At 37.6% G+C, this 72,089-nt stretch overlaps 1 protein-coding gene and 1 non-coding gene across 5 annotated transcripts; one reads left to right on the top strand and one right to left on the bottom strand.

Annotated features, from left to right (window-relative positions):
* Positions 1–3,969: 3,969 nt before the first annotated feature.
* LOC148846197 (small nucleolar RNA R71) lies at positions 3,970–4,076 on the bottom strand. The gene has a single exon (XR_016102653.1). It is a non-coding gene; the product is annotated as a small nucleolar RNA R71 (small nucleolar RNA).
* A 20,153-nt stretch (positions 4,077–24,229) lies between these two features.
* SKB1 (SHK1 binding protein 1) lies at positions 24,230–67,259 on the top strand. 4 transcript variants are annotated; one of them, XM_088954142.1, is made up of 24 exons: positions 24,230–24,428; positions 24,687–24,845; positions 29,645–29,762; positions 31,276–31,385; positions 39,107–39,196; positions 39,287–39,352; positions 40,924–41,006; positions 41,122–41,197; positions 41,310–41,396; positions 51,669–51,753; positions 53,019–53,110; positions 53,209–53,244; positions 53,413–53,481; positions 58,088–58,156; positions 58,301–58,354; positions 58,451–58,525; positions 61,636–61,728; positions 61,811–61,914; positions 62,578–62,626; positions 62,712–62,798; positions 64,785–64,890; positions 65,364–65,451; positions 66,227–66,320; positions 67,020–67,259. In XM_088954142.1, exons 2-24 carry the CDS (start codon positions 24,711–24,713, stop codon positions 67,101–67,103), a joined length of 1,950 nt encoding a protein of 649 aa, XP_088810268.1. In that variant the 5' UTR covers positions 24,230–24,428; positions 24,687–24,710; the 3' UTR covers positions 67,104–67,259. The 4 variants fall into 4 exon arrangements, 3 of the variants coding, with proteins under 3 accessions (XP_088810268.1, XP_088810269.1, XP_088810270.1); XM_088954144.1 differs by having other exon boundaries at positions 24,340–24,521; XM_088954143.1 differs by having other exon boundaries at positions 24,337–24,845.
* Positions 67,260–72,089: the final 4,830 nt, after the last annotated feature.

Below are 72,089 nucleotides of genomic sequence, written 5' to 3'. Positions count from 1 at the left end.
ATAGGGATCATCACTAATGCATAGGATGAACATGCACTCGAAAGAGGTTGTACATGACCTTGGGGTTTCACCAAACCAAGGCTTAATCACAATCTATTCGAATGATTCAACTTGATTGATTGCTGAATTCTGAGATTAGCAATAATTGCTTACTCTTCTAACCTGAATTGAAGGCAATTGGGCCAATGAATTAGATTGATTTTTTTTTTGAATTTTTTGCTTTTGAATAAAGTTTTGATTTATTTTTTATCAGATAATAAATGCCCAATTTAGTATTGGTAATTGTTTCCTAAATCCTTGTGGGAACGATACTTCACTCACTTCTTTATTACTTAAACGGCTAGTGCACTTTCTAGTGTCAAAATGAACCACATCACAACCAAATCAGTTTTGAAGACTCCTTAAGAGCTTTGGACCGAAAAGAAACTAAGTGTAAGACACTTGAAAATGTTCTATGACTCAGGATAATAGAAGGTGTTTGTAGCCGAAATGCCCATTTCTTGGAGGATGATTACATCCTGAACAATCATCATCCGGAAGTTGTTTTTGATGAGGAGAGCTCAGGGTCAACGGGAGGTGTCCCACAAGTTCCAGGTAATGACCAACCTAGAAGATCTACCTGGGTTTTTAGGCCTCCTGTTCATCTCAACTATGACCAGAATAGGTACCTGGTGGAAGCTACGACCAGTGAGGAGGATCCCGTGATTTATACGGAAGCTAGGTTGGACATAGATTCCCCGAAGTGGGTAAATGCCATGAGGGCTGAGATGGACTCAGTGGAGAACAATGGAGTCTGGACTCTAGTAGATCCGCCCCCTAGGGTAAAAGCAATTGATTGCAAATGGATCTATAAGAGGAAGTAGGGCCTATATAGTAAGGTTGAGACCTACAAGGCTCATCTGGTGGCGAAAGGGTATACTCAGAAAGATGGCATCGATTATGAGGAAACATTTTCGCCGGTGGCCATGCTTAAATCCATTAGTATCCTGCTAGTTGTAGCAGCATACCATGACTACAAGATTTGGCAAATAGATGTCAAAACTGCATTCCTGAATGGAGATCTTACCGAAGTTATCTATATGCAGCAACCGCAAGGTTTCATAGCTGCAGGTCAGAAACACATGGTATGTAAATGATGTGTGCACAATTTACATATAAATTCTGGTGTTTATGCATGGTTTTGATGCCGATTTGTGTGAATTCTTACCCCAATTGAGCTTGATTTTAGGAAATTGTCAAAGGGGACAAGTCTAGGGAAAAAGATCATAAAACCATACTAAAGGAGGCCAAATTGAAGGTGATATAGCCCAGTTGGGAGCAAGGCCCAGCCGAGAGGTCAAAAGAGGGCTATTCGGCTCTTAAAGCCCAATCACAGCCTTCCAAGGGAGCTTATTCGGCCCAGCAAGGAAGATGCCCATTTGCAGCTCAAGAGCAATCCAAAGTGCAGCCAAGAGAGGCTAGGGGCGGCAGCTTCTAGAGAGTTCAAGAGAGCTAAGGGTAGCAACTTCTAGAAGGTTCAAGAGGCTAAAGGCGCCAAACTTTCTAGAGGAGTGAATTTTGTAGATGAGAGAACTTTCTAAATGAGAGAAAGGGAGTGAAGAGAAGGCTATAAAAGGAGAAGAGAGCTAAGGGAAAAGGGGTCAAAATAACCTTTTGGGGAGAAGAGAAAGATAGGCGCAAGAGAGGAGAAGAGAGGAGAAGAATCAAGAATATTCAAGAGAAGAATAAGTTGATTTTGAATTTGGAGAAGAAGCCATTGGAGGAGATCAATCTTGGTTGTCTTCTTCTTTGATTTCTGCACAACTGGTAATCGAATTCATCTAGAACTTTCATGTTTATTTTCTCCATTAATTCAATCTTTCTTGCTGTAATTGAATAATGTTTCATGTAAATTCAGATCTGTAATTAGTTCTCTAGGTTTATTCGAATGAATTAGATTCAATTTTGATATTTCTTGATTAGAAATTCAATTGTAGAACAGTTAGTCGAGCTGCTATCTTGTAATCTCAGATCTGAAATTTTAGTTCATGCAATTGTGATATCCGAACTGCTATTCTGTAATCTCAGATCTATAATTTCATATCATTAAATTGTAATATCCAAATTGCTTGAGAGAGAATTTAGGCAACTTTAACTAATTTTGGCCGATTTGTTCCTTGCAAATCCTAGAGTGCTTGAGAAAGACTAAGATTTCAGATCGGCTAATTAAGAACCGAATTGAGTGCAAGGTTAGAGATAACTTGCACAATTCGGTTGGTGATCATTCAAATCTGAAATGATGCCCTACAATTTCTAGATCTTAATGCATGCATGGGGATTAGATTCTTGCTAGAGATAGAAGAATCATCACTCATGCATAGAATTAACATGCGCTTGAGAGAGGTTGTTCTTTGCCTTGGGGTTTCACCAAACCAATGATGAATCCAAATCTAATCGAATGACCTAGAGATCTAATTGTTGAATCAATTCTATGCATAGTTAGCTTGTCTTCTCAATTTGTTTGCAAAGTGTTTGATCAAATTTGTTAGAGCTAGTTTTGTAGTTAGGATTTCAGATTTGAATTAGATTTAAATTTTGGCTAATCAGATAAGAGTTGGTTGATGTAGTACTAGTAGTTGCTACATAAGTCCTCATGGAAATGATACTCTATTCATTACTCTATTACTTGTGCGGCTAGTGCATTTGCTATTGTAAGCAAATACGCATCAGGTTTTTGGGGCCACTGCTGGAGAATTATTCCAGCAATATTAAGAACTATTAGCCACTATTAATCTAATTTCTAACTCTGTATATTAGGGTTCAGATCTGTAGATGGAATAACTTCCCTTCCTAATATGAGTAGTTTTCTTGCCTAGTGTTAATTGCCACTTTCTTAGCTTGTTGTACTAGTTTCAGTAGTGTAGGTTGCTATTCAATTCCTAGTTTAATAGATCTGATATATTTCTGATTTGAAGTAGGATTCATATATGTATTTTATATCTGTAGTTTCCCTTCTATTGCTGATTTGTTTAGTTTTGATTATTGATCTAGTATTGCCAGTTGAACTGATTTCTGGTTCTTTATATCTCATAAAATCAGTGGAGTTCAGATCTGTACACATTAGCTTTTAGTGCTGAGGGCAAAAATCAGATCTAAACACACCAAAAAATCTTAGGTTGATATCCAGATCTGTGTATATTAATCTTCATTTTTGAAATCAAAATTTCTTGCCGATTATCTCTATGTTAGGTTGCTCTTCTTGCTTCAATTGTGCAATCTGCTAGAGTTTATAGGCTACTTCTCTGATTTCAAGCTAGTATATAAGAGTTCAGATCTATCCATATTCAGCCTACTGATTGTTATTGTGTTTAAAGCTTTGTCTTCTTAGATAACATTCAGTCTTTGCCTTGTAAATTGTTGTTTGATTAGGACTGCTAATTTTCTAATTATTTTCAATTCTGATTTGAGCACATAGTCTTTTTCTTGCTTTGACTTGTACAATTTATGACAAGCATACCTGAACCGGAGGAAGTCCCTTATGACCCCGAGATTGAAAGAACCCTCCGCATCCGCTTACAAGCTGCTAGACAAGTTAAAGCTGAAATTGAAGAGATGGCTGAACCAAGAACTATGATGGACTATGCCAAACCAACCCTAACCGGAGCTGCTTCAAGCATTGTAAGACCAGCCATTGCTGCTAATAATTTTGAAATCAAACCAGCCATAATTCAAATGATCCAAAACACGGTTCAGTTTTGTGGGATGGCTCATGAAGATCCAAACTCTCTCGTAGCCAATTTCTTGGAGATTTGTCACTCTTCCAAGCATAATGGGATGAGTGATGATGCTGTTAGGCTGAGGTTATTCCCATTTTCATTGAAAGACAAGGCCAAGGCTTGGCTGAATTCATTATCGGCTGGATTTTTAGCCACTTGGGATGAGATGGCTAGCCGATTCCTCTCCAAGTACTTTCCTCCATCCAAGACAGCAAAGATGAGAAATGACATCACCACCTTCTTCCAACAAGATGGAGAATCTTTATATGAGTCATGGGAACGTTATAAGGAGCTGTTAACAAAGGTCCCTCACCATGGACTTCCTATATGGCTGCAAGTGCAAACCTTCTGCAATGGTCTAAACGAAGCCAACAAAACCATCCTAGATGCGGCAACCGAGGTTTCCATCAACAATAAGACCCCTAAAGTGGCCCATGCACTCATAGAGGATATGACAGCCAATAATTACCAATGGCATTCAGAGAGAACACAAGTAAGGAAGCAGCATGGTCATCACAATGTGGACTCATACACTTATCTGCGCAAATAGGTGCAATTGGCAAGAAAATTGATGAGATGCATATGTCAGCCATGAATGTGCAGTCCATGACATGTGATTGGTGTGGGGAGGCCACATCAGCATTGAATGCCAAATTGGCAATCACAACCATTGGATTAGAGATAAGAAAGGATCAGAGAATGTAGTAGTTGATCATTTGTCTAGGTTAGAAGGTGCTGAAAAGAGAGAGGATGAACCCAAGATCAATGAGAACTTCCAAGATGAACTCCTTCTAGCTATCCAACATTTGAGTGCACCATGGTATGCAGATTTGGCAAATTATTTAGCATGTGATATCCTGCCACCAAATTTTTCTTATCAACAGAAAAAGTGGTTTTTGTCAGAAGCCAAGCATTACTTATGGGAGGATCCTTACCTTTACAAGATTTGTGGTGATAGTATCATTAGGAGATGTGTGCCTGAGGAAGAGATGCTTGACATTCTTACTCATTGCCATGACTCAGCATATAATGGTCATTTTGGTGCAACAAAAACAGCTACCAAGGTTCTAGAGAGTGGTTTTTTCTGTCCTACATTATTTCAGGACTCTAGAGGGTTTGTTGCTAGATGTGATCACTGCCAGCGAGTGGGAAATATCTCCAAGAGAAATGAGATGCCATTGACTTCTATTCAGGAGATTGAACTTTTTGATGTGTGGGGAGTCAACATCATGGGTCCTTTCCGATCCTCACAGGGGAACCGTTACATTTTGGTGGGAGTGGATTATGTCTCCAAGTGGGTTGAAGCAACTGCATCCCCTAGCAATGATGCTAAGGTAGTGATTAAATTCTTTAAGAAGCTTTTCTCGAGGTTTGGAGTTCCTAGAGCTATCATTAGTGATGGGGGAGCCCACTTTTGCAACAACAGTTTGATTCTCTCCTCAAGAAATATAAAGTCTATCATAAGGTTGCTACACCCTATCACCCCAGACTAGTGAGCAAGTCGAAGTATCTAATAGGGAACTTAAGAAGATTTTGGAGAAGACAGTCAATGGGTCAAGGAAAGACTAGGCTGCAAAGCTTGATGATGCTTTATGGGCATATCGGACTACTTATAAAGCCCCTATTGGTATGTCCCCATATAGGTTGATTTATGGCGAGGCGTGTCATCTTCTTGTCGAGTTGGAACACCAGGCCTTTTTGGCAATTAAGGCATTGAACTTCAATATGAAGACTGAAGGTGAAAAGAGAACGTTACAGCTTAATAAGTTAGATGAGATTAGACTGCAAGCATACAAGAATGCCAGGCTATACAAGGAGAAGACAAAGAGATGGCGTGATGCACATATTGTTTGGAAGGACTTCCAGGTAGGTAATTTGGTTTTGTTATTTAACTCTTGTTTGAAATTATTTCCAAAAAAGCTGAAGTCGAGATGGAGTGGACCATTCACAGTCACTCAGACATTTTCTCATGGTGCTCTTGAATTGGAAAACTCGAAAGGAGAGTGTTTTAAGGTGAATGGTCACCGTTGCAAGCCATACTTTCAGGGTGAAGTGCTTAGAGAAAGGGAGATAGTGTCCCTTATTGAGCTTGTTTGGTGCTGCCATACAGGGGAGTTTCCATTTCTGATTGTTTATTTTGTCATTAGGGACAATGCCATGCATAAGTGTGGGGGGTGGGGGTGGGGGTGGGGGGAGGGGATTAGGTGTGATGTTTTATTAATAGCATCAATTTTTCTTTATTAATTGCAGTAGTCTTTTCTTTTGAATTTCTCTGTTCTAGGCAAAGCAAAATTTTTGCAGAAATTGTGTGAACTATGCTCGGTACTAATAGTGTTAATCTTTTTGAGAGTCAATGAAAGAATGCTACTCATGCTATTTTTAGGACGTATCAAGTTAAAAGAATTTAGAGTGAATTTACCAAGTTTTAACGTAAAGTGCATAAATTTAAGAAGTCAATTTGGTGTTTATGATACTTTTGAGATGCGGATTAATGGGTAGTTTAGCAAGGTAGCCGATGAATGAAGTTACATTTACTCCTTTGGATGCTATTGAATGTAACTATAATGGAAGTCAAATTATTTACTTCTGAGACATGAGTTAAGGTTAATTAAATTAAAATGTGTCTACTCCATTGTTTTTGGTTGCTTAGTAACCGGGAATCTTCACCACAAATGTCAATTTTTGCGTAAAACAGCGACTGAGAATAAGAATAGGCAAAGCATTCTAAGTATATTATATGTTGAGTAACTAGGTGCACGATTGTATTTCCGTCAAAAGACATATTAATAACTTAGGAAAAAATAAAATGCCCCACAAGTGGTGTGTTGAAAAGCTTAAAGTGTAGGGGATCTTGCAAAGAAAAAAAAAAAGAAGAAGAAGAAAAAGAGAAAAAGGCTGACCTTCAAGATCTCATGTGTTGGTTGGTGATTCTACGCTATTTAGTTGGTTATTTCCAAGGCATTTAAATTTGCATTTTAAATTTCTTTGGTTGACAATCTAACTGAGTTGCTTATTATGAAGCGTTTATAAAGTGTTCATATACTCATATTGATATCTCTTGAATTTTCTTCAATTTACATTGTGAGTTGGTGATTTATCCTGGATTTAATTGACTAGTGTGATCTTAATTATGAAGGGATGAGGATCCATTGTATGGACGCCCAAATCTTGCGGAATTAGGTGGGCGAATTTCAAAAAAAAAATCTCTTCCTTCAACTAGGAATCGCATTCCCTATTTAGAAAATCATATTTTCAATGATCAATCTTGAACCATAAACAGAACCAGATCTGAACAAAAATAGTAGGAGAGGATTATACCTGATATAGAGAACTAATATCTCCCAATGGAGGTGTTAATGCCCAAGGAACGATCCAAAGACTGGTCCCACTGAAGATGGCACAGTGTAGGATGGAGCAGAATCAGCAGTGTTCTTCTCCAAAAACCTAGTCCTTCGCAAAAAAATAGCAGGATGGCACGTGAGCACAGCTTCCTATCAGTCTCTTCACAAGGAACGGATACCAAGATCGAATCTTGATTTCTCCCGCTGAAAAGGTGGTCGAACTGGCAAGTGAGGCGGCGGCAAGAGAGTATTTTCGCAAATATGTTGAATTCTCTCTTTTGTGATTTCAGCACTAAAGAGGATGTGAAAATCTTTTTTCTAAAGGCTGCCGCCCCTTCCTTCTTTTGTAACCCTAAAGGATCAGCTCCCAATCCTATTAGGAGTTGTTGATCCAAATCTTATTTGGATCATACATCTCTTTAGGTGATAAGGATAAACCCTTATCTTATCTGTAGATTAGATCAGCCTTTTCCTAATCTCATTAGGAGGTTTCCATATCTGAATCACATTCATTATCTAGACTCTCTGAGTGGATAGGGTTAAGACTCTATCCTATCTGTTGATCCATCTTAGAATTTGTGCCATATTTAACTAATTAAATAACCCAGTTCGAAATGGGCTCTAGGCACATTAAGGTACAGTGCTCACTTAGCCTTCCTAACTGCTGCCCAATTGGGCTTCCTTGTATGGCGTAGGACCCAAGCATTGATCTTCACATCAGCCACATGGGTTCAGCCCAACCTTTGTTACAAAGCCTGTCCGAATACACTGTTATGGACAGTGCACCCCCTGAAACCAATCAAATGGGCTCTATGAGCCCAACACTTACCCTAAGTGGTCCCTAGGCCAAGCCACCTTGTAACACCCAGGGACTGTGGGCAGATGCAAAATTAGCCCATAAAATATTATCCTCAATAGTCTTACATTCAACCTCTCAGCCCATAATGATCATACACTGCCTGACAAGAGAGGACCTCTCCCTCGGTTGCAAGGAACAGTGTTGCACTCTCTGCTTATATGGATCCCGGGAATTAAAACATTTTGCAAAATTTTAGAAACCATAATGTATATACTTATATCTCATATAAAATATATTTTGCAAAACAAATCCCAATGATTGAAATCGGCTGCCGGCAGTCTTGGTCTCCATCAAAGAGAGTGCATCCCCGATCATTAACTTTGTCCGACAAAAGGGATGATCCTGTCACTATGATCACCCACTCAGATGAATTCTCAGATTGTCCCAACATACCCAAGTTTTAACCCCCGCTAAAGATCTTACTGATTGGTGCATCAAAGATAGCCCAATCCGACACATAGTGCAGTATCATAATCAAGTCTAAGGGTCGAGTGTAAGTTTCCAGTTTTGCCCATTAATCTCCAAGGTCCATGGCAATACTGGAAATCTGGTCCAGTTCAAAGATTCAGTTGATCCCACACTGCATGTGCCTAGGGTCTCACCCTGGCAGCTGAGACAGGCCACCCCAACCGACTTGGTGGCACATCACTGTCAGCCTTATCAGGATTGGTCTCCCCAAACCGACCCACTGGCTATGAATATTCTAAACCAACACGAGTCTCATTAAGAGTCCAGTTTAAGGGTATTACACAGAAACATACCAAGGGAACATGAATCAAATATGTACTTTTATTCATTTACAATAAACTCATAATGTACATCATTCTGATTGAAACTAAGGCCATACAACTGTCTAACAGCTCCCAGTTGCACTTAGGTCCAATCTGGTACAAGCCAGAGTCCCCGACTTTCCATGTGTTTCTCAAACACTTTCGGTATCAATGGCTTAGTCAATGGGTCTACCACATTCTCCGCTGATGCTACCTTTTAACATCAACCTCTTGTTGTCCCACAACAGTGGAATGAGTGATGTGCTATTTTCCAAATTCAGGAATGAACACCTTCATTCATAAGGCAGTGTCACTTACGGCAATGTTTTCGGCTTGGGTTGTGGACTATTAATTTTCTATTTAGGACCCTCGTTTGCTGACATTCAGGAAACAACACACGATCCTATCGTGAAAATATATCCAGATGTAGACTTTCTATCATCTATATCCGACTGGAAATCGACATCAATATACCCTTGGATCTGTAGTGAGCTACCATCAAATACCAGACAAAACTTTTTTGTCCTTCGAAAGTACTTAAGTATGTTTTTCACAGTAGTCCAGTGCTCCTGCCCTGGTTTGGCTTGGAATCTGCTTACCACACTCATTGCCTGAGCAATGTCAGGACAAGTGCACAGCGTGGCGTACATGATGCTCCCCACAACAGAGGCATAGGGAACGTCCTTCATGCCCTCAATCTCCTCAGAAATCTTGGGAAACATCTTCTTGGAGAGAGTGACTCCGTGCCTAAAATGAACATTTCCTTTCTTGGATTTTCTTCACACTGTATCTTTTGACTATTTTGTCAATGTAAACAGATTGGGATAATCCTATTATCCGCTTCGATCTATCTCTATAGAGTCGAAAACCCAGTATATAAGAGGCTTCTCCATGATCTTTGACGGGTTTGTCGAAGCCCTCAAAATTAGTACTAGTCCCACAATAAAATATTTGCAGTAAAAGTGGTTCTATGTCGAATCCCACAGGGAGCAAATCAGTAATCTCTTAGCTGAATGGGTAAAGTAATTGTGTGGGAATATTAAATAACTAAAATTAAAAGAATAACAAACTAAACAAACAAGAGAAAATCAGTCTTACCGAATTCTGGTTCAAGGGTTCGGTTTGAATTGATTGGCCATCGATCCTAGGTACAATTCAGCATTCTTGCAATTCAAGCATTTAACCTTAGATTTATTAGGATAGCCATAATAAACCTTGTGTTTTCCTAATTCAGTTGACCAAACCCAGCATTCGATCAACACTTATCACCACTCAACTTGGTACGATAGCGTTCCATGTTAAACAATGATAGCATTAAGATTTGTGAAAACAGTTAAACCAAAATAACAATAATTAAGATAGCTGCAATTACTGAATTTTGTTCCATCGATTCTTTTAGGTTGAACCATGTTAAAACATTGGTCAAAGGCTGTCACGAACAATTGACCCAAAAAATATATCAACCTAATTGCTACTTGTACCATTATTCGTGACAATTACGGATCACCGAAATCATGGATAGCAATAGGAAAATCAACATTAATTCAGTTTGTCAGACTAATTAACATTAACATCCAATAAAAATGTGCACAAGAACCAATGAATACTTGAATTAAAAAGAAAGAAAATAAAGTAACTACAGAACCTCACAATGACACAATCGAACCTCCCCCCTTGAACCAGAAAAAGAAGCTTAGCTACTCATGTTATGCGCAATCTCCCTGCTCTTCTTCTCCATAGCCGAACTGCCTTCTTGCTTCTTGGTCTTCTTGATGATCTCTTGGATCTTGGAATGAGTGATTTCTAGAGCTGGTTCACCCCCCCCCCCTCTTTATATATCCAAAGGAGATGGCTGTTTTCCAACTCCTTCTAGGAGATCATCTTATCCTTAGGGAGTTTTGATCTTATCTTGAACTAATCATATCCTATCTCTCATCTAATGCTCTAATCTCAATCTTTTTATCTCTCTAGGATTACATTCAAGACTTTGGATCTGATAAAACTCTCTCCTTGGAGATTACATTCGAAATTCGGACTCTTAACTCTTGAATTCGAGTTGGGCTGCTTCAAGGTACTTCTGCGAGTTGGGCTAAAGTTGTGAAATGGGCCTGGCTGCGAACTTGCTCCGACTTTGGGCTCGTTTTCGTACTTGATGCGGGTCGAATCTATCAAAACCCAAAACATAAAAGTTGTGGGCCTTCCTTTTATCTTTCTAATGATTCTTGAATTGTCCAATTCAGTGTCCGGAATTGATAGTTAGGTCCAGATTACTGACTGTCGCCGAAACTGTGCAAAATCACCCGACTTGTCCTGTTTTCTTCCAATTGCCTTCTTTATTGCCCTAGATCGAAAGACAAGAGTAATGAGTTCATTTAAGTGATAAATAAATATAAAAGAGTGAATATTAGAGGATAAAAATAAGGTTTTTTTGGTCTCATCAAATCCCCCCACACTTAAACTTTTCCCGTCCTCGGGCAAGGCAAAAACTCAAGTAACACAAGAGAGACTAACTATTGATTTTCAATCTTTCTTTTTCTCTACATGAGGCCTGGTTCATTTCATGCTTTAGTTCAGACTTGGTAACCTTTCCCTTTTTATTTCTTTCTCCCCTTTTTCTTGTCCAAGAGTGATCACAAACACCATTCCTCATGGTCCCAAGTTAAATCGATAGTCAATCAAACCCTTATGCATCTTGCCTATTGATCGATTAAAATCATGAGGTACCATATGCAACCAAGAAAGATTCAGTTAGTCATGCTTGCATCATATCTTATCTATTCAGCCTAAGCACATGATTCCTGATAAGTTGCAAGGATAAGTTTCTAGGGAGCAGAAATTTCAAGAAGGTAAGGTATCTCAAATTTCCATCAGATTTTCGTAATCCCCCCACACTTAAGTTATACATTGTCCCCAGTGTATGTGATTATGCATAAAGTAGAAGGATTTGGGGGTACTTCCCTGTTTGTCTTGTTGGGTTCCTACTAAACACAAAAATCAAAACCAAACAAAATAACAAAATTAACTAAACACAATGAGTTGCCTTCCACAAGCGTAATTGTTTAACGTCGTTATGCTCGACGATTGCTACTTTAGCTCTCGTGGTTTCAGCTTTCGGTGTGCTCCCCTTCCATCCATCATGGGCGGGTTCAAATTTGGAATAGGGGCCTTCGTATCCAATTGTGCACTCGATTCTAGCTCCTCATTCATATATTTTTCAAAAAATTCCTACACAGTTTGATCAATAGTGTCAACTGAATGGTCTTCATTTGGGTACTTCATAGCTTCAAAAATATTAAATTTAATAGTCTCTCTGTCACATTCGACGAAGAGGGTACCCTCATCCACATCTATTTTGGTCTTGGCCGTTTTCATAAATGGCCTGCCTAATAGAAGTGGGGCTGAACTTTCGATCGTGTCCTCTTCCATCTTCAGAATGTAAAAATCAGCTGAGAAAATTAAATCGTTAACCTACACCATTACATTCTCAACAATCCCTTCTGGGAAGGCGTTAGAACGATCAGATAATTGGATAACAAGCTTTAATTTCCCTTAAAGGACCTAATCTCAAAGCATAGTAAATCGAGTATGGTATGACATTGATAGATGCACCTAAGTCTAGCATGGCATGCTCGATTTGCTTATTGCCAATCGCACAAGGTAGGGTGAACATACCTAGATCAGCATGTTTTTCTGGTAAGGTCCTCTTGATCATGGCTGAAATGTTCTCTCTAACTCTTGAGTCTTGCACCTTGTCTTCTTCCTGCCCTTTATCCACCTTCCTTGGTGATGTAGGTTTTAGTTGTAGTTCCTTCCCGCTTCTTAGCACCACTGCACTTACACTCTCTTTGGGGTTGACTACCATTTGTGATGGTAGTTTCCTGGAGCTCTGCACCTCCAACTTGCTAAGGCAGTGGCAAGTTGGCTGATTTGGTTCCCCAAATTCTGAATGTTGTCTCTTGTTTCCTGTTGAAATTGTTGAGTATTAGTAGCTAGAGCCTTAACTATATCTTCTAATGACATACCTAAATTCGAGGGTTGGCTTTGCGCTGTGATGGATGTTGAAAACTGGGGCTGTCGACTGAAAAAATGGGGCTGGTATTGCTGCTGTAATAAAATAATCCATAAATTGCAAAATCGCAGGTTCCCTACGCAAATCAAGAATTCGATCTCCTCTTGTACGAACAACCCATAAATCAAGAAAATCATAAAGAACAATTCTAAACAATAATCAGATTTATGTAAAATTAATTTCAGATTATTCGCCCATAAATTTTGGAACAATTTTCCAAAAAAACTTTATCTGCGCAAATCGGGCAGAACGCCTTCTACCCATTTGTGCAAGTTCAGATCTAAAACAAATTGGTACAAGATTTGAACCATGGCTCTGATGCCACCGAAGGGATGAGAGATCCATCGTATGGATGCCCAAATCTTGCAAAATTAGGTGGGAAATTTTCAATTTTTTTTTCTCTCCCTTCAACTGGGAATCGCATTCCCTATTTAGAAAATCATATTTTCAACAATCAATCTTGAACCAGAAACTGAACCAGATCAGAACAAAAGTAATAGGAGAGGATTATACCTGATACGGAGAAGTAATATCTCCCAATGGAGGTGTTCACGCCCAAGGAATGATCCATTGAAAATGGCATAGTGTAGGATAGAGCAGAATCAACAGTGTTTTTCTCCAAGAACCTAGTCCTTTGCAAGAAATAGCAGGATGGCACATGAGCACAACTTCCTATCAGTCCCTTCACAAGGAACAGATATCAAGATTTAATCTTGATTTCTCCCATTGAAAAGGAGGTCGAACTGGCAGGTGAGGCGGCGGTAGGAAGGAGGCAGCAAGAGAGTATTTTTGCAAATATGCTGAATTCTCTCTTCTGTGATTTTAGCACTAAAGAGGATGTGAAAATGTTTTTTCTAAAGGCTGCCGCCCCTACCTTCTTTTGTAACCCTAAAGAATCAGCTCCTAATCCTATTAGGAGTTGCTGATCCAAATCTTATTTGGATCATACATCTCTTTAGGTGATAAGGATAAACCCTTATTTTATCTGCAGATTAGATCAGCATTTTCCTAATCACATTAGGAGGTTTCCGTATCTGAATCACATCCATTATCTAGACTCTCTGAGTGGATAGGGTTAAGACTCTATCCTATCTGCTGATCCATCTCAGAATTTGCCCCATATTTAACTAATTAAATAGCCCAGTTCGAAATGGGCTCTAGGCCCATTAAGGTCCAGTGATCACTTAGCCTTCCTAATTGTTGCCAAATTGGCCTTTCTTGTATGGCGTGGGACCCAAGCATTGATTTACACTTCAGCCACATGGGTTCAGCCCAGCCTTTGTTACAAGGCTTGGCCAAATACACTGTTATGGACAATGCACCCCCTAAAACCCATCAAATGGGCTCTATAGGCCCAACACTTACCCTAAGTGGTCCCTGGGCCAAGCCACCTTGTACACCCAGGGACTGTGGACAGATGCAAGATTATCCCATCAAGTATTATCCTCAATGGTCTTATACTCAGCCTCTCAACCCATAATGATCATACACTACCCGACAAGAGAGGACCTCTCCCTCGGTTGCAAGGAACAGTGTTGCACTCTCTGCTTATATGGATCCCGGGAATTAAAACCTTTTGCAAATATTTGAGAAATCATAATGTATATACTTTTATATCTCATATAAAAAATATTTTGCAAAACAAATCTCAATGATTGAAATCGGCTGCCGGCAGTCTTGGTTTCAATCAAAGAGAGTGCATCCCCGATCATTACCTTTGATCGACAAAGGAGTTGATCATGTTACTATGATCACCCACTCAAATGAATTCTCAGACTGTCCCAACATACCCATGTTTTGACCCCCGCTAAGGATCTCACTGATTGGTATATCAAAGACAGCACAATCCGACACCTAGTGCAGTATCATAATCGAGTCTAGGGGTCGGGTGTAACTTTTCAGTTTTGCCCATTAATCTCCAAGGTCCATGGCAATACTGGAAATCTGGTCCAGTTCAAAGATTCAGTTGATCCTTCACTGCATGTGCCTAGGGTCTCACCCTGGCAGCTGAGACAGGCCACCCCAACCGACTTGGTGGCACATCACTGTCAGCCTTAGCAGGATTGGTCTCCCCAAACCGACCCACTGGCTGTGAATATTCTAAACCAACACGAGTCTCATTAAGAGTCCAGTTTAAGGGTATTACACAGAAACATACCAAGGGAACATGAATCAAATATGTACTTTTATTCATTTACAATAAACTCATAATGTACATCATTTTGATTGAAGCTAAGGGCATACAATTGTCTAACAAATTAAAACATGGGCAGTGCATTAGTGAGACTTCTGTGATTAACATAGTGAACCGAGCATAGTTGTGTTTAATTTGAATCTTTTGCAAAGATTTTGCTTGATTTATGTCTTCATTATTTGGGGACAAGTAACAATTCAAGTGTGGGGGGATTTGATGAGAATGAAAATTATTATATTTTTATCCCTTAATATTTAGTATTTTATACTTATTTAATTCCTAAATGGACTCATTAATCTTATATTTTGATTTAGGACACGAAATGAGGCGTTAAGTGAAAAACAAGGCTAATCAGGTAATTCTAGACAGTTTCGGAACCACGTCATAATTTGGGCATAACTCTATCATCCGGACTCCGATTGAGATGATTGAAGATGCGTAGAAATGATAAGGAAAATTTCTACAACTTTCATGTTTTGAGTTTTGATATATACAGACTGAATCAATGTCAAAATTGAGCCCGAATTATCTATAACCGCTCTGCTAACGTGCTGGATCCATTCCTTAGCCTGCAAGTTTTCATTCGGGAATTCACCACTCTCCCACTTACACGAGAACTTGGTTTTTGAACTCTTTCTTGATGAGTCAGACTTGGAGACTATTATCTAGAGAAATTTTAGGAGATTTTGGAGGCTTCTATTGGAGGCTAAAGGGAAGAATATAAAAAGAAAAGAACAAGAAGAGATTAGGGTTCGAATCTCTGGAAGAAACTTGGAGAAGATGGACTGCTAGAGGGAAGAGAAGGCTGTTGAATGCGAACTAGAGAAGGATCACAGTAAGGAGATCGAAGTTTGATGCCAAGATTCATAAGTTATCTTCTTCTTTGGTTTTGCATTGGTAACCTCGATTCGATTAGGATTTCTTGAGGTTTCTCTATTGAATCTTTCTTCTTTCTTTCTTTTATGCGAACCATGATGAGTTTTAAGTGTGATTTGTAATTAATTTTTAGCAGATCCGATTGAGTGTGATTTAGTTATGGGATTCTTAATTAGGGTTTTGATTTATAAAACCATCTTGGCTGAATTGTTCTTGCATCAGTGATTACTTGAACTGCTTGAGAAAGAGTTAGGTAATTAGATCATCTAATCAAGAAATGGACTGAATGCACCTTAGAGATAAGTTGCATGGTTTGGTTGGCAATCATTCATACCTGAATCGATGACCTATGAATTTTGTGTTCTTAATGCATCTATGGTGGTTCAATTTCTGATAGAGATATAGGAATTGTCATCATAGATAGGGTGGGTTGTGCTTGAGAGAGGCTGCTCATAAATTAGGGTTTCTCCAACCCATGACCAAATTCACTTCGGTTGAACAGCTTAAAGATTTGATTGCTGAATCAGTTCTGTCAATTTTTGTATGTAGTGACTCTTCTTATCATTAAGAGTGGTTTGATCCGAAAGTAATTAGGGTAGTTTGCTTGTTCTTAATTATATCATGATGGGCTAGGTTTTTATTGTTAGGGACTAATGCTTGATCATACATTGAATTTCATTCATTAATAAAACCGATGCGATTCTTGTTATATTGTGTTATCTGTGTTGATTACATGTCATTGGTTGATTACCAATGAATCGTTCTTTAATCAAGATTATTCATCGAGAGATGATAATTGAGGTGGAACTAATAACACTTATTCGGCCAATAATTAGGTAGAGATATCAATTGTTGGTAGGATTTCCGTATAGGTGTATTGATAGCTTGTGTTCATGCAAATAGGATTTCGATTAAAAGAATGAGAATTCATTGATCGTAATTCCATTTAATTGAACATAAGTTTAACTAATCGACTCTTGAGAAAGACTGACTAATGCTTTTAGGAAACATCTTGGAATATAACAGCCCTCGTAAGATTTTATTGATGTTGAATCTTGATGATTGTGATAGGATTATTCCTTAGCAACGTTGTTATTGACTTTGTTCAAGGTACTTGTTTTTGTCATTTAATTTCCTTAATCAATAGGCTAGTTTGAATTTCTAAATCTCAACCCAAATTGATTCTTGATTTAAACAAATTGAGAAGAAATTAATAAGTGGCTAAATAATTCATTCCTCGTGGGAATGATTCTGAACTCTCTACTATATTACTTGCACAACTCCGTACTCTTGCAGATAGTTGACATCCCCCATCAAAATTTTCTATGTTTCTGTACATTTTCTTGAATTTCCAGTTCACTTTTAGTTTTCTCTACTAAACATGTTTTCTAGGTAGATATATAGTGAAATTTACCAAAAAACAAAAAAGCTAGATATAGTGAATAAAAATAATTTCATATCCATATACCAAAAGAAGACAGCAATGGAAAATTTATAAGATAGTCAAACCCTTTTATGTAATACAAATGATAGATGCTTAATTTTTGTTGTTAGTTGTGCCACTGCAAAAGACGAAACAAGCCATTAGTTGGGAAAAATAATGCAAACAAACCCACAAAAAACATCATAATTTTTTATACAGTTTGCAGCACAATGGAACCTATAAAATCTATACAAGTGTTTTATCATATGGGGCATCCAAAGACTCATGGAAGAAGTGATGAATGCTGAGAAATGTTAACGTTCACAGTAACGAAATTAAGACAAAACGTAATTTTATAACTGCAAAAAACCTAATATCAAGTATAGTATGGAGAAAGACCTAAAATCATAAAAAAAAAGGAACATTGGATGGGGGTGGCCCATGCTCCACAATGAGAGGATCTTATATGGAAACCTATGTGTATGCTTATCTTATCTTATCTAGAGACTTTAACCTCCAAAGACCACTTAATATATTCACCATTCCCTCTACTACAAAGTGAGAAATCCCCCTAAATAACCAAGTCCCTGAATCCCATTGAAGCTGCTAATCTAAATGCTTATCCAACTACCTTCTTTCTGATAACTATATAGGTGCTAAGTTGCCAATGGTTCAGGTGCCCAACACATTACAGTATCCAAAAAGTTGCTATAGGGTGTATGAGTGATAAATTCCAAGATTTGGTGATGATTTGAGCATGGAGCATCAGTGAGATGCTACACAGTGCTATGGTAGGTGCCAAGTGTCAGCAAGTCAATAATCCTTTCATTAATTCCTACTCTCATAGGGTAACTTAAAATCTCAAATATAGACTACCCCCAAAAAGCAACTAAAAGTAATTGTCCATTCCAAAACTAAATAAACAAAAAAAATAGAAAAAAAAAACAACTCTAAGATAGACTTAGAAGTTGAAATGGCTAGTCTCTAATATGTTTGTAAGAGTGGTTACGGTTAAGGTTTAGGCAAGCTGTAGAGTATCATGTTTGTAAGTTAAACTGGTGAAGGATAATAGTGATTATTAACCCAAATTATGGTAATTTCCCAATAGTTTGTACTATTCTAAATTGTATTTTCCCCTCCCCAATATTAGGACACACCTAATTAGCCACAAAAAAAAACATTGTAGATAGAGTAAAAATATGACCAATTATACTATAATCCAAAACTAAAGGAGATTAATTTCTCCAACCTACGCAGATTACTACTGCTGGAAATACATATACAGCATCAAAATTATGTAGAATAATCAGTACCCAAGGCAGCCTTTGCCCCACATTAGCAAACCTCCCAAAAAAAGGCACAAAATCATCACAGTTACTCAAAGTTTTGTTTCGTTGCTGTTACAACAAGTACAGGTCATCTCTGACCTACAAACACGCCATAAAGCATGGTTTTCAAAACTAGATCAGACCAAACGGTCGGATTAGAAAAACTAGAACCGGTTTCCATTTTCCCTCAAAACTGGATTTTCTCCAAAAACCGTTGATTTTGGTCAGCAAACTGTTGAAACGGGCGGTTAACCATTTGAACGGTTTTGACCTTTTTTATTTTTTTATTTTTTTATCAAAATGGGCCGACCATTTGGTTCGAATGGTCGGACTGTTTGACCCAGTAACCAAACCCCTAACCGGTTCGGTCTCCAGGTCAGTTTTAAAAACCATGCCATAAAGGATCGCATGATCCACTAAAAAAAGGGTTTGTAGATCTTCTAAACCCATCATACCATATAGACGAACCTCTTACAAGGGTTTTTCTTAGTACACAACCAAGAGAGAAGAGGGGTCTTTGACTTCTCCAGGAAGAACACAGCAAAAAAGAATGGAACCATTGATCGATCTTGTTCTCATGCCTAATAATCCACTCTGATACCATATATCTTGAAAACAATAAGGAGAAAACAAAAAAAAGGGAAGAGAGAATAGATTAGAGTGGCGAGTCAAAAACAATAAAAAATAAGAGATAGTGTAGTAGACAAATGACCTTGACCTATTAGTAGGATATATTAATACATGATAAATAAAGGCAGTTTTCCACATATGAAAGTTAAGCTGATCTTTGATGATATATGGAGGAATTAGGAGGCAAGTGTTAGACAGTTTTATATGCCCTTAACTTCAATCAAAATGATGTACTTTATGAGTTTATTGTAAATGAATAAAAGTGCATATTTGATTCATGTTCCCTTGGTATGTTTCTGTGTAATACCCCTAAACTGGACACTTAATGAGATTCGTGTTAGTTTAGAATGTTCACAGCCAGTGGGTCGGTCTGGGGAGACCTATCCGGACAAGGCTGATACTGTGATGCCACCAAGTCGGTTGGGGTGGCTTGTCTCAGCTACTGGGGTGAGACCCTAGGCACATACAATGTATGATTAATTGAATATTTGAACTGGACCAGATTTCCAGTGTTGCACAAAACTGGAAAGTTACACCCGACCCCTAGACTCGATTATGATACTACACTAGGTGTCGGATTGGGCTGTCTTTGATGTAGCAATCAATGAGATCTTTAGCGGGGGTCAAAACCTAGGCATGTTGGGACAGTTTGAGAATTCATCTGAGTGGGTGATCGTAGTGACAAAATCTACCCCGTTGTCGGACAAAGGTAATGATAGGGGATGCACTCTCATTGATGGAAACCAAGACTGTCGGAAGCCGATTTCAATCGTTGAAATTTTGTTTTGCAAAATATATTTTATATGAAATATAAAAGTATATAAATTATGGTTTCGAAATGATTTGCAAAAGGGTTTTAATTCTCGGGATCCATATAAGCAGAGAGTGCAACAATGTTCCTTGCAGCCGAGGGAGAGGTCCTCTCTTGTTGGGCAATGCATGATCATTATGGGCTGAGAGGTTAAGTATAAGACCATTGAGGATAATACCTGATGGGCTAATCTTGCATCTGCCCACAGTCCCTGGGTGTTACAAGATGGCTTGGCCCAGGGACCACTTAGGGTAAGTGTTGGGCCCATAGAGCCCATCTGATGGGTTTCAGGGGGTGCACTGTCCATAACAGTGTATTCGGCCAGGCCTTGTAACAAAGGCTGGGCTGAACCCATGTGGCTAATGTGTATATCAATGTTTGGGTCCCACGCCATACAAGGAAGCCCAACTGGACAACAGTTTGGAAGGCTAAATGAATACATAACCTTAAATGGACCTTAAGCCCATTTCGAACTGGGTTAATTTGATTAGTCACTTAAGGGGTGAATTCTAAGATGGATTAGCTGATAGGATTGGGCCCACACCCTATTCACTTAGAGAGTCTAAGATCTAAATAAGATTTTGATCTGGAAACTTCTTAATTAGATTAGGAGATGACTGATCTAATATGCAGATAAGATAAGGGTTAAACCCTTATCTTAAAGGGATTTCTAATCCAGATATGATTTGGGTTAGCAACTCCTAATGGGATTAGGAGCCTTTAAGTCTATAAAAGGAAGAGGGGGCAGAATCCTTTAACACAATCACAAGCAAGCAATAAATAGTCTTGTCTTCAGAGCTGAAATCACAAAAGAGAGAATTCTGCACCCTACAAATACTCTCTTGCCGCCTCCTTCCTGCAGTTGCCGCCTACAGCAGTTCGATCTCCAATTCTTGGGAGAAATCAAGATTGGATCTTCATTCCAATCTTTTGGAGAAAATATTGGTGGGAGTTGTATTCACAAGCCATCGAGGTGATTCTTGAGAAGGATCAAGTTCTTTTGGAAGAACACTGTTGATTCTGCTCCACCCGACACTGCGCCATCTTCAGTGGGAGCAGATTTTGGATCCTTCCTTGTGCGTGAACACCTCCATTGAGAGATACTACTTCTCTGTATCAGGTATTATCTCTCCCTACTCCTTTGGTTCAGATCTGGTTCAGTTTATATTTCAAGAAGGATCCTTGAAAATATGATTTTTTAAATGGGGAATTCGATTCCTAGTTGAAGGGAGAGAAATTTTTTTTGAAATTCGCCCCCCTAATTCCACAATCTTTGGGCGTTCATATGATGGATTTCCTATCCCTTCAGTGGCTTTAGAGCCAGGTTCAAATCTTGAACCATTCTATTTCAGATCTGAACCTGCGCAAATAGGGAGAAGGCGCTCTACCCAATTTGCGCAGATATGGGTTTTGGGAAATTTGTTCCCAAAATTGATGGGCAAATAATCTGAAATTAATTTTATATAAATATGATTATTATTTAGAATAGTTCTATATGATTTTCTTGATTTATGGACTGTTCGTACAAGAAGAGATCGAATTCTTGGTTTGCGCAAGGAGAACTGCAAGATTTGCAATTTCTTGAATTTATTTATTACATTTGGTCTGTAAATAATTTTTTTTAGACTCAATGTATAGGCATTCGATCTGATGCAATTATTAATAGAAATAGGATTTCTATTTAATTTTATTTTGGATCGAAGATGGCGGCACAGAGAAGGAGATTTCGCAGATGGGACATTCGCTATCTGCGATTTGCAGTTTGTGAAACTGCAATCTGTGATCTAACCTCTGTTTTGCAGGATGGAGTGTGCGAACAACCCTGATTAACTAATTCTTGATTTTCTTTTATCAGTTATTTAATTTTATATTATTTTCTTGAATTAAAGATTTAATTAAAGATCAAACCCTAAACCCATTCGAACCAAGATTGGTTCAAACTGTTTGGACCAAATCTAGGGTTTAATCAAGGTTGAAAGTCAACCCTAATTTTCCCACTAATGGCCTGAGGATTGATATTTAATTAAATGGTTAATTCAGCCCACCTGTAAAGGCCCAATTTTAAATAGTTAAAACTGCTAAAAACCCACTTCAAAGGATAAATGGAACCTACCATTTTCAATTTGCTTGAAAATGAACCAACGGAAATAATGAAAATAAGGACTTCAAGAACCAACGACAACAATGAAAAATAAGGACTTTAAGAAACTAACAATTTCAATTTGCTTGATAAATGTAACTGTAATTACATGAACAAACAACAATAATGAAAAATAAGGACTTCAATAGTAAACATTACCTTTAAAAATTTCCAAGTTGATTTTGTCGAGTTCCTCTCCTTCGATTGCTCTCCTAGTGGAATGATCACTCCTCCAGTTGCTTTACTCTTTGACAAATGACTCGTTTGGTTGCTCTATTGGAGTTGTGCTACTCCAAGGGAATCACAAATTCCATTTATATATATTTCCAAATAACTGAACTCCCCAATGGTGAAGGAATTGGTGGGAGACTTCTTTCTCAAATGAAATAGAGTAGTAGGACGTGGGAGATAGGGTATTCTTTCTCGGTTTTGAGGGAGAAACCGAATGGGTGAGGGTAGTGGGAGATAGGGTCTTCTTAACGGAATGGGTGAGGGTTTGAGGGAGAAAAACTTACAAAAATATTTGGAAGTAGTGGGAGATAGGGTCTTCTTTCTTAGTTATGAGAGAGAAACCAAATGGATGAGGGTTTGAGGGAGAAAAACCAACAGTGATATTCGGAAGTAGTGGGAGAGAGGGTCTTCTTTCTCGGTTCTGAGAGAGAAACCGATTGAGTGAGGGTGTGAGGGAGAAAGACATATAGTGATATTCGGAAGTAGTGGGAGAGAGGGTCTTCTTCATCGGTTCTAAGAGAGAAACCTATTGAGTGAGGGTTTGAGCGAGAAACAACTACGTTGATAGTCATCAAATTACAAATTTTCCCTTCACTTGCTAACTAAGCATATCTTCGATAGCATCACTAACAACCCATCCCCTCATTATACCAACTCGATCATGATTGTCACATTTTACGTAGGCTAAGTGGTTCTTTCTCATATGAAGGAAAAATGGGTGTCAGAGAAGAGAGTGAAGGCGGAGTAGTGTAAAGAGTAGAGAGTGGGGTGCTAATTTGTTTCTAAATCATTTTTTAATACTAAAATTAATAATAGAGCTCATGATGTTCTATTTTGTATTCAAACAATTTGTGGCATTTTCACAAACACACTAAAAGAGGTATGAAAGCATACCGGATTTGGCCACAAACTTCTACATTAAACCTCTTTTTCCAACTTTTCAAAGCCAGACTAATTTGCAATTACAACAACTAAACTGGAACCTGAAATAGAAAGATAAAAAATAGAGTTAAATGGATCCTTCTACACTCTAAACAAAATACAAATTAATGCACCAACCTTTCAGGCTGACTATCTTAGTGTGGAAAAAACTATCTCACGGCTTGGAAACAGAACAAATTATGATTCTCTACACTCAAATTAATGTACCTGGCAAACCAAATGGATCATGAACCGATTTAATCAAAGCCAAAATATTTTCAATGATACGACCACATATTTCTATAACCCATTATTAAGCAATCTTAATCATTTTCTAATAAATCCCAACTGTCTTATGTTCAAAATATAAAATGAATAGATGCATACTTAAAATCATAAAATAGGGAGAAAAGATAAGTGAGAAGAAGAAGAAGAGAAGAAAAAGAAGAGAGGTGGGGAAACCTGCTAAGTGTGAAGTTTTCTAAAAGAGTCCCATATGAAATAGACTCCTGTATTTTTTTTCCACTTCGTTAATAAAAAGGAGAGGGTGGAAAAGTTTTCTGATAAGCATCATTTGGTGAAGAGTTATATTAAGATTCAAATTCTTGAGAAAAGAGATGCTAAAAGCATTGGTGAATAAAGAGCCAAAAAGGGAGGAAAGAGAATTAATGATAGAATAGCATGGGGGTTTGGAGCAAGGAGAGGCATGATAATTACACCTGTTCACAGGTTGGGTTTCAGGCCTAACTTACACTGTATTGGGTTCCGGATTCGGGCCAAGCCCCATTCAAAAATTGATAAAAACCAAGTCCGAACCTAACTATGAATATATCAATTGGTGATGTCGACCATGTTATATATGTAAATAGATATAAATTTTCAACGCACCCCAAAATATAGCATGTTTCATCAAAGCCGGTCTAAAACCCTAATATCCGCACGAGTCAAGGTTTTAACTATATATAATTCCCGGCTTTGCTGTATCAACATGCATGAAAAACCCTACTTAAACCCCAACAGAGTTCGGTTGTCTTTCTACTCTCCCAATATTACTCTTTCTTCAGAGGGAGATAGAGATAGGTATTCTTTTCATTCCCCCCTTATTTGTCTGTCTGGAAGCTCCATTCGCAATCATTTTGGGGTGTTTTGTCTCAAAATTCTCTCGTCGGAGAGGTTTTTTACTAGGGCTCTACTCCGTTTATGGTCTACACATTTCCTTTCAACCCTTTCGTCCAGTTGCAGAGTCAATTTGGGAAGAGTGAATTGTTTAATTTTGGGCGCATCATCCCATTTGATTTCTTTTTTGATTTTCAGTTCACTCATAGAATAAAATTTCAGGGCTCTCTGTTTGTTTTCAAGAAAATGCCACTCGGACAAAGAGCGGGAGATAAAAGCGACTCACGCTACTGCGGAGTTGAGACTGAATTCGACGATGACATGCCTCAAGTTTTGGCTTCCAATATTTCTGGGGGTTTTGACTTCGTCGTGGCTCCTTTGGTTAGTAGTTTCTCTTTTATTTTGTTTGCTGTTTTTTTTTTTTATTTCCTGTTATGAGATTTCTAACTTGTTAGTTTGTGCCTTTGTGTGTTATTGTTACCGTATTTACGACAAAGAAAATGAATGGAAATCATGTATTTAAGTAAAAATACATGATTGAACCATTACTATCACTACTTCAGATTACGTCATGTTTGTAGGTTGTATTGCTGTAGACATTTGTTTTATGAAGTTCTAAATTGTCAATCGTTGTTCCTTTAATGGTTAGGAGCAATACAGAAAAAAAGCAAAATGTGATATGTGGAGTTCTTTATGTCATATTTATTCTATTTTTTTTTTTGCCTTTTTTTCTTGGCTAAGCTATAACAACCATGGCCATGGGTTCCCTAGTTCCCAAGCATTGATGTTTTGATGAATTGACATCAGAAAGATGAAATTGGTGATGGTTTCGGGGAGTTCAAACCTTCAAGGAGAACTGATTTCTCTTATTAATTTGAAAACAGACTTAACATTCTTCGAACTTTGAGAAATTGTTGCATTTAGCATGACATTAGTAGACCTGTTTGTGGGCCAGTAGCTTGATGGGCTGCCTCCCCGACCCGTTCTTTTTCGTGCTTGGATAAAATTTTAGGCCTTCAAGATAGGGCTAGAGCTCTATAAACATGTATTTTTTAGTTCTTGCTTTTATATTTTTTGTTTTTTTATTATTAATTGGATGCAGATTGCAAAATCCAAATCTGATTACATAAACACCTCATCCAAATATGTGATAATTGGGACGAGTTGTGAAGTTTCAAGTATCATTGACAAGCTTATCTGTTCGGCTAGATTATTCTTTTTGTAATGTTTTATCTTTTTGGTGTATCTTTTGTTTCTTCATTTATTAAAGAAATGTAAGATTTAAATAGAGGGAATTGGATAAGGTGAAAAGTAGTAGTTCAATTTACAATTTAAACCGTACAATTAAATAAGGGCTAAATTAAAAAATGAGTATTTTAGTCAAGAGAAAGTTCCATAATCTTATTCATATTTTTAATAGTAGTCTAAATATAGAATTATAGATGTGTTCAATTTTTTTATTAATTTTGTATTTTTGTGTGTAAAAATAATTTTGATATGTCACACTTACTTTTTTTAATATGATAATTATATAATATTATACATATGCCTGAATTTTTATTGCAAAATTTATGTATTTTATTAATTTTTATGATTTATATATGACATTAAATGTCAACACATTTGGTCCAATAGTTGAACTATTGATCTTTGCCAAACAGTAAAATAATTTCATTTTGGATCAGTTCTAAATTATGTATTTCATTTTATTATCAATGAAAATAATTCTTGTTTATTATACTTATTTTTTTAATTTGATTAACAAAAATATCATAAATGTGCCTAATTTTTTCTATATTTTTGTAATTTTCTATAATTATTCCTATTTTACAATTTTTTTACCTAAATCTGACTTAATAGGTTGATAGTTGAATTGCTTAGTCACCACTTGGATAAATAATGGTTTTGTTTGGAGTCAATTTTAAAATATATAGGTTTATATTGTAAAAATATTAATATAGATCTAATTAGTAGCATTTATTTGTGAAAAATAATATAAATGTAAGATTTAATAAGAGAAAATAGGATTTAATACCTTAAGTAAAGAGTTAATGAGAGGGGATTAAATGAGGTGTAAAGTAATGATTCAAGTTACATTTTCAACCTTTACAAGTAGAGATGGACTAAATAAACAGATATGGGATTTTAGTAGCCATCAAAGCTGTAACAAAATGACTTTTATACCCTTTCTTAAACAAAGAAATAGGGGGTAATTTAAGTCCAAAAAACTTCCGCTCTACATTTGCACTTTATATATAGTATAGATATATAATATTAGTTTACTAAATTATTACCAAATACCAATTAATAGTTTAAGAAATAGGAATTAATTTATTAGTTTGGTAAATTATTACCAAAATAATATAATATTACTTTATTAAATTACAGTGTTGGTATTTCTTTTTATGTCCAGACCGGTCTACTAAGTACTAACCAACCCTTCATTCATTGTCTAGTACTAATCGTTCTCTTTGTCTACCCATGCTAGCATAGATTGCTTTGAAGTGGTCCATAAGTGCTTGTTCTATAACCTCTTCCATTGTGAAAACTTGTCCATTCAACTCTAGTTGGGAAACAAAATATTCTTTTTGTACCATTTGCAAACTTCTGGAAAAGATTGTATTACCGTCACCTTAACACTTGCACCTAGATTTCTGTCTTCAACTAATCTCCTCTCTCCCTCAACTCAAAATCCCTTCCAATTCCTGTTTTAGCCTCCATCTTTCTTCACTTTCTTCCCCTATTAATCTTCTTTCCCCTTCAAGCCCATCAAGCTCCTCAATCCTGTGTGTAATCCTTCTTTCCTCTATTCTCTCAAAATCCTCCTTATTCAAACCTTTAACCCTTGCTTAGCCTTTGTAATTTCTACCCTTTCCGCCTAAACTTCATCTGATCCTCCTCCCACCATTCTTTCACTTTTGGTACAAAAGTTGAAGTAACCACATATTCTTAAATAAATGGGCAAGGACCTCATTTCATTGTTTGTTGGGATAGTCTGATTAAACTATGATTCGAAGAAGGTCTTGGTAAGGCTCTAGCTACCATCCTCCTCCAGCCTGACTTGCACCCCTAATTGTTGGAGAGGAGGGGTATAGAGGTCTGCCAATCAACAAGGAACATTTCAGTACTATGGGCTGTCATTTTGTAAATGCAGTAACTTAAGCCAATCAAAACAATGAGGTTTTGACATCCTAAAGTCGAATCACATTCTAGGATCACATTGATTTTGATACTTGCATTTTCCATGTTTGTATATAAACCTTATACAATAAGGTTGTATATAAACCTTATACAACAAGGGAAGGGATATATTTTTTTGTGCCATGTTTGTATATAAACCTTATACAATAGGGGAAGGGATTTATATATGATTCTTATGTGAAAGGGAAATGCATGGTGAATTTTACCACACACTTACTTGCTTCTTGTATGAGATATTTTTTATGAAATATATGTACTTCAACGAAAAATAGATGTAGATAATTTCGTATTCAAGTAGCATTACTAACCTCTGAATTTTTTTGTTTCCCATGTTTATTATTGTCTCCCCTAGTTATAATCTGATTCTGAATACACTAGTGGATTGCAATTAAATAAATGTTTTGAGAAGTACCTTTTTCTGCCATTTTTTCTGATAAGTACATTTCTGCCAAAAATTTCCTGTGCTTCTTCTAGTGTTTAGTTAAAACGTTTGGTCTTAAGGGTGTGTTTTTATTTCTACATCTTTGAATTATTGAAATTTGGAAGCATGAAATATGCTTCAAGCCCTCAATGGGGGATAACCCCTTTGACCGTGATAAACCTGGGCCTCAAAATATGGCAACCAGCTTTATACTAATACATTCTTGTTTAGCATCCAGGAAATTTTTTCCCAGTTAGATGGTATTCATGAATCTAATGGTACTGAAATAAGATGCAGTGTTTTATTTGTGGCAACTGCATTTGTGTTTACATAAGAGATGTTTTTCTATTTACCTGTAAAAATTGTGTATGGTACATATTTTCCAAAATGAAGTGAATGAAAAGTCTCAAATTGTTTGAATTTTTTTGGAATACAATCCATATATAATATTATGATAAATATTTTCTCCAAAAAAATATTATGATAAATATCAACTCTACTATCTGAATTGAAGCATGGAAGAGACAAAAATAGTTGGTAGTTTGAATTATGATGGGTGTAACATTCTATGGTTCTAATTTGTTCTGGAATGGGGAGTGTTCTGAGGAACAAGAGTGGTGAGATTGTTCTGCTTTACTCGGGTCCTTTAGGATTCAGAGACTCTATCAGGGCAGAGCTATTAGCTGCTGTACAAGGGGTGCAATTTGCAAACCAGTTGATGATAGAGCATTTGATAGTTGAAGGGGATTCCAAGGTGGTGGTGGGCTGGTTGAAAAACCCTGAGGTACTATATGGTGCTACAAGAATGAAATGAAGAAATTTAATTGGTTGACAAGCAATATGTTGGTTTCTATACAGTGGGTGGGGAGATCAGCAAATGCTTTGGCTAATGTATTGGCCAAGCAAGGAGTAAATAGGGAAGAACTGTTTTGGGCTCAGCTGTGATTTCTGTAATTTATTCCTAGTTTACTTGTAAGCTTCTAGGAGGGGCTGCAGCTCACGCCTTTCCATGGGATGTTGTATGAAATCACAATTCTAAATCAGTTTCTGATTTAATAAAATTATACTGTTGTTCATCCAAAAAAAAGTTCAAGGTTAAAATGTTCTTGTGTTGTGTAACTTGATCTGGGTGTAGAATCTGTGAACATTCTTTCTTCAATGCTCATCTTAGTTTTGTCCTTTTGTTATTTAATAGAGTTTTATGTTTTCTTCTCATCTCAAGGTCCTAAATGTTTTAATCTTAATTTCATGGCAATCTAAGCATCTCAGGAAATGTTTTCTTTGGAGCTGGGGGGAGTCTGTGAAGTACGAAGAAAGTCTATCAAGTGGATTCTGTAGACTTATTTATTTATTTTTTGCATTGTTGTTTTTTAGAAATTATAGGTGTTATTTCATGTTGTTTCTGTCTTTTTGAATCTTGCTCATACTTTTTCTCCAAAAATTTGACTTCTCATTAGACTATATATATGGAAATAATACTCTCTAGTTAATTGATGTATAAACTTGTTTGTTGTATTCCACTGTCCCATTACAGTTATGCATTTGTAACTTGACACAGATGGATCCAACTTATAGGCCTAGCTTAGTGAAAAGTGATGGTAGTAGCGCCAGTGTTCTTCCGTTTGCAGGATCAGATTTAATTTTAAGCCCTTCACAGTGGAGTAGTCATGTTGTGGGTATGTTCTATTGTGTAACATCAATTTCATATTTATACTCTAGTTCTTTGAGCGACTTGTGCATTGCATCTTTCTTGTTCTTTTTTAGATTGGTATTCATATTCTGATCTCTTTCTTCTCATTATTTGCCTTTAATAGTTTTTATGAGAAAAGTATGAAAATGGAACATAAAAGACCTAGTATTTATCAACTTACAAATGCATAATTTCCTACAAATGCATGCCTAAGGACTTCTATGCATATATTAATCTCTTGTATTGTTGTTCAATATTCAATTTAGACAACTGATATTCTTGGAAGCCACATTTGTTAAATTACTACCTTACGCATGTTTTCAGCCCTATGGCAAGGTCTTAGATACACCTAGCCGTGTTATTGAGTCCATTTGTTTGTTAAGTGGTTTCTCTTTACGATGTATGCACTTGATACAACAGAGTTTACCGCCTTTACGTTTAAAGCATATTATAATGTAAACAAGTTTGTCTTGGAAGTCAGTTAGCCTCACATATTATGTTTCTTAAACCTGTATACGATAGAAACCAAATCCAATAAGGTTTTTAAATAGGTATTATATAACCTTGGTAAATTGTGTTCTAGTAAGAATTTTAAAACAAGTCCCTCGAATAAAATTATAAGAAACGAAGGAAAGACGAGGGGGAAGACTAAGACTATTGAGATGATTTTAATCGCATTAATCATATAGCATGTAAAACCAACAATTGAAGTGTAAGATTCAAACAATAATGGCAAGACTTTTCAAAAAAAAGTTCAGATGTTTTAGAATCAAGGCCCTTAGAATTAATGGTTTGAATCATTGTCATGTTATAATTCTTAGGACTTTGACAGTTATGGATTTTGGTTGTGAGAGAAGACCTGAGAACTTTTAATTTACCGAAGGAAATGCTCCTTGATGTTGATAGAGCGGGGTGCCAAATGATGGATTGTGTAGCCATCACAAATAATTGTGGTATGTTTTAGGTGAACTGATTGTTTTTTAATCACTATTAAATCATAATTAGAGCTTCTGCCAACATTTTGTTTTCTTTTTTATGTGCTTGATTTGTGATGAAACTCCTCTGTCAATTTCATGAGTTCAATGAATTTTATTTTCAGAGTTTAGTATCGTAAGTGACCATGTCAGGGGTGTTCCGTTTTTGAAATTTATTTTCCAATATCTCAGTTTCAACTAGTCAGGGGAGCAATTCATGGAACCCTAGACCTCCTCTTAAATTTTCTATGGCTTTAGAATTGGACATACTGGAATCTAACCATTGGAGACATAATGGTTGGTTGGCTGCCTGTGATCATTTTTTTGGTATGGTTTCCGTGTACAAAGACAAAGTATTCTGATCATTCATTCAACCTTTCATGCTTTGAATCCTTTTACATGAATTTGGTTTAATCTACTGATAGCAATTTCGTTTAAGGTTATACTATTTTCTTTGTATATTTTAAATGTTTTAGCAGGTTGTTGAGATGCCCTTACATTTGGTTCTTCCTCTGTTTTATCCAGGCAAGATCAGTTCTTGGATTGACTTGGATTCTGAGGATGAAGTGCTTCGGATAGATTCTGAAATTGCTTTGAAGCAAGAAATAGCTTGGGCTTCTCATCTCTCTTTACAGGTATGGACAATGTTACTGTTCTCGCCCTGAGGAGGGGTAGTGAAGGATGTCTGAGACCCAACAAAGGACACATCGGTAGATATGTAGACATGTTGTGCAGCAAATGGAACCAGCCTATAAGAATGGAGTCCATGGAAAGTCCTTTAAAATTGTCACAACTTGAGATCCAGGGAGAAACAATCACCTTGATCAAATCAATGAGAACTGGAGTGTAAAAATTCTTGTTGAATGTTCTACTGTTTCTTTCACTCCACATACCTCACAAGATCACGTTTTATTTATCAGTAGCTGAGTGATTCCAATCTTCCAACCCCAAATTTAGCTTTTCCCTGGGTTATGGGAGGTGGCTTGTGGAGAGAGGTTACCAAGTTCGTATTGCCCTATGAGCACTTTCTTCCTTTGAATATTAAAGGTTCAGACATCATGTTAGAAAGGTATAATCTTTTATATCTAGGTGTAAGTTGGTAGACGAGGAAAGGTTTGTGGACGCTGAAGGTTGGGAGTCTGGGTGCCAAGGGTGCTAAATGTTGAATGTCTTGTTCAGAGTGTATGTGGTAGATGTATATGCTCTCTGAGGCTCAGGGGTGACAAACTATTCTGGGACTTGCTGCATTGGTGGGTGATCAAGTCCTGTGTTTATAGGGGAAAAGCTGAAAAGGTAGGTATATTGGTTGGTGCCAAGGGTGCTAAATGTTGAATGGTATGTGGTAGATGTATATGCTCTCTGAGGCTCAGGGGTGACAAACTATTCTGGGACTTGCTGCATTGGTGGGTGATCAAATCCTGTGTTTATAGGGGAAAAGCTGGAAAGGTAGGTACATGCAGCCTTTTGGGATATTCCTTAGCCATTCCCAGTCAATTGCGACATGAGATCCCATGATGCTTTGGTGGGACATGCATGGAGTGGGAGATCAAGTACTGCTTTGAGGGCAGCTCTGCCTCCTACGAAAGAGAAGAAGAGATAATTCTAAGAAAATGATGCACTATTCATTTCCTTCTGTAATACCAGTATTTTATAATCCTTAGCTCATGTCGCACATGGGCTGTTGTAACAGACTACTGACATGGCTTTCTCAGCTGCTGCTCGAGCTGGGCTGGATCTAGCCGTTGGAGTCTGGGTGGGCTGATGTTGTGCTCCCTGAGTCTTAACAATTCCTCCTCCTTGGAGATCAACCTTGTCCTCAAGGTTGGAGTGAGGAAACTGCTGTTTGAGGCTTTCAAAAATTTTCCCAGGTGGCATCTTCTGTAGGGAGTTGGTCCCAAACTACTAGAGCTTCTTGGACTATCTATTTGCCATTCTTAACCCAACAGAAATCTAAGATATTGAGAGGCTGAACTATCAGTTCCCATTCATCATTGAAGGCAGGTAGAAAAATGACTGAGTGATAGCTCCTCCCCCCTGATGTTTCTTCAGCAAGGAGACATGGAATACGGGATGAAGCTGTGCAGCGGATGGGTGGTCAAGGCGATAAGCAACTTTCGTATCCTTTCTAAGATGCAAAAGGGCCTAAAGAATTGTGGTGAAAACTTCTGCATGTTCTGTGGGCTACTGATGTCTGTCTGTAGGGCTGTCGTTTGAGATACACTAGGTCCCCCACCTGATAAGAGATGTCATGATGTTTTGTCATATTGGATGTTCATAGCCTGCCTTGCTCTTTCCAAGTGGTGCTTGAGGGATTGAATGATAGCATCCCTAGCTAGTAGTTGGTCCTCTAACTCGGCTACCTGAGTGAACCCCTTCTCATATGGTAGCATGGCTGGGGGCTCCCTCCCATATAGGGCCTTGAAGGGAGTCATTCCGGTGGAGCTATGGTAAGTGGTGTTGTACAAATACTCAACCCATGGCAGCCACTTGACCCACTGCCTTGGCTTTTCTCCTGTGAAACACCTCAAACAAGTCTCCAAACACCGATTTACCACTTTTGACTTTCCATTGGTTTGGGGATGGTAGCTGGTGCTGTGGTGTAGGAGAGATCCCTGAACCTGGAAGTATTCAGACCAGAATCTGCTCATAAAGGCGGGGTCCCTGTCAGTAGTAATAGACCTCGGTGTGGCATGGAGCTTGGCTATGTCTTGGACAAACGAACACCTTGGCAACTTGGGCTGCTGTATAGGGATGTGCTAATGCTGAAAAGTGGCTGTATTTGGAAAGTCGGTCTACCACTACTAGAATTACTGTCTTTCCAAATGATGGGGGTAGGCTGGTTATGAAATCCATAGTTATATCATCCCATACCTGATCTGGTATAGGCAAGGTTGGAGAAGGCCTGCTGGAGCTTGAGTTTCATACTTGTAATGCTGGCAAGTAGGGCATTTGGTGTCAAACTCCTGAACTGCCTTCCTCATTCCAGTCCAGATGTAGTGTGAAGCAATTCTTCTATAAGTTCTTAGGATACCTGAATGTCCACCATGGAAAAGTCGTATGAGGTCCTGTAAGGCTCCATTTGGTTTGTGGGATGGGGATGAGAAAAAGGGAATATTCCCTCATTTGTTTTGAGGGAAAGAGAGGGATGGAATGAGAAAAGCTTGGGAAAGTACTGTTACAACTGAAAGAACCACCTTCTTCACCTGGCAAGGGACCAGTGTGAAGGGCAGCGGCGATCTGCGGCCATCTGCGAGGGGCACTCCTATTCTTTTCGTCTTCACCAGATCTGCAGCGAAACAGGCAGCGGTGATGCGCATATTTACTGCCGCTGCAACTTGCAGCAGCGGTGACGAAACAGAGCGAGAGAGAAAATTGGGGAAGAGGGGAAGAAGAAGGAGAAGAGAGAAGAAGATCAGGGAGAGGGAAGCCAGAGATGGGTTCAGATCCGCCGCTCCTCTTCCTAGTCGCCTTCAACCGTTCCAAGAGAGGGTAAACGGGCCTGGAAATACCTATGGAGTTCAATTCATGGGCCCTAGATAGGGCATCAACGGTCTTATTGGATGTCCCAGGTTTGTATTCCAGCCTGTAATTGAAGTCTAACAACTTATATAACCATTTCTTCAGTTCCGACCTGTGAATCTGCTGCTCCAAGATGTATTTTAAGCTGCGTTGATCCGCCCTTATCACAAATTGCCACCCTAGTAAGTAGGTTCTCCATTTCTGAACAGCAAGAACCGCAGCCATAAGCTCCTTTTCATAGGTGGACTTTGATAATGCTGGGCCTGACAATCCCTATTGAAGAAGGCTATGGGCTTACCTTGTTGCACTAGCATTGCCCCAATTCTACAACCACTTGCATTGCACTAGATGATAAATTCTTGAGAGAAATCGGGGAGGGTGAGAGTGGGGAGCATTGAGATTGCCTTCTTAAGTGCCTCGAAGGTGGCTTCAACTTGATCATTCAAAGTGTATGCATTCTTTTTCAACAGCTGTGTAAGTGAGCCAGCTAGGAGCCTGTAATTGCGAATGAAGCGCTGGTGGTAACCTATCAGTCCAAGGAATCCCCTAAGTTTGGGAATTGATGAGGGCCTAGGCCAATTTACCATGCTGGCCACCTTATTTGGATCGTCTGTGACCGTTCCTTGAGACACTATGGCCATGTTTGGTTCAATTCTCATTCTTTCTCATTGTTCCCCAAGATGAAATTCTAAAATGAACATGAGTTGGTAAAAATAGGCAGAATGAGAAAATATTGCTATAAACCAAACACTTTTTTTTTCTTAAAAATGAATTCTTTTCATTATTGGCAAGTGTCCTATGTAAAAGTACTTTTGTAAAAGTGCATTCATAAAAATACTTTGATAAAAGTACTTTCATAAAAGTGCTTTTGTAAAAGTGCTTTTATGAAAGTATTTTTGTAAAAGTGCTTTTATAAAAGTATTTTTGCAAAAGTACTGTAAGTTATTTTAACAAGTACTTTTGTAAAAGTTCTTCCATAAAAGTACTTTTATAAAAGTGCTTTTGTGTAAAAGTACTTTTATAAAAGTGCTTTCGTTAAAGTACTTTTGTGGTAGTCCACTAGTAAACATTTATGGCAGCAGTTTTGTAGGTAGAGTTTCCTCGATGAAGCATGATTATTTTTCATGTTACAAGCTACCTCAATTTTTGTGCTATGGGCTGATTATTCATTCTAAAAAGAATGTGGCCCATGGCAAGAATTTTGTAACTGAACACTATAATGTTATTCATTCTGGCCGAATATGCATTTAGAGGACTTGGCAAATAACTGATGCTTCCTAAGAAGGCCCAAAGTGCTGTCTAAGTGTTCAAGGTGGCTGGTCCAATCAGGGCCAGTGTTTTAAAAGCGCAAGGGCCAATTTGCGCCTGAGGCGCAAGGCGAGGCGTACGCCTTTTTAAGAAAGGCGCAAAATTACACAAAAAAAAGCTAAAAAATAAAAAAAAGTCAGAAAATTCGAAAATAATGCCAAAAAATTTAAAAAATTTTAAACATAATGTTAATAAAAATATAAACTTAAATTTTAAAATAAATGGTTTAAAAAACCTATTATCTAAAATTAAAACACATAAACATCACATGTAAAGTGTATTCAAATGAAAATTTAAAAATAAAAGCAAACATATAAAGCATTTTCAAGCATGTAAAACCCATAATCTCTTTTTTTCCTTAATTGCATTACTTCAAGTAGTTAATGTAATGTAAAACATATTGCATTCTTGATTCTATGAGTCGCCTTTGTAGCACGCCTCTCAAGGCAAGCCCAAACAAACCTATGTTAGGTTCTGAAATTCTTATTTCTCACATTAAAAATAATGATTTTACAACTTTCAAGCGCACTAGGCGCACATCTTTTGAAAGAGGTGTGCCTAGGACCTAGGCGAGGTGCATACACCTGTGCGCCTAGGAACGCTTGAGGCACGCCTTTTAAATCACTGATCAGGGCTATATATATCAAGATATCATTAAAGAAAACCAATGTAAACTGATGCAAAAATGGGCGGAATATGTCATTCATAACTGACTGAAATGTGGATGAGGAATTGGTTAGCCCGAAGGGCATGGCCAATAACTCATAATGCCCATTGTGGGTCTAGAAGGCTGTTTTATGAATGTCATCCGAGTGGACCAGAATCTAATGGTAGCCCGACCTTAGGTCCAGTTTTGAGAATATAGTAGCCATCTTGAGCTCATCAAGTAACTCGTCTATTATAGGAATCGGAAACTGATCCTTGACTGTGATCTGGTTCAGTGCATGATAATCCACACAAAACCTACATGTCCCATCCTTCTCGACAAGGATAGCTAGGGACGAGTAGGGACTCGAATTGGGAATGATAATCAGCCCTTGTTGTAAAAGCTTATTCACTATTTTCTCTATCTCCAATTTCTGGTAGTTTGGATATCTGTAGGGGAACACATTTACGGGCCCTTGTCCAGGTAGAATGGGAATTCAGTGATCCTGGGCTATAGGGGGTGGAAGGCCCATAGGACTGTAAAACACATCTTTAGGGATGTCATTGGGTCGGGTTAGGGTCAAGTATATTTTGTTTAGGGTCGGGTTAGGGTTTTGATTCTTTGACTCAAGTCGGGTTCGGGTCAAGTTTGGGCTTTAGTTGACTTGCCCTAGCGGGTCATGATACCTTGCATATATACCAAGTATTCTTGCAAATTTTTGACTTCTAACTTTATAGGCTTAAAGTTTATAATTTATTTATATGTTGATTTTGATCTTCTTCTTTTTTAAATGGAAAAATAACACCTTAGAATGTATAAAACAATTTCCTTATTTAATTTAATGTATTTTAGGTTTTCAAAATGTGTTAAAAAAATACATTTAGAACTATACGAGTCAAGTCAGAACCGAGTTAAACCCTATTAGTGTTGGGTTAGGTTTAGGAATAATGTATTTTTAAGCCAGGTCAGATTGGGTTCGGGTTGGAGTGTTGGATGGTTGGGTTAGGATTGATGTAAATCCGTGTCGAACCCGACCCATTGACATCCTCACACATCTTCATAGGCCTTCAAAAGCTGTTTTAGGGCTTGCTCTTGGTTTGGTGAGCTGGCCCATTGAGGTTAGGGCCCAACATCATTACAAGAGGGGGTTCCATGAGTTGGCACTGTTTGGCCACAAAGTTATAATCAGTCGCCTTGGGTTGGTTAGGCTCCAAACCCTTAAGGGTACACTTTCCCGTCAACAGTAAATTCTATAGTAAGGTTCTCTAGTCTCATTCCACTTGCCTCAGTTGGCATAACCATTGGATACCAAGGACCACATCGGCCCCTCTAAAGTTTAGCGGATGCAATTCAATGCTGAACCGATGCCCTTGAACCATGATATCTATGGCTCGACACACCTCACCACATCTGTGCCGGTTCCCATTAGTTATATGGATGGAAAAGAATTTGACTGGTTCAATCGGAAAGCCCAACTGGCGAGCCAACAACCCAGTAATGAAGTTAAGGGTGCTGCCACTATTGATTAGGATGGAAACTTGACGCCCCTTGACTATCCCTTAACTCTCATGGTACTGGGTGAGTCCAGGCCAACCAGGGGCTGTAAAGAAATCTCCGGTTTGTCTGTATCAACCTCAACTTCTTCCTCTGGGTTGAGGACTCGTCTTCCTCAAGAGCTTCATCCGATCGGAGGAGGAAGAGCTGTTGTCTCTTGGCGCGGTGGTCGGGAGAAAACTTTTCATCATAGTTATAACATAGACCACGCTCTCTTTGTGATTACATCTCTGACCAAGTCAACTTTCTCAGGGGAACGGTTGCACCAGTGGTTTTTGGGTTCCTTGGATTCGGTCAGTTGGGTGGGGTCATTGAAAGTGGGCTAGGATTTTTGTTTATCTTAAGCCGATTCAGGCGCTCTTCATGAAGTCTAGCCAGCCCTACGGTGGCATCGACAGTAGTAGGGTGAAGGGCCTTCACCTCTGTCTTAATAACCTCACGTAGGCTCCCTACAAAACTTCCGACTAGAGCATTTTTAGGCTATCCATAAACCTTGGCTCCCAAGCACTCGAACTCTTGTTGATAGTCACACACATAGTCGAGCTGCTCGAGTTTAGGGAGTATTTCATCAAAATTTTTGTAGCCAGAAGGTCCAAACCTCTAACATAAAGCCTCAGTTAAATCTGGCCAAGTCAATTGGGGGCGAGAGCGACGGTACCATTGGTACGACAATATGGCTTCTACTCCCATATGGATGGAGGCCATTGCTGCCCGTTGATGCCCGGGTACCTCGTTGTATTCAAAATACCGCTTGTTTCTAAATATCCAGGAGATAGGATTATCACATGAGAAAAAAAGGGAAAATCGATCTTCATTGGTCGCCCCAATAGCCCTCCTTTCCTTCTTAAGCCCGCTTGACTAGAACTCTTGCCTTCACTGTTGCAGCCTCTAGTTGTAGAGAGTTGGGAGGACATCGCCATGATGGCTTGCTTCAGCTCCTGCATATCTCCGACTATCTATTGTATATTGGTTTCTAGTTTATCCACTTGTTCTTCTAAGGTGGTCGAGTAGGTGGTCGACATCTTCTGGCTCCGAATCCTTTTATAAAATCATAGAAACCTATGTAAGTTAGAAATGACACCTACTTTTAGTAAACTAGATATAAACGCATGATATAGGCATGCTATATGGGATTCTCATACCTGTATTTGTGTCCAGGTTTTTGGACATGGAGAGTCGTATGCTTGCTTCTTCTTTTTCTGCTCTTGCCAGTACTTGTATGTGTGTATGATAGGTGGCTTGCGATGCCTACAGTTCATTCTTTTTGGCATAGATAAGCTTTTGTATTTTGCTCTACTCACCTACATGTTTTATATGAACCTATTGCAGGCCTGTCTTCTTCCTCCTCCACGAGGAACATCTTGTGGAAACTATGCAAGATGCGTGAATCAGATATTGCAGGGTTTAAATAATATGCAGGTGCCTTTTTTTATCAAACTAATCTTATTTCAGTTGTTCAACTTTTGTTGTTACTGCTATCTGTTCTTATGTTTTGTTTCTTTGTAAAAGTTGTGGCTTAGGGTTCCTTTGGAAAAGCCTGATGATGATTCCATGGATGCCAGCCCCAACCATTTGGTGAGTGATCTCAGCAATGTGGATATTACTCTGTAGGTGTTGAAACTATCTTATATTCATTAATCATAGCTGCTTGTGTTAGGGATGTCAATTTTGCGGGAATTTTCGAGTATCCGACCCGTCCCGTCCCTAATAGGACCCGTTTATCAAAATCCTATAGGTTTTGGGATGGGTTTGGGATTTTAGATTAAAACCCTATAGGGTTTGGGACGGGTTTGGTTTTTGACTTTAGGGTATTCGATATCTGATACCTGGGTTGCATAAATATGAACCTATTGTATTATATATCATTCACAAATTTATAAATTTTAAGTGCTAGATAATTATTCTATTATTAATATTTTATTTATATAAATTTCTCACGATTAAAATCATCATTTGATGTAAATTTGGATTTGATAGATTGTTTATTACATTTAGTTATAAAATGCTAATTTTAAATATTATTTCTTTTAATTTTTAGTTGGAATTGTTAATCATATACATGTGTTGATTGTTTTGATGAACACAAAAGTTAATAAAATCTATTTTATTTCATTAAATAACACAAAAGGCAAGATGGTTTAGTGGCTTAAAGTAGTGTTAAGAGATTTGGTGCTATCATTAATTGATCTGGATTCAAGTCACACTATAAGCATTAAGAAACATTTTTTAGTAGAAAACATTTGGTCAAGGAGTTTAACGGTTGGGACGGGTTGGGACGGGTTTGGGAAATTGAGAGGAAAAGGTAGACGGGTTTGGGACGGGTTTGGAATCAGGGATACATAGGCGGGTTCGTGAATGGGTAGGGCAATTTGCACGGGTACCCTACCCGTTGCCAGTTGTGTAGTGTTACTTAGGTACTTGGTGCCAAGTATTAGGTGCTTAGGCATTTGGTAACTGATATTTATTAAATAAATTTTAAAATTAGAAAAATAAAGAATGGACTATCTATCAATGTGAAATGCGAAGGTTATATGCTGACTTAAGATAGGGCTTGGAGCATTGCCATGGAATATGATGTGCCAAGTTCCAAGTGTTGGCATGATGTTCAAGGAACATCATGGGTAGGGCAATTTGCATGGGTACCCTACCCGTTGCCAGCTGTGTAGTGTTACTTAGGTACTTGGCGCCAAGTATTAGGTGCTTAGGCATTTGGTAACTGATATTTATTACATAAATTTTAAAATTAGAAAAATAAAGCATGGACTATCTATCAATATGAAATGCCAAGGTTATATGCTGACTTAAGATAGGGCTTGGAGCATTGCCATGGAATATGATGTGCCAAGTTCCAAGTGTTGGCATGATGTTCAAGTCTCTGAAACAGATATATTTCCTCGTTTCCAGGTGGCCTAGTATTAATGGCAATTTGAAATTAGCTTCTCTAAAAGATTTTTCTTAATTAGTTCCTATAAAGGGTATCCTTGTTCCATTAATCTTATGTTTCTTGGGATTTGGGATTAAGCTCATTAGATATCAACTTCCACACTTGTGGGCCTTTTGGCAGCTACTTGATTGCTTTTTTTATGCTCTGGTTGTTCTGATTTTTCAAATTTTCTTATGAACCATCTTGCTTCATTAACTTCCAGAGTGGTGATTCCTGGGAATGGTGGAATTCATTTCGTCTGCTTTGTGAACATCACAGTCAACTGTCAATAGCACTTGATATACTGTGAGTGAGACAAACTTCTTATTTGTGGTCTTACAGAGGAGCTACTTTAACAATCACTGCATGATAGCAATGTGCTACTTGTACATAAAATTAAGTATCACTGCTTGTTCACCAGGAGTTTACTACCATCTGCAAACTCACTTGGACGTTGGTTTGGGGAGCCTGTAAGGGCAGCCATAGTTCATACCAATGTAAATATTTCTTAAGGTTTGATTGGTGCTTTATTTTGAATGATTAGATTTAACTTGTTGTATTGTAGGGTCTATTTAGTTATGGTAAACTATTTTTTTTTTGTTTTCACAGACATTTTTAACGAATGCACGGGGATATCCTTGTCTATCAAAGCGTCATCAAAGATTAACAACTGGGTTTTTTAATCATTCAATACAGGTATTTTTGTTATGCTTCTGAGTCATATTCCATTACATTTACATCTACAGTTATTTTAGGGTCTGTTTGGTTTGTAGTCGGAATCGGAATCGAAATCATCCGGAATCGGAACCGGAATGGTCCATTCCCATAGTCTGATTGTTTCAGACAGGAATGGGAATGGGACTTGAAAACAGCAGGAATGAGATTTCATTCCCAAGGGAGGGGCCGAGAATGGCCATTCCCTCAAATGGGGGAATGCCATTCCAGCAGGAATGGGAATGGAACTCATAGGCCATTCCGATTCTGATTCCAGACCCCTATTCCTATGAACCAAATGGGGCTTTAATCATTCAACATATCTGGAGTTTACAAGTACTCTGTATCTGTTGTAATTCATTTAAATAGATTTTTGCTGTTCTCAAGTGGTAGTTAAAAGTTTGTAGTGCTTTTAAACGATATTTTTATGGTTAATCATTGAATTATTGATTGTACCTTATAGCTGAAGGTACTAATGCTAATTTTGATGAAAAATTCAGCCCCAGGAATATGTAAGTTCAAAACTTAATGCACTGAAAACTGCTGAAAGCTGAAAAATTTTCACCTAAGAGAATACAATTTTTCCTACAAGGATTGAACATAGGATTTGGACTGAGGTGTTTTAGATCAAAATGTGGTTAGAAAGTATGCCAATATGATGGAGGTCACCACAAGTGCAGAACCTGGCTGTGAAGTTCAAACCCAGAACTCCTGGTGCTTCTCACAAAGGCGATGTTGAAATTGAAGATGACTCAACCTACACATAGCCTGATGCTTTAACTCTTGGAACCAGCATTAAATTGCATCAGAAGTAGCACCTTTTTAGTGTTATTTTCCACCAAAATATGTGGCAATTGAAGGTCAAGGACTGCTTGTAATAACAGTTAAAATGGTGATCGAAAATCCTAGATTGAATTGTGAGAATAGTTGTCTTACAAGGCTGAACTAGTGAGAGTCTTGGAGAGAATAAGAGTGTCACGATGTTGGTCGATCTCTAGGTATTTAAACTCTAGAGATGTCTAATTGAATTGCCTAATTGGTTCCATAATCAAATCAGGAAAGGGCTCCTATTTAGTTAGTTTTCATTCAGCCTTGGATTTGATTGGTCAAACTAGTCAAGTTCACCAATCCTAGTGAGTTTCTACTTAATTCAAGAGGAGTATGAGAAGGAGAGTTTTGTATGCCATGGGACCCATAAGCCTCTAGTCTGAACCAAGATTCCCTCCTCTCTAAACAAGGTGGGACCTTGACCTTGCCCTCTTAACTATGGAGAAATTGTCCTAGGCGTTTGCACTTCCAATTTGGCCCATAAATGTCACACATCCTTGAAGCTAAGTTCTTCCACCTTAGGCCCATTGGTTCAAATTGGATTATGTCCATTAGGTTAAAGAGCCTAATTAATCATTTATAATGTAGTCTCTCTACTATTAATTTTTTTTGATAGTTAAAAGGAAATCTTTATTAAAGAATCACAAAAACTGAATACAACCAAATAACAAGTTTTAACACCCCATAAAGATACTATAAAAACACCCACCCAAACTAAAACAAATATTAGAAGGAGAAGCTTGAGTGAAACCAATCTTGCACTAATGGATCAGAAGCAAATAAACTTCTTGTAGTGTCCGAGCTGTTAGGCTTGATGAATTCACTTTTCTTGGGATAAGGTGGGTCAAGTTCTGACAGGTTGTTTTCTTGTATATCCTTTCTACACTCGTTGGTAGCCACCCCCTCCTCTCATCCTTTCCCAGTCAAGGAAATTTGATGCTCTCCAACTCCCCTAAAATCAGTGCTTTCTCTGTTGCGAAGTATTTCATGGTTGTAATAATACCTTTGATGTACTTCAAAGCAAAAAACCAAGTTGGTGTTTGTCCCCCAAATGGTGTGTCCTGTGTAAGTTGAATATTTAGATTGCTTTCCACCTTCTAATATCTTGTCCTTTTGTCAGTTTTTTTTTTTTTTTTTTGGAATTGGTTTGCTTCCCTTTTTGGGTGCAGGTGGTCTTCTCCTGTCAGATTGCAGGGTTTGTTTAGCCCTAATGGTATTAGTGGCACTAAAAGGAGTGGTAGGATCTTGTGGAGATGTATTAGAGTGGCACTACTTTAGACTGTTTGGGAGGAAAGAAATGCAAGGATATTTGAAGGAAAAGAAAAATGTAAGGAAGCCTTGGTCGAAACAATAACATTGAGGGTGGCACATTGGGCAAAAAGTTTGAAAATGTTTTCAGATTTTAAAATTGAAGATTTTTTAGGTTTGCGGACTTATTGCTGCCTCCTAATTTACAAGACAACAATTGTGGCTTGAAGAAGCTGAACTTTGATGGGAGTTGTGTGGGTAATCTGGGCCCCCTAAGGCATTGGGAGGTTTGTTAGAGATGAAGATGGAAACATCATTGCTCTGTACTCCGGTCTTGTGGAGTAGGGTGGTGTGGCAAGGGCAGAGTTTCTAGCTGCAACATATGGGGTTGGAAAGGCTAAAGATTTGTGAATTAATAAACTGATCATCGAGGGGGGCTCAAAAACTGTGATAAAATGGTTGCAAAAGGGGGGAGGGGTGACATGGCAACTGAAGAATGAATTTCAGCGGATTTAAATTGTTTTCAAGGGACATGTCCATCCAGGTGGGGTGAGTGAGGAGATCTGCCAACAGTTTGGTAGATAGCTTAGCAAAGCAAGGGGTTCAAAGAACACATGTTTTAGGCTAATTTGTAATATTGTTTTGGGTTAGCTTACTAAAGCTGGTTTTTTTCACAACTTTTTGTTGTACCCATGTTTTTATAATTAATGAAATCATTTTAGAGTTATTATAATAAAAAAATGATTGGAAGCAAATAGGCTCCAAAGAAGCTGAATTAATATTTAATCTCTCTAAACCCTTCCTAACCTCCTCATCCCAAATTTCTCCTGAAGTGCTTTAGAAACATTCCTCGTACTTTTGTTCTTCCTTTTCCTTTCAAAAGCTTTCCTAGTAAAATTCTTCCCTCCTAAAAAGAATAAGCTTAGGGACTTGCCAATTTCCACCTCTCTATCTGCTAACCTCTTTAAATCCAAATTTCCCTTCTTTATCTCCTCATCCTCTGGCACCACATTAGAAGAAACCTCAAAGCTTTTATTTTCATCATTGCAAGGCATCTTCTCTAACATGTCAACCTTCTTCAGCTCTTTACCTTGAGGTTTCGTTGGATTAACTTGTTAGATAGTGTGTGTATGCCTTCAGCTCCAACTGATGAATTGCACATACCTTTGTTATGAATAAAAGAATATTTATTATGTGTAATCGAATTATTCTACTAAATACCCTCAATTCATATTCGTATTATGTATGAAGTCAAACTAATGATGTTCTTGGACTTTCTTAGAAGTGGAACAATTAAGTGTTGCTTTTAATCCCTAGACTTGATATTGATATCAAATTGTGTTACGATCCATTTGTCCCCTGTTGGTAGTATGGGATGCTAATGTGAGGTATCCCACATCGGTAGTATGGGGTGTTGTTGTGGGGTATTTATGTGCTTGGGTTCCCTCCCTCTAATAGCTAGCTTTTAGGGGTGAGTTCTCCTAAGGCACATAACAAATGGTATCAGAGCCTACACTATGCCTCCCAATTGCAGTCGTGCAACGTGGGTGGTGACGTTAGTATTGCAGTGTTCGATTGGGAATAGGTGGACTAGTGCAAAGCCGAACTATGTGGGCGCCAAGACTATGGAGCTTGGTGGAATGTTACGATCCATTTGTCCCATGTTGGTAGTATGTGATGCTAATGTGAGGTATCCCACTTCGGTAGTATGGGGTGCTGTTGTGGGGTATATATGTGCTTGGGTTCCTTCTCTCTAACAAAGCTTTTAGGGGTGAGATCTCCTAAGGCACATAACAAATTGAGTATATCAGACTTGTCTATCTTTGATATTCCAACCAGTTAGATCCTTCTAGGTCAAATACCTATGTTGGGATATTCACGGACGGTATGTACTTTAATGATCAACATGATAGGATTTGCTACTAATTTAAGAATAGTGTGTACTTTGTATAACTTCCTCTATGGATTCTTGAATCTACTAGTAGTAGGATTATTTGAATCCTTATTGAAGGATCCATTAGTGTTGGAAGTTGGACATCATGTCATAAAGGCAAAGAGTGAAAAAGTCTTTCCCTATTGTGGTGTCAAGTATTATTAGTAGAGAGACTAATTGCAAGTGATTAATTTGGCTGTATTTAGTTTTTTAAAAGCGCAAGGGCCAATTTGCGCCTTAGGCACAAGGCGAGGCATACACCTTTTTAAGCAAGGTGCAAAATTACATAAAAGCAAAAAAATAAAAAAGTCAGAAAATTCAAAAAAATGCCAAAAAATTAAAAAAATGCAAAAATTTTAAAAAATATTAAACATAATATTAATAAGAAAATATAAACTTAAATTTTAAAATTAATGTTTTAAAAAACCTATTATCTAAAATTAAAATACATAAACATAACATGTAAAGCGTATTCAAATGAAAATTTAAAAGTAAAAGCGAACATATAAAGCATTTTCAAGCATGTAAAACCCACAATCTCTCTTTTTCCTTAACTGCATTGCTTCAAGTAGCTAATGTGATGTAAAACATATTGGATTCTTGATTCCATGAGTCGCCTTTGTACCACGCTTTTCAAGGCAAGCCCGAGCAAGTCTATGTTTGGGTCTGAAATTCTTATTTTTCACATAAAAAATAATGATTTTATAACTTTCATTGCCTTTTAAGAAGATACTTTATTGCAATGAATGAATGAACAACATTAGCAAATAGGGGGTTCTTGGTGCTTCGATGAGCGAGCGAAGCGAGCGAATGGTCATTTAAAAGTTGGATTGTCACACCATACAAGTTGGATTTTCCTAATTTGAACATGTTATTTCTAGAATTATTAAGGTGCTATTGGTCATTTAAAAGTATCATGTAAGAATCCTAGTCAAATTATCAACTAGATTCTAGTGTGACTAGGATTTTACTAGTTTGACTAGCTAGAGAGATTCTTATCTTTGGATTGAATTAGGAGAGCAAGATTCTCTCCAACTTTCTTTTAATTATGGTAGGATTCCGAGAAAGACAAGGATAGGACTCTCGCAGCTGTCCATAATCTATAAGTAGGATGAAAGATATGGGTATTAGATTTGGGGTGAGCAAATGGGTAGGTGCCACACTGAATCGAATGGAACCGACCCTTGTTCCAAATTCTTGGAACCGACCCCCACCCAAGTCGGTTTTAGGGTCTACTAGGGGTTTACCCTACTCGAACCAACCTAATGAACTGACCTTGGTGGAACTTGCCTTGGAAAACTTGGCTTGAAATAAACCACAAAATACTTTTGGGGATGTGAAGATTTGAACCCAATCACTCATGGTTACAAAGGCCATGGTCTCACTTGACCATTGTGTTACTCAAGTGATTTGATCATTTGTTTTCATTTTAATATTTGCATATGTACAATAAGTAGTGTAAAAGGTAATATTTACAAAACTTAAATTATTTGTTTTGAACCATACAATGATAACCTACACATTAAGTTATCCAATTTAATCAATAAAGAAATCATAAGTTTTAAACTATATATTATATTTATTAAATATCACGTTTTAAGAGAACATACTTTTTTTGAACTTACGAAAGAACATATTTCACAAGGTAGGTTCCAGTTCCAAAAACCTAAAACTAACCCCTATAGGGTAGGTTCCAGGTTTTGCCATGGAACCAAATCGAACTGGCCCATGCTCACCCCTATATTGGATGATGCAAGATCTCCCTTACAATGCTGAATTCGATCCAACCTAGTGAGACCAATCAATCTTGTTAGGGTTTTGAATCCCATTCAACCGATCTGTTAGCCAACTTGTGTAGCACAGTTTTAGACAGTGTTTGGGAGTGTTTATGTTAAAAATAAATGCTTAAAAACAAGTGCTTATTCGAATAATCACTTTCGGATTTGGCACCCAGATTTTTCAAGTGCTTATTTTAAAAAATAAGCGCTTATTTCATATTGGGCGTTTGGCAGTCTTGTCCTCCAATAAGCACTTGTTTGTTGTGATTCTTTTGCCATTCATTTGCTTTCAAATTTTCAAAATATACCCTATAGGTGGTGGGTTCTCTCTCTCTCTCTCTCTCTCTCTTTCTCTCGTACAAGGAAGATTCAAGAAAGGTTTGGCTTTGGCTTGTCCTTGTCATTGATATTTGCGAGACCTCCTCCAAACCCTATTCAAGCACCATATTCCACAAAGCTCAACACTTGCAACTTTTGTATGGAAATGCAAATAGCTTTGGCCACAATCGAATGCCCTTTTGAAGAATAGACTGCCCTCCCCTGCTCTTTTACATTTATGCATGCCGTACAGAATAGACTACCCTCCCCTGCCGGTTTCTGTTAAACAACATTATTAATGGCTTCAAGGTTATTAATGGTTTCTATTCTCCTTGAGATATCGTCGGAGTTCGGGTCTTCGAGAATCTTTATTCTCTACGAAGCGAACTTGGGCTTGACTTAACTTGGCGAGGGTTCAGTCGAGACAATGTTATTAATGACTTCAATTCCTTGAAAGTCTTTGCTATCTCACTGGATTGGCTTCGTCATTCGTCCTTCTAACAAGTACTCTGTCTCTCTCTGTCGATTCTATCTCACTGGACTGGGTCCACAAGACCGAGAGTGGTATTTTAAAATCCAACTAGGGACCCAAATCAACACTCAACCTTCCAATGACCACTTAAGAAATTGAAGAATCAGAGTTGCCCCCTATCTTAATAGCATGAAGCAAATTTTTGATAGGGTTCTGTTAGACAGTTTTGTATGCCCTTAGCTTCAATCAAGATGATGTACTTTATGAGTTTATTGTAAATGAATAAAAGTGCATATTTGATTCATGTTCTCTTGGTATATTTCTGTATAATACCCTTAAACTGGACACTGGAAAGTTACACCCGATCCTTAGACTCGATTATGATATTGCACTAGGTGTCGGATTGGGCTGTCTTTGATGTACCAATCAGTGAGCAGAGAGTGCAATACTGTTCCTTGTAGCCGAGGGAGTGGTCCTCTCTTGTCTGGCAGTGTATGATCATTATGAGCTGAGAGGTTAAGTATAAGACCATTGAGGATAATACCTGATGGGCTAATTTTGCATCTGCCCACAGTCCCTGGGTGTTATAAGGTGGCTTGGCCTTGGGACCACTTAGGGTAAATGCTCGGCCCATAGAGACCATGAGATGGTTTTCAAGAGGTGCACTGTCCATAACAGTGTATTCGGCCAGGCCTTGTAACAAAGGTTGGGCCGGACCCATGTGGCTGATGTGTAGATCAATGTTTGGGTCCCACGCCATACAAGGAAGCCCAACTGGGCAGCAGTTTGGAAGGCTAAGTGAATACATAACCTTAAGTGGGCCTTAAGCCCATTTCGAACTGGGCTGATTTGATTAGTCACTTAAAGGGCGAATTTTGAGATGGATCAACTGATAGGATTGGGCCCAGACCCTATCCACTTTGAGAGTCCAAGATCTAAATAAGATTTAGATCTGGTAGGAGATGGCTGATCTGATCTGCAGATAAGATAAGAGTTATCCCTTATCACTTAAAGGGACTTCTAATCCAAATATGATTTGGATCTCCCAACTCCTAATGGGGTTAGGAGCTGATCCCTTTGAGATTATAAAAGGAGGAGGGGGCGGCAGCCTTTAGACATGCAACCAACACACTCTTGTCTTCAGAGCTGAGATCACAAGAAGAGAGAATTCTGCACCCTGCGAATACTCTCTTGCCGCATCCTTCCTACAACCGCCGCCTCCAGTAGTTCGATCTCCAGTTCTTGGGAGAAATCAAAATTTGATCTTGACACCAATCTTTTGGAGAAAATATTGGTTGGAGTTGTATTCACAAGCCATCCAATTGATTCTTGCGAAGGGTCAAGTTCATTTGGAAGAACACTGTTGATTCTGCTCCACCCTACACTGCGCCATCTTCAGTGGGAGTAGATTTTGGATCCTTCCTTGGGCGTGAACACCTCCATTGGGAGATACTGTTTCTCCGTATCAGGTATTATCTCTCTACTCCTTTTGGTTCAGATCTGGTTTAGTTTATAGTTCAAGAATGATTCTTGAAAATATGATTTTCTAAATAGGGAATTCGATTCCCAGTTGAAGGGAGAGAAATTTTTTTTAAATTCGCCCCCTTATTCCGCAATCTTTGGGCGTCCATATGATGGATATCCTATCCCTTCAGGCTCACCTTTTTTACCCTTTCCTCCTATACCACCTCCCTCTCTCTTGTTGCCTTCCTCTACCTTGTTCTTAATTTTTGAGTAGCGGCAGCACTCTTTCACTTGATACAATTTTGAGAGAATTTCTAAGAGAAAAAGCCCATTTGGTTACTTAGTCTACTTTCAATGGAAAAACTGATTCTGGGTTAGAGATAATTTTTCTTGCAAACAAGCCTAAACAGAAGAGAACTTTATCCAAAGTGCAGGGCTATGAATATGAGAAGTATGGACATGTTGTCTCTCACTACAGGAAGAGGAACTTGTGCAACTATTGAAAACAGCATGGACATATAACGAATGAATGTCCAACATGACTTGGGGCATTGATGGGAAGGGGAACAACATATGCATTCCAATGAGAACTTAACGCTGCTATTTCTGACTTTACAAAGTTACAAACTATGGAAGATTGATCTCAAGAAGCCTTTTCGGGACAAAGATTGGGAGGTAAGTGGGGCTAGAAGGTGATCAAACTCCTGGTGCTGATAGTTTTACCATTTTGTTCTACAACAAGAATTAAGACTTCTTGAAGGCTGATGTTATGAAGGCCATGAATGAATTCCATGAACACAATGCTGTAAGCACTGAATGGTGAGAGAGAAGGTACCATGAATGCAGCCATGCAATTATGGTGAGAGAGATCTTCGTGAATTTGATTGAATGTGCTATTCAGAGGGTGAGATGGTTGGAGAAGTGTTTGGTAGGTTGCTTTGTTAGCACTGAAATTGACGAAGTAGAGGTTTTGAGATGTGTCAGATCAGAGTAGTGCTTAAATGACGACGCTCAGGTGAGAAAGCTAAATGCAGGTTTCTTTCTTTTTATTTTCTGTAGTAAGGAAGAGGCAAATTAGTTCTGGGAAGTGAAACAACTAAGTTTAGGACGTTAGATCTACGGTAGTGTAGATGGACTCCACTTGTGCGGGCAATTCAAGAAGTAGGGAGCAAAATCCTTGCTTGGATTAATGTCCTTGAAATTCTCCATGCGTAGAATCTGAATAGGTTTTGTGCCACTGGAAACACCTGTCGTTGTTTCAGAAGAGTTGATGCCCGTATGTTTAAGTTGAGGAGTCTGGTTGTAGCAAGAATTCTGATTGAATTAGAGAACTTACACTTTACCCCCTTGAGGCTAGCGTTAAAAGTTGCTTCCCAGATCTTATTCTAACTTGCTCCAACTCCAACATACCTTGGTGTTGACCCCATAAGGACCTCACTGGTTGGCATATCAAAAGCGGATTAGTTTTGATACCAGCACAATACTACTATCAAGTCTTGGACTACAAGCAACAATCCAATAGCTCCATCAATTGAAAGGTCTAGGAGCACATTGGAAATGGTCTAGTTCAGTGTTTCAGAATTGTCCATGCCGATACCTTAGGTCTAGCCCTAGCAGTTCAGACATACTGCTTCATCCTTGGGCAATATAAGTCATGTCAACCTCGTAAGGATAAACTACCCGTGTTTATCCACTGGTAGAGAACTTTTAGTTTACGCAAAAATTATGTAAGTCTAATTAAATCAGTGATTATCATCATTCTTCAATGTAGATCAAGAGCCATTACATATAAACACACCCAATAACACGTATAATAAAAAAGGATACTGAACTTTTGTTCATAAGTAAAATCAGTCTACATAGCATATTGGGTCTTGAGGGCATACACTGTATATTAGTAACCACTGTTAAAACTTAGTATGCTAGTGTGCTGTACTTGCTGGATTGTTACATAAACCAATTTTGTTAATAAGTTGATCAGCAATGTTCTAGTACAAGGCCTTTGACGTGATTTTATGTGTAAAAATTGAATATTATCATTGCTTGGTACTAATAACAATGCTATCCCTCTACAAAGCTTTGCAGGTTCCAATGCATCAAAATTTGTTGCATCTTTAGTTTGAAAGCTCATAGAAGGCTTAGTATTTTGTCTGTTGACATATTAAAATTCTTCTAAGTCTGTTGACAATGGTACTAAACAATATCTTGCCCAGATAGTGATTTCTGGAAAACTATTACACAATATCACCATGGGGATCTCAGAATTGGCAGCTAATCATGCTGAGAATGATGTTGAAGGTATGGCTCTGAAGACCTATCCTTTTTCTTGTTAAGACTTGGTGGTAGTTATGGGAAATTTCCCAATGTTTTCTACTTGTTATACAAGGACACAAATCTACAACCAACTTTTCTTTGATTATATTGCATTTTACTTTTACCTTTCCGAAAAACTGTAGATTTACAGGAATGTTTTTGATGGTTTAATGGATACAAGATGGAGAATAGAACTGTATCTGTCAGTATTAACTTGGGGAGCTCCGGGGGGATAATAACATTTTGAACAAATGAAACTGTAGTATGCCTGGAACAATTGATAGGAAGATTTATAGTGCATGTTAAACTCAAGAATGTGGAGGTTGGTTTTGTTTGGGTTCAAATAAATGTCTATGGACCTAACATTTATAGGGAAAGGTGTGAATTATGGGAAGAGCTTTATGCAATAAGAGGTCTGTGGGTGTGGCCTTGGTGTATACAGGTGGATTTCAATGTGGTAATGCTTACGGATCAAAGCAATAATCCTCATCAACAGATAACCACAAGTATGAGAAATTTCAATCTTTTTGTTTGCTCTTGTGGTCTAAAGGAGTTGCCTTTGTTACATATCTCCTACACTTCGTCAAACTTCTAGGCTAACCCTAGGTACTCAAAACTGGATAGATTCATCTTTTTTGTTGACTGAGAATAGCATTTGGAGAATTATTTATCAAAAAAAAAAAAGCATTTGGAGAACCTTTCCTCTAGACCCATACCTAGGATGACTTTTGAGCGTCGTCCTATCAAACTAGGCCAGGATTATTATTTAAGGGGCCTAACTCCTTTAAGGTTTGAGAATATGTAGCTTACACACCAGGTTCTTACAAAAGGTTAAGGATTGGTGGATTGTGGAGTTAGCTAGTTGGTATGAAATGGAACGGTTTTAGGTTCCATAAGAAGGTGCAGAGGTTAAAAGGAAAGTTAAAGGAGTGGAGCTTGGTATGTTGGCATATTAGAGTTGAAGGAGGAATTAATAAAATAGAGCAATGGTTTAAAAGACGCGCCTAGGCGTACAGGCAAGGTGCCTATTTCGGATTGATTGTCTGAAATTTATAGTTTCATTTTTTTCCCATCAATAGAGCAATGATTTTATTCCCATCAATATGGGTCATGTCTTGTTTCCAGAACACTGATTGAACTACATAAAATATTTCTGGAGCTCATTTCGCTTTCAGCCATTATATATTTTAATATGTAGCTATTTCCCATTGGTTGCCTGAAATTATAGTTTCATGTTTTTCGTGTTTTAGGAATACATAGACATCCATTGAGGTCTTATTTAGACTATGTTGGGTATCTTTATCAGAGGATGGACCCACTTCCTGAGCAAGAGCGCTTTGAGGTGCCAGAACTCTTTCATTCTTTCTTATATTACAAACTAGCAGCTAATTTATTATATTCTTAATTCTTTTTTTCTGACCCCAATGTCTATTATCCCAGCTTGGTTACAGGGATTTCTTGCAGTCTCCTTTGCAGGCAAGCCTTTTATGTCTTCTTTTTCTCTTTGTATCATTTTTCAACTAGCAATTTTCCCTTCTTAGCTTTTGCCTGACAAATGGAGTTTTATTTTATTTATATTTGAGTGCAATTTCGTTTCTTTTCTCATGTCATTTAAAGCCTTTTCTCTACCTATGATCAATACAGCCTCTCATGGATAATCTGGAGGCCCAAACTTATGAAACATTTGAAAAAGACACAGTGAAATACATCCAGGTATAGCTTAAAATTATTGGAATTTCGTTTGTTGTTTTCAGTCTTTAATGTTTCTTGAATATGCAATTAGCAATTATATATTTTTTATCATGTGGTATGTTTTTCATTATGTATTCCGCAACTTTTAGAACAACTACCTTGTTGTGAGAAATTTCCATTTGGCTGAGATGAACTGTTTAAGGGTGTGGGAGATTATTGCCGAAAGAAGATCGGCATGACCCCTGTGCAAGGATTGAGACAAACAAATCAAGAAATGGTCCAAAAATTTTGTTTATCCAAAAAATGAGTGACAATACGTTACCCATGATTGAGACTTTTCATCTAGCAACTTTAAATGCGTAATGAAATGTTTGTGTCAATGGAACATTCTTCTTTTCATTCTTTACTGTCCCATTAATTCTATGGTTCTTGTATCACATCTCTTTTCTTGCATTAGTAAAGTTGCTTGGTCTGTTCATAGTCTGTTAACAAGAAAAAGAACCTTATTAATGGGAATAAAAGAAAAAGAATTTTATCCTGGAGGGCAAGAAACACTAAACTAACCTTCCGTATTTTTGAACTTTGTCTATGGTTTTAGAATACAGTAAAATACACATATACCATTTATGCTTTCTACACAATGTTTTAGATTATATTCTTGTTATATTATTGGTATTATTGGTTTACTTGGCATTCAAGTAGTTGGGTTTGTTAGACAGTTTTGTATGCCCTTAGTTTCAATCAAAATTGATGTACTTTATGAGTTTATTGTAAATGAATAAAAATTTATATTTGATTCATGTTCCCTTGGTATGTTTCTGTGTAATACCCTTAAATTGGACACTTAATGAGACTCATGTTAGTTTAGAATGTTCACAGCCAGTGGGTCGGTCTGGGGAGACCTATCCTGACAAGGCTGACACTGTGGTGCCACCAAGTTGGTTGGGGTGGCTTGTCTCAGCTACCGGGCTGAGACCCTAGGCACATACAGTGTGGGATTAATTGAATCTTTGAACTGGACCAGATTTCCAGTATTGCCCTGGACCTTGGAGATTGATGGGCAAAACTGGAAAGTTACACCCGACCCCTAGACTCGATTATGATACTGCACTAGGTGTCGGATTGCTCTGTCTTTGATGTACCAATCAGTGAGATCCTTAGCGGGGGTCAAAACCTGGGTATGTTGGGATAGTTTGAGAATTCATCTGAGTAGGTGATCATAGTGACAGGATTAGCCCCTTTGTTGGACAAAGGTAATGATCGGGGATGCACTCTCACTGATAGAAACCAAGACTGCCGGCAGCCGATTTCAATCGTTGAGATTTGTTTTTGCAAAATATATTTGAGATGTAAGAATATATATATTATGCTTTCGAAATGTTTGCAAAAGGTTTTAATTCCCGGGATCCATACTTGAGAGAGTGCAACATTGTTCCTTGCAGTCGAGGGAGAGGTCCTCTCTTGTCGGGCTGTGTATGGTCATTATGGGCTGAGAGGTTAAGTGTAAGGCCATTGAGGATAATACCTGATGGGCTAATCTTGCATTTGCCCACAGTCCCTGGGTGTTACAAGGTGGCTTGGCCCAGGGACCACTTAGGGTAAGTGTTGGGCCCATAGAGCCCATCTAATGGATTTTAGGGGGTGCACTGTCCATAACAGTGTATTCGGCCAGGCCTTGTAACAAAGGCTGGGCTGAACCCATGTGGCTGATGTGTAGATCAATGTTTAGGTCCCACGCCATACAAGGAAGCCCAACTGGGCAGTAGTTTGGAAGGCTTAATGAATACATAACCCTGAATGGGCCTTAAGCCCATTTCGAACTAGGTTAATTTGATTAGTTTTTAAGGGGCGAATTCTGAGATAAGATCAGCTGATAGGATTGGGCCCACACCCTATCCACTCAGAGAGTCCAAGATCTAAATGAGATTTAGATTTGGAAACTTCCTAATTAGATTAGGAACTGGCTGATCTAATCTACAGATAAGATAAGGATTATCCCTATTTTAAAGGGACTTCTAATCCATATATGATTTGGGTTAGCAACTCCTAATGGGATTAGGAGCTGATCCCTTTAAGTCTATAAAAGGAAGAGGGGGCGGTAGCCTTTAGACACACAACAGCCAACAGACTCAAGTCTTGTCTTCAGAGCTGAGATCACAGAGGAGAGAATTCTGCACCCTGCAAATTCTCTCTAGCCGCCTCCTTCCTGCAGCCGCCTATAGCAGTTCGATCTCCATTGCTTGGGAGAAATCAAGATCGGATCTTGATTCCAATCTTTTGGAGAAAAGATTGGCATGAGTTGTATTCACTAGCCGCCCAGGTGATTCGTGGGAAGAATCAAGTTCTTAGGAAGGACACTGCTGATTCTGCTCCACCCTGCACTGCGCCATCTTCAGTGGGAGCGGTTTTTGGTTTCTACCTTGGGCGTAAACACCTCCATTGAGAGATATTATTTCTCTGTATCAGGTATTATCTCTCTTTCCTTCTTTTGGTTCAGTTTATGGTTCAAGAATGATCATTGAAAATATGATTTTCTAAATAGGGAATTCGATTCCTAGTTGAAGGCAACGAAAAATTTTTTGAAATTCGCCCCCTTTTATTCCGCAATCTTGGGCGTCCATATGATGGATTTCCTATCCCTTCTGGGTTATCTTGTTAAAACAAAAAGCATTATATATAGTGTATTGCTCAATATTTCTAGTTATGTGTTTCATGCCATGTTCTACTTGTTGGGCCATGCCATGCCTTGAAAGCAAAAATGCCTGGACATCACCTATCACACTATTACAAAATGGGTAAGTGTCTGGGCAAGTTAATTTGAGGATTGTCTTTCGGCATCTTCGGTTCTTGTCACTATTGTTAATAGGGGATCAGTCTCCTCACATAAATTAATGGATGTTTTTTAGGATTTTAGAAGAAGTTGAATGCATGTTTCTTGTCCTATCATAGGAACATGGTTCTTTTATACATTCTTATGTGTTTTACACTTTTTGTAGTGTTCTATTAACTTCCTAATTACCTTTTATTGGTCCTTGTGTGCTAGTAATTGTCTGTTAGCTTTGAAAGAAACAAAATGAAGACCTCTTGAATATGTGAATCCTTAATCATTGTGAATAGGATGTCAAATGTCAAAATTTTGCATTAAAGAAGTAATCAGAACACAGATAATTTACGATGCGTAACCCCAAAATAGAATGGAATATAACAAAAATTGCAAAACCCATCCTTCATGGTTGTCAAGGCGTTGCATAGGCGACTAGGCGACTAAGTACCCAACTAGGCGACAAAAATGACAAGGCAGGTGCCTTTTATAATGTCATTTATATTGCTGTATCTTATTAATGTATGTGAGTACATTTTATTATAAGCTATATATATCAATTATACTTTGTTTTAATGTTTTACTATTGAAACTTAAAAGATCAAAGGGTTTTGAGAAGAGAAAAAGAAAGAAAGAAAGGATGCAAGAAAGAGGAAAGAAAGAATAGAATAATAAAGTTCTATTTTTCTATTCTCTCTCTAATTAAATAGAAAAGAAACTCCGTCCTTGTTTTTTTTTTTCTATTTTACTTTTCATCTTGAATATTTATCATATAAAATTAATAACCTTCTTTAGCTGCTAATTAATATGATTTTGCTCTATTAAATACTTATTATAGTAGTATTATTTTTGAAAATAATGAAATTAATATATGTAAAAGATTTTTATCTTTTTGATATGATGATTTGCCACATTTTTGGAGGAAATTTAATGTTTTTAATAAAGAGAGTTGCTAATTTTCAATTAACATACATGCTAAATGGTCTGTAAAACTAGGAAACTAGCCAAAAGTCAGTTTTTTATATTATAAAACTTTTATTGCCTAGGTGACTAGGCAACCCAGTGGTGCCCAGAATCGCCTAGATGCCTTGAAAACTATGCCACCCTTATATATGAACAAAAAAAATTGGGTATTCCAGTCTTTGTACACAGATTTATTAGTTGTTTTATTTTCTCTTCAAAATTTGTTTTACTTAAATGTAGGGGTATTATAAATCTGTTTACACAGATTTGTTATTTTCTCATTTTTTTCAAAAGAATTTATTATTATAATAAATGTGGGGCAGTAGTTGGAGGAAGATAGTTTGTCTTCCCCTCTGCTGCAGCCCTATTTCCTTCTTCTTCTGGTCTTCTTTTCTCCTCTAATCTTAGACTAAATCAGTTCTAAATTTGCTTTTACTTTTACTTTGAATTTGTTTTATATTTATGTTTATGCTTATTATTAGGATCTTAGCTAACAAACTTTTCAAAAATTTAATTTCTTTTAAATTTTGGGATTGCATGTGTTTAGGTATTAATGATTTTTCTATTTTCAAACCTTTTCCAAAATTTTGTGCCACTTCATCTTTTCACGTTCCTTGCCGTACGCCTTGCATGTTGCACCTCAGGTGTTAGATGGCCCTTGTGCTTTTATGCTTTGAAAGCACTGGTTTTATTTCCCTCTCTGTGCATGCGCTTGCACGTGTTTAAGAGTAGGCCATGTGTTTCTTCAATGTATTTGTGTTTGGAGATATGGTATGCATGCATGATGTGGTTGGCTGGAAAATGGTTCTTATGGTGTCTAATTTTGTACTTTCAATTGGGTAGTACCAAAGAGCAGTCTGCAAAGCTTTGCTTGACAGGGTCCCGGATGAGAAAGCATCAAGTGTAACTACTGTAAGTAAACTACTGGTATTGATGCCTTTGTTTTCCATATATTGTTTATACATGAATTAGTCTTCAGGAATTTACTGGCTTGCATGTTCTTATAATATGCTATGTACATTACTGAGTGCTGAATTAATTTCTATTTGCTGAAAGGTACTGATGGTTGTGGGAGCAGGGCGGGGACCCCTTGTTAGAGCATCATTGCAGGTCTTAAACATTCTATATAAGTGGTGACCTGCTTTATATCCGTGTTACGAAATTTAATAAATATTTAACCCTTGCTAATGTTTTGAGATTTTACAGGCGGCTGAAGAAACAGGGCGCAGATTAAAAGTTTATGCTGTGGAAAAAAATCCCAATGCAGTTGTGACACTCCATGTAAGTTCTTGAAATTTGGGCTGATAAGAACTGTCATTTTATTTTACATTATAGTGTCTAAACTCATTATCAGTGTTCAACACTCTAATGTATCACTATTGAGTGGATAATTTCTCACGGAAGTTGGTGTTTTAAAATGGAAAACAATGTTCATGAATACTGAATGATCTCTCGGTTGTTACTACAGATACCATTTTCATTGTGCTCTCTCATTTCATTTGTACATGCTTGTGGCATCTAAAAGATAATGGCATTTTACATCAATTAATTTTAATATTTCTAACAAGTCAACACCAAAATATAATTAGTTTTATAGAGAAATCACATGTCAAAATTATTATCAAGTAAAGAACGTTATTATTTTGAACTAACAATGTATTGATACTAGTAAAAAAATGGAAGGGCCAGAACCCTTTTCTATTTCTTTTAAGAGAGAGAAATTGTAGAAAATTGAGAGTACTCTTTATCTTTCTTTCTCTCTTTCTTTCATTGCCTCTTCTTAAATCCATTGGATGTTTTCAGTGTTTTAATGGTAAAATCCTTAAACATGACAAATCATATACATAAGTTGTGGTAGGTTATATTAAAACTTTTAATAATATGCTTTAATACAAGTTAAAGGTGAATTGCACTAGAGCTTTCTTACAGGTGTCAATTTAAGCACAAAAAGTGAGGTGATATGTGGAAATCTTGGGTTATGCTACTGTAGACTGGCCAATTAATTATCTTGGACTACTCTTGGGAGGCAACCTGAAAGTTTTGAGTTTCTGTCACCCTATAGACTGATTCTCTGAAAAATTGTTCTCTTGTAAAAGAACCTCCATTTCTTTGAGAGGTTGGATCGCCCTATAATCAATCCTATCCTAGCCAATATTCAAGTGTACTTGTTTTTAATTTTTATCTCCTGTCAGAGGATGCCAATAGATTCAAAGACATCATGAGGGACTTTTTTCTTATGGGAACCAGGGGACATCAAGAGAGACTATTTAGTTAATTGGGAGGTAGTATGTTGAAGGAAGGACAGTGGTGTTTTGATTGTGGGGAGAATTGTAGTGAAGAATGTGGCATTATTGGGGAAATGGTTGTGGAGATTTGTACTGGATGAGAATAAGCTATAGAACAAAATGATTGGGAGCATATATGGTTGGCAATGACAGCTGGGATGTTGATTTGAATGCTAGGGTAAACATCTCTTCTCAGAAAATAATTTTTAACCCTTGTCACATTTTTTTGTAGCTAATGCCTTTCAGGGAAGAAAACTGAAAACCCCATGTAGAACGCTGGCAGATATTTCTCGGTGACCAAAAGCCATACATCTAATTTTTGATAATTGAAAATGATTTCATTAATCAAAAGTAATAAAACTTTACAAGGATCCTTTGGAGAGGAACGAGATGCAGCCTCCCCTAAACATTACAAGTGATCAGAAATAAAGATTAGAAAGCTGCCTAAAATAAATGATCCCTAGTAGACCCCTATTTAGCAAGATAATTGGCAAAAGCATTTGCCTCCCTACCCACCCACTGATCCCTATAACTCCAAACAACTGAGTCTGGATTTGCAGCCAGCCCAGAATCACCTTAAATCCCCTTCAATTAATAGGTTCTCCACTCCTAGTTGATCAGCAATCTGAATTCTTTGTACTTCAGCCAACAACTCATCTATTGTAGAGTCCCCTATCCCTACCGGGCCTGAGAATAAGGATATGATGTTGCCATTCTCATTCCTCAATACTCCTCTAATGCCAAATGGTCCTGGGTTACTGTTGCTCTGACCGCTCCTCCAATCTGTTGTGGCTCTGGTCTTCCTAACCAAAGTGTGTGCAACTGTGGCCCAATTCCTCCAAATGCCATCAAATGAAAAGGAATTGAAAAAAGCCAAGGATTATAATCTCACTGATAAAAGACCATATAACTAGCTTAAATCTCATTGACAGATTATAATCGGTTAATCACTCATCACAATAGAACTTGATCCAACTCTGTCAATAATCTAATTATAGCCAAATATATTAGTAGAAATAGCCTTGTCTGTTGCCATCAACAGTAAGATTATTTCTAAGGGTCCAGAAAGAGAAAAGATTGATGGAAGTGTAAAATTAGATATTACAAGTAATGACAAGAATGCTCAGAAGTGTAAAACCAGAGGATCTATAATTTTATTTATAATGAAGAAAATTCCCAAAGCCTGCATACCGTGTCAAACTCACCATCTTTCTGGGTGTTGTTCTGAATTATTTTCTGGTCAAAGAAGTTACTGTCTTTGATCAAACGTCACCATCTTTTTGGGTTTTTCTTGCTTTGAGATTCTATATAAAATGAAATTTGTCACAATTCACTAATATTTGACCATTGATGGGGGTATGCTGCATCAAGAGAAGTTACTGTCTTTGATCAAACGTCACCATCTTTTTGGGTTTTTCTTGCTTTTAGTAATCATTTTTTTGTTTTCTGCAACTAAGCTGACTGAAGTAGTTTAATAACTGTTTCCTTGTACCATGCAATTAAGTGGAGATTCTTGTTAATCCAATAAGAAAAATAAAAAAGAAGAAAAACTTTTGTTATCTGTTTATGGGGGGGTGTTCATGGTCTGATCTGGTCTGGTTTGGAGGAAATCTCAGACAAAACCAGACAAAACCATTTTAGTATAGCAACCAAATGAGATCAAACTGTTTATAGTGGTGTTCATGGTCCGATCCGGTCTGGTTTGGAGAAAATCTCAGACCAAACCAGTAAATTACTGTCTGGAAATTCTTAGACCAGATGATGCCGTTTTAATATAGAAACCAAACCAGACCAAACTGTTTTTTTTTTATTTGGTTCGATTTCTAATATGGTTTGGGTCATTGTATTGGGCTTAACAAAATTAGAAAGTTGTTATTATGTATTATTCAGTTTACAGTTTGCTCTGATTTCTAGAATTCAAAAAACTGGATTGAAAACCATAAAATGAACTTTAAAAATTTTCCGAACTGAACCAGAACTTTCTTAAGACCAGATAATTTGATGGGTCTGGACCATATAATGAACTCCTCTAGCTGTTTACTTGTTGAGTTTTTGGACACTGTCCCTATCTTTTGTACATAATCTTGGATCTATTTTTTGAAACAGAGCTTGGTTAAATTGGAGGGTTGGGAGAACATTGTTACCATAATTTCTAGTGATATGCGTTGCTGGGACGCACCTGAGAAAGCTGATATTTTGGTGAGTGAGTTTGTATAATAATGATCCTTTACTCTGTTTTGTTACCACTTTCTATTTATGCTTATTTCTCATCAAATTTTAGGTCAGTGAGTTACTTGGTTCTTTTGGTGACAATGAGCTGTCCCCGGAATGCCTTGATGGAGCCCAAAGATTTTTGAAGCAGGATGGGATTTCAATTCCATCATCGTATGTTTTCTTAGAATTAATTTTGGTATTACTTATATTTGCCTATTTCATCTTGTCCACTTCTTTCCCAGATTTTAATATCTTGATCTACCCTTGCAATGCACATGGTGTACTTCTATTTTTTTGTTTCATGCTGAAAGGGTGGTTGGTGGGGGATTGGTGCTGGTTTCAATCCTTGCACAGGGATTGAACAACTAAAACATTCATTTGTTTGTGTATTTCTTTCTTCTGTCTTGTGTTTTCTCTTTTCTATGTATAAGAAGGAAAGTCATTAATTGGTTGTTGAGCAGCAGTGGTGGTTTCTGCAACTAGCTTTGCTATCATCTTTTGTTTCACTTTTATGTTTGTGCTTTGGTTTTAACTCAAAAATCTAATTGACCTTTTGCTTCGTAAACTTGAAAATAAGGTTCATAAAAATAATAAATCTGCTGGTAATATTTTATTTTTGTCATTATTGTTTTCATGCGCTCTTGCTGAAATTGCATTTCAACCTGCCTGGGCTTTTGTCTTGAATCTGTTGTAACCAAAATAATTTCAATGGTCTGGAATTATACATCATTTATTTGCATGGGATATCTGTATCATCTTTTATTTTTTTTAGATTTGTACTAATATGCTTGTTGTTTGTCTTAAACAATACAATTGACGACCTGGTTACTTCAGGTACACAAGTTTCATACAGCCTGTGACAGCATCAAAGTTATACAATGATGTATTTCCTTCTCTCTGTTTTTAAATGTTCTTATACCTTCTTGGTTTCAAAGATATCACTTGAACCATTTGATGTCACATTACAGGTGAAGTCACATAAAGATCTTGTTCACTTTGAAACTGCTTATGTTGTCAAATTGCATAGTGTGGCAAGGCTTGCTCCTTCTCAACCTGTGAGTTTCTCTTGAATATAATGCTTTCCTTTTTATTATGTTCACACCCTAATAAAATAATGGATTGGGCACTGCTACACCCACTTGAGTTTTGTCAACATTCCTTCACCTGCAAAGCAAAGCACCATCAATTTTCTCCCACCTCCTATTTCTATCATGAAACATCAAGAAATTACCGCAGAAATCCCCAGTTACTTTAAAAGTAAAGGTACACCACACATGAAGTGGAATATCCAAGACCCCAAGCTACATTGTTTTCCTTGTTCTTTCTCTTTTCTGTCTCCAAAACGCACTCTGCAAGATTTCTGCTACGGAACATAAACAAAAACAAGCCTCCATTGGCCCATTCAGCTTTCTGACACCTAAAACTCTTTCCTTCCTCCATTTGAATCCCAGCCAAGCTTCCACTTGTACTCCTGTATTTTTCCCCAGTCTACTATGTCTATTTGGGCTGTCAGAACTATCCTCTGCCTCCACTCCCCCCTTCTTTCTCTGCTAACACCAGCTTCTGGTTTTTAGTCGAGCATGCCAACTGAGGCTTTGTATCAACCTTTAATTGTTCCTTGCATGACTGAAATTCATTAGGTACTTGCTCCCCAGAAAAATCTCCTGTTTCCTTCCATTGAGCTTCATCCCTGGGGAGCCTGAGTTCCTTCAATTTCTCAGCAAAAGCCAGCCAGCCACTTCTTCCTTTACACTCTGGAATGCATAAGAACTGTTCTATTATCGACAATTACAGGTTTAAGAAGGGCAAAGACACTGAATATGGAACAAATAGAAATTGAAGAGACTCGAGAACAATTATTGGGTTGCTAAGTAGCAAACAGGATGTAGCCTGTAACAACAGATCAGTGATTTAAAAGGCGCGTCTAGGCGCATTTTGGGGTATGCGCCTCGCCCAAGTCCTAGGCGCACCTCTTTCAAAAGGCACACTCCTGGTGCGCCTAGGTGTGCGCTATGTGCCTTGCGCCTCAGACCAGGCGTGTGCCTTTTTAAAATTTTGTGCTTTTTGCTTTTTTTTTGTCGAGTCTAACGGCTGGGCCGGGGGCTCCGCCCCTGGACCCCCGACCATGCCCCTTGAGGCAAGCCTGAACAAGTCTATGTTATGGTCTGAAATTCTTATTTCTCACATAAAAAATAATGATTTTACAACTTTCATTGCCTTTTAAGAAGATATTTTATTGTTACAAAGGCGACTCGTAGAATCAAGAATGCAATATGTTTTACATCACATTAACTACTTGAAGCAATGCAATTAAGGAAAAAAAGAGATTGTGGGTTTTACATGCTTGAAAATGCTTTATATGTTTGCTTTTATTTTTAAATTTTAATTTGAATACACTTTACATGTTATGTTTATGTATTTTAATTTTAGATAATAGGTTTTTTAAATCATTTGTTTTAATATTTAAGTTTATATTTTTATTAACATTATGTTTAATTTTTAATTTTTTTTGGAATTTTCTGACTTTTCTTATTTTTTAGTTTTTTTTTTTGTAATTTTGCGTCTTTCTTAAAGAGGCACGGGCCTTGCCTTGCGCCTTGCACCTCAGGCGCAAATTGGCCCTTGCGCTTTTAAAACACTGCAACAGATATGTTATAAGCGAACTACAAAGTTACATTTTTAACCTTGGTAGGTTCTTGGTTCCTTTTGTTTAATGTTTTTTACAAGACACCTGTGTTTTGCAATCTAGTGCCCCCCTTCAAGATTTTCACCATTTCATTTTTTAAATCTCCTTTTTGTTTGGTTGACAAGTTCAACTTATATCCCTATTGTAATATTCTTGTCTTCTTAGATGTTTGTGCAGGTATTTGTTTGCTTTTTCTCTATTTCTATTCAAGAACTTGTGCCAAGCTCTAGTCTCCCTCCCTGTTATTTTCCCTTTTCTTTTAAAACAAGAAATTGTGCTTTGGTCCACTTGTTGACAGTTTGTATTATGGTAGTTGGGTTTAGATTGATTTCTTCTGTTCCATGTTGTCATGCAGGTATTCACGTTTACTCATCCAAATTACTCAACCAATAAAAACAATCAGCGGTACAAAAAGTTGAGGTTTGAGATACTGGATGACACAGGATCTGCCATGGTGCATGGTATGTCTTGCAAAAATCTCTCTATGCTTTCATTTACTCTGTAGTTGCAGTATAGAGAACTTTTTCTAATGATTGAAACTGCACCTTATCTCTTCTTCACTGCCTGAAATTGATAAAATGAGTACAAAGTAACCGAGTGTTAATATCAAAAGCCTGGGTTTAGGAACATGAGACAATGAAATTAATGGTGTTGATGATTGGATTAAAAAGAACTAATGTGACTGTAAAAGAAGAGGTTTTTTGCTTTTGCGGATTAATTTGCCTGCTCAAAAGATGAGATACAGACTTTCCCTTGAATCCCCTAAATGGAAATATGTAACTCACAAAATGAGATGCAGACTTTCCCTTGATACCCCTATATGGAGTATGGCTTTATTGTGTCGCATAGTATTTCTCCTTTCCAGTTTTCATCGTTTTAGATCCATTGTGAAGTACCTGTTCATAATGATTTTATTGTTTCATCTGAGTCATAGGACTTGCTGGCTATTTTGATGCAACACTCTACAAGGATGTCCATCTTGGTATTGAGCCAACCATGGCAACACCAAACATGTTCAGCTGGTACGATTTTCTCATTTTATTTTTTTACTTTCCTTTTTTCTTATACATGTGGTTTACTAGTCCGATCAGTCTGTTCAAGATTCCTCTTTCTCTGGATAAGGCACTAACCACAGTTTCATCAAATGGGGAATGCCAAAGTTCTTGATGGTTGGACTTTGACCACAACAGATCAAATTGAATTCTGAGTGGGATATATCTGAATTTGATTCGATAAGGAAACCGTTGTATTTGAATTTGATTTGAGTCTACCAGATCTCTAATTTCCTATATTTGAATTTGATTTGGTTAGTGGATATCTAATTTGAAACCAATTCAATTCAAAGGCAATGCCTAGTCGACAAGGCGCCCTTTGAGGCTTGCCTCACCTAATCGCCAAGCAGTTTTGTACTATGTATTATAAAATACTTTTTTATTCTTTAATTTTTTACATTATAATTATAAAATAGGCACTATTAAACTAAAATATTCATTTTGTGTGTTTATATAATAATTTATTTTTATTAATTTTTTTATTTGTTAGGGTTTAATCAATATAGACATTTCTTATTTGTACTACTACTACTACTAGCACAACTAGCACAGAAACTCGATAGAAATGGTGGGATCTGATTGATTTGCATCCCCTACTTGACCACAAATGATTAGATTTTGTTGCTCAAACTTATAGGAACATACATGGTATTTGGGTCATCATTTCAAGTTGGAACTATGATCTACAATATTATACTTCATTCATAAGCTTAACTGCATGTTCATCCCATCTTTTTTGAATTAGGTTTGCTATATTTTTTCCATTGAGGACACCTGTATGCGTACAACCTGGTTCACCTTTGGATGTGCACTTCTGGAGGTGTTGTGGTTCTTCGAAGGCAAGTCATTTTGGTATCAATGTTATATAGACAGCATTCAATTTTTACAATTGGTTTTGATTACTTTTTACAGTTGGTTTTCTGATCGGGGTCTAATTGTCTAAAGTATTTGGCTCAAGCTCTGCCTGAAAATTTCTGGGCCTGATGCAGTTCTTTGTTGACACAGAACCTCGGTCGAAGCCCAGAAATTTGCAGACGGGCAGATTAAAAATCGTGACCCCTAATAATAAACTGTTAGTTCTTGATGAAGTAACCAAAATTATCTGTGTATTTAGTTATGTCAATTTATTTACTATATTAGTTCTGTTATTTTCGTTCACTGTGGAATAAGTGCAATAAGAAACACTACAAAACCTTGTATACGGTATTTTTAAACTTTGTATTTGCGCTCTTCCCAAACTGAGCCTTTAATATTATTTGTATTTAATGTGGATTCATTTATGATGCCGGAAAAAAACATGATACTGAAAAAACTTGCAACCAATCATAAAAAAAGGAACCAATCAGGTGGATTTTCATTAAATTTCACGGAGTTGTGATTGTTCAAAGCATTTCCGGTATCATGTCTTTTCCGATCATAGATTTTCCCTATTTATGTAGCAGCATATTACAAGCTATGTATGCACTTGGGCCAGTCGGCCTTTTGTTCTTCCCCTTGCTGTCCAAATAGTTCTAATGAAAGACGTTATTCGTATGCAGGTGTGGTATGAATGGTGCATCACATCACCCTGTCAATCACCTATTCACAACAGCAATGGTCGTTCTTATTGGGTGGGCCTCTAGCAATTCCTGTATCTGTGATTGCATTCATTAGTTTTGAAAGTGAAGGAAAGCTGCGCCCCTAAAAAGGCTCGACTAGCATCTGTTGTAAACCAGCCTCTGTTTCATGCTTAATTATGTATGCTAAATTAATGAAGGTACATGCGTTGTTCCCCAAAACCAGAAGACATCCTCTGAAAACTGAGTTCCCGTTTTCCCAGCCTATTGACAAGGTTCAAAGTATCAACACGTATCGGCCCGTATTGGCTGATACGCATCGTTTCGGGCAAGGTTCAAAGTGTCAACATGTATTAGCCCGTATTGGCCGATGCATATCGTTCCGGGCTTTCGGCACCCCACCAATACGCCTTTACAGTGGATGTAATGGTGGTCTGACCGGTTCAGGGTGTGGCGAAGACTTAAACCGGCTTCTCTGAACCAGTTGGCGAAAAATTAAAAAAAAACCACCAAAATGAGTATTGATTTGCCCAATATGCCCATACCGGTGCATCTATATTTTGAACTTTGGTTTCGGGAGCTCCCTGATGTCCCCCTACAGGGTGTATTGGGGTTCTGATCGGTTCAAGGGGTGGAGGAGCTTTAAGCCGTCCTCCGATCTGGTATTGAAAAAAAAAAGAGAACACTCTCGATGTCGCCTAATATGCCCCTACCTGCGTATTAATATTTAGAACCTTGCCTACTGAATATCTTTGTTTGGCGTGTGTAGAGGATGGGGCTGATATATGGGGGCATATCGTTTTATTTTTGTGTTCATGGAGTTGCAAAACGGGGGTGGAACTCTCAAGGTGCCATAGGCCTTTCAACGATACCTGAAAATCTGTCGACTGATCCGAAACCTGATCTGATAATCTCGGATTTGGATGGGGTAGATGGTTAGATACTATTGGTGTTTTGGTGGAAATAGAACCGATTAAAAATCGGATTGAACTGCACCCCCACCCGATCTGATATTTACCAACCGAGGGCTGGCTCTTTGATATGTTAGCTAGTTTGTTCCAGCGGTGATGTGGAATCAAATCCAGTTATCCGGCTCTAACATAAGATAATGACTGTCGTTTTCGTTCCCCCACCTGTTTTTTGTTTTTTTTTTTTCATTCTTCTGTCTAACTCTCAAATTCACCGTTTTCTCCTCACACTGCAACAAGACTGCAACTCTTCATTTTTCATGTTTCTCGTATTCCCCTCTCTGCAACTCTGCATCAACATCAGTTGCTTCTAGTTTCATCCCTTTTCCAATTTAGCATTGTCTGGATCTGGTTGAGCTACAACGAAAAGACAAGATGAAGATGCAACGGCGGACTCGTGTATTTTTTGAAAAACAGATTTATAGTGGGTAAAAATTTATATTGAAGGGATTAATAGATCGTTGCATTTCATGTGTCATCAAGACACTTCTTAAATTCTGGGAATTTCTTTTATTTTGGTTGAAGTAGCTTTTACCTCTTTTTGAATGTCTGATAGGAGGCTATGCTCTTCCATTAGTTTCTCTTTCAGTTGATCGTGGAGAAATTCAATCGGAGTGGTAATATATTTGAGATCCAAAAAAATCTTATCGGATTTGAAGTCGGGTGTCTTGTACATAGATCTGTTCGGGTTTTGAATCGGAGTCGAATGCACCTAATAATTAATTTAATCGAATTCGAATTTAGATGAATGCAATCCGAGTCCGATCCGTTTACAGGCCTAACAGTGCCGAACAGCCGAAGGCTTGTAATGACAATAATTCCTGTTGTTAAAAGTCCAAAAATTATAAGTTTTTTTATGTTATAAAAAGGGCACATCAACATATAAAATTCATAATCTAATAAGTAGGATAATTTATGTAAAAATGATTTTTACGACTATAGAAAGAACTATAACTCTATAAGCTGGTTTTAAAAGAACTATAAGATGGATCTACGAGTTGGTAAAGTTATTGTACGATATCTCTATTATGTTTTAGACGTTGACTGCAATGTATGTTTTTATATGAACTAATAAAGTTTGCATTTTTTTTTTTTTTTGTGTTTTTACTTCATAGTTATAACTTATATCTACCATATTGTTATAGGGGTACGTTTATTGTACGTTAAAAACACCACATGCTCTACTTTTTATTAGTTCATGTTTTGTATGGTGTTCTTATAAATTTCAATTAATATTCAATTATGACATATTCATAAGGAGCGAGTCAAATTAGTTTCAAAAGAAGGCAAGATCTATGCTGCATAAGTTGCAGTGTTGCACTAAGCAAAAAAAAAAAGAAAAAAAAAAGAAAAAAAGACTTGAACTAATGAAAATGCGAGCAGGCCATTTGTTCGGACTAGACAGTTGGATTGTTCAACCTATAAACCAGACCCCTGAATAGTTCCTTGTCTGGTCCGTGGGCTGTCGCAAGTTGTGCTGCCCTCCCCAGTGGAATTTTGGGTGGTCGGCCCGGCACGACCCACGACCTAGGCCTACGCGAGCCCATGTCGTGCTGTGCTGCAAGCCTGGGCCGGGTTGGGTTGCAGGTCGTGCGAGCTGGGCCACAGGGTGGGCCTTGGGCCTGGGCTCATGGGCCGAATCGGGCTAGACTGAATGGATTATGGATATCAGGATACGAATAATAACGAATTTACGAACAATTACCCAAACAATAAATAAATGAAAGCATAAAACAATTCAAATAAGAATTTAAGAATTTTATTTCATTTAAATTTGAATGAATATTGATACAAATTACAAAGCATACAGTTATACAAATATTGAAATTATGATTTATGAAATATACAATGGTTGGATACTTCATAAATCATACTTCATACTTGGACAAATGAAATATGAAAATGGAATAATTTAATAAAACATAAAAAATACAATATAGACTATATAGTTACAAATTGAAAATACAAAATTACATATACATTATGATGAAAGCATTCACACACATTTTCATCATCTGCTTCAGGTGAAAAATGAAATATCTGGTGTATATAGTAGTGTAATGCCCTCCTTTGTCTTGTAATTGTAAAGTTGTAATCTATATTCTGCATCATGATTTATGATTGCATCTAGCCAACCTGGTACAGTGGTAGTGTGGTACCTGTAGGTCCTGCACTAAAACAACTAAATAAAACTCCAATGGAACTGTAGCCTGTAGACATTGGAGGGGTTAGTAGATTATGGATCACGTGCCATGGCGGGATTGGTAGCAAGAAATGTTCTTCAAGACTCCGACTTCTTCCAATATTTTTAAAATTTATTTTCTATTATTTCAAAAATTCATTTAAATTGTGGGTTATTTCTTCTTCATTCTCATGTGTGAGAAAATGTCTGGTCAAATGGCCAGTACCACCCTTGCTACAATAGTTAAAGTCTTTTCTATATTTTTGGCAAACTGCTCTTTTCCCCTTTCCCTCAACATCCTCTATTTTAAATATTTTCCAAATTGGGCTACTAAACTTGGGATTTTGGGAAGAGATGGCCATTTTTTTCAAATTAAAAAAAAATAAAATTAATTTAATTGTACTTACCTTGGATTGTTAGTTCAGAATCCCAACTTGATTTCAACGGTTAAAGCCTTTCAACATGACAACATCCAAGGCTCCAAACCTCCCAAATTGCTAACTTGGAGAATCAGACAATCAACTAATCAGACTAGGAGACTACTAGAGTTCACTCAGATTGCAGAGAATGTATGAGAGACTGAGAGACAGAGAGAGGAAAAACTGAAGAAATTAAGAGAATAACTTAATAAGAGAATTGTTGAATGTTGATTGTTGAATTGATGTGATGATAATGGTAGAGGATATGGCTATTTATAGAAATTGAACGTAATTCAATTGCCCAAAATACCCAAAAAACTAGTTGTTATTTAATTGTTAGGAGGGCTATTTTGGTTATTGTAAAGTTATTTATAACTTTACCTAAAAAGCCCCCTAAACTAGTTATATAGCTGTTGGGGGCATTTATGTCATTTTTTAACCCCCATAAGCAAAATACATAAATAATCCCCTAATATGGTTGTTTATAGCTGTTGGGGGGGTATTTTTGTAAACCCCCCCAAAGCTGAAACTAGCCGTTGGGCCCCTTTGGGGTGGGGGGGGGGGCAATGACTATATTCTGGGCGGGCCGCGCTCGACCCGTTAAGGGCCGTGCCAGTGTTGGCCCATGGACCTCGAATCCCCGGCCCAACACGACAGGGACCTTTATGTCGGGCCTGACATGGCCTGTGGGCCTTCGTGCTGTGTTGGGCTGGTTCAAAATCGTGCTGGACCACGGGCGGCCCAACCCGATTTACACCTCTAGGTTGAGGTCAACCTAATGAGGCCAAAGTTGTTGATCCACTAACCAAATGACCTAGGTTTGTTAGGGGTTGTTATGACTACTTCACTTTTGTTAAAACCTTCCTATTTCTTAAACTAATAGCAACTCACTTTAGTATAATTATATGTATGAGGACATAATCATGGTAATTTAGTTAAGGGAAAATTCTGGATTAATACCTTGTATTTTGGGCCTAGTGCCACTTTGGTCCCCAAACATTAAAACATGGCAATTTAGTACTTGAACTTTCAAAATGTGTCAATCCAATACCTACCATTAACTAGCTTATTGAATAGCCTTTAAGTGGCATTTGAAAAAACACAAATGCCCTTTGAGTGTCACCTGTTTCTCTTTATCAACCATCCAAAAGTTGACAATAAATGAATAGTCCTAAATCCTTGCCTCTTCTATTCAAGAAAGTTAGGATTATATTGAATAGAAGAGGCAAGGATTTGGGACTATTAATTTTTTTGTCAACTTTTGGATGGTTGATAAAGAGAATTATATGACACTTGAAGGGCATTTATGTATTTTCAAAAGCCAATTAATGGCTAGTTAACATGCTAGTTAATGGTAGGTACTGAATTGGCATATTTTGAAAATTTAGGTACTAAATTGTAGTGTTTTAATGTTTGGAGACCAAAGTGGCACTAGGCCCAAAGTACAGGGCACTAATATGGAATTTTCCCTTTAATTAAAGAG

This window comes from Nelumbo lutea, chromosome 7 (assembly GCF_056320005.1).
Source record: "Nelumbo lutea isolate HS-2025 chromosome 7, American lotus-T2T, whole genome shotgun sequence".
NCBI lineage: Eukaryota > Viridiplantae > Streptophyta > Magnoliopsida > Proteales > Nelumbonaceae > Nelumbo > Nelumbo lutea.
The sequence above is the reverse complement of the archived record's forward strand: the minus strand, read 5'-3'. Positions and strand labels throughout refer to the sequence as shown.

Bases quoted from the DNA above. Each gene is read 5' to 3' on its own strand.
- SKB1 (XM_088954143.1), top strand. From the start codon at position 24,549: ATGGTCTACACATTTCCTTTCAACCCTTTCGTCCAGTTGCAGAGTCAA. The intron at 24,846-29,644 runs GTTAGTAGTTTC...AACTTGACACAG, and splicing joins ACTTCGTCGTGGCTCCTTTG to ATGGATCCAACTTATAGGCC. The intron at 53,111-53,208 runs GTGCCAGAACTC...CTATTATCCCAG, and splicing joins CTGAGCAAGAGCGCTTTGAG to CTTGGTTACAGGGATTTCTT.